Raw genomic sequence first — 72,089 nt, 5'->3', positions numbered from 1 at the left:
TTTGTGCCAGTACCATTCTGTCGTGATTACTGTAGCTTTGTAGTACAGTCTGAAATCCAGGAGCCTGATTCCTCCAGCTCCGTTTTTCTTTCTCAAGATTGCTTTTACTATTCGGGGCCTTTTTGTTTCCATACAAATTGTGAAATTTTTGTTCTAGTTCTGTGAAAAATGTCATTGGTAGTTGATAGTGATTGCATTGAATCTGTAGATTGCTTTGGATAGTATAGTCATTCTCACAATGTTGATTCTTCCAATCCAAGAACATGGTATATCTCTCCATCTGTGTTTATCATCTTTCATTTCTTTCATCTGTGTCTTATAGTTTTCTACATACAGGTATTTTGTCTCCTTAGGTAAGTTTATTCCACGGTATTTTATTCTTTTTGTTGCAATGGTAAAAGGGAATGTTCCCTTAATTTCTCTTTCAGATTTTATATCATTAGTGAACAAGGATGCAAGAGATTTCTGTGCATTAATTTTGTATCCTGCTACTTTACCAAATTCATTGATTAGCTCTAGTAGTTTTCTGGTAGCATCTGTAGGATTCTCTATGTATAGTACCATGTCATTTGCAAACAGTGACAGTTTTTCTTCTTCTTTTCCAATTTGGATTACTTTTATTTCTTTTTCTTCTCTGATTGCTGTATCTAAAACTCCCAAAACTATGTTGAATAATAGTGGTGAGAGTGGACAACTTTGTCTTGTTCCGGATCTTAGAGGAAATGGTTTCAGGGTTTCACCATTGAGAACCATGTTGGCTGTGAGTTTGTCATATATGGCCTTTATTATGTTGAAGTAAGTACCCTCTATACCTACGTTCTGGAAGGTTTTTATCATAAATGGGTGTTGAATTTTGTTGAAAGCTTTTTCTGCATCTATTGAGATTATCATATGATTTTTCTCCTTCAAATTGTTAATATGATTTATCACATTGATTGATTTGCGTATATTGAAGAATCCTTGCATTCCTGGGATGAAACCCACTTGATCGTGTTGTATGATCCTTTTTATGTGCTGTTGGATTCTCTTTGCTAGTATTTTGTTGAGGATTTTTGCATCTATGTTCATCAGTGATATTGGCCTATAGTTTTCTTTCTTTGTGATGTCTTTTTCTGGTTTTGGTATCAGGGTGATGGTGGCCTCCTAGAATGAGTTTGGGAGTGTTCCTCCCTCTGAATATATTGGAAGAGTTTGAGAAGGATAAGTGTTAGCTCTTCTCTAAATGTTTGATAGAATTCGCCTGTGAAGCCATCTGGTCCTGGGCTTTTGTTTGTTGGAAGACTTTTAATCACAGTCTATATTTCAGTGCCTGTGATTGGTCTGTTAATATTTTCTATTTCTTCCTGGTTCAGTCTCAGAAGGTTGTGCTTTTCTAAGAATGTGTCCATTTCTTCCAGGTGGTCCATTTTATTGGCATATAGTTGCTTGTTGTAATCTCCCATGATCCTTTGTATTTCTGAATGTCACTTGTTACTTCTCCTTTTTCATTTCTAATTGTATTTATTTGAGTCTTCTGCCTTTTTTTCTTGATGAGTCTGGCTATTGGTTTATCAATTTTGTTTATCTTCTCAAAGAACCAGCTTTTAGTTTTTTTGATCTTTGCTATTGTTTCCTTCGTTTCTTTTTCATTTATTTCTGATCTGATCTTTATGATTTCTTTCTGCTAACTTTGGGCTATTTTTTTTCTTCTTTCTCTAATTGCTTTAGGTGTAAGGTTAGGTTCTTTATTTGAGATGTTTCTTGTTTGTTGATGTATGATTGAATAGCTATATACTTCCTGCTTAGAAATGTTTTCGTTGCATCCCATCGGTTTTGAGCTGTTATGTTTCCATTGCCATTTGTTTCTACCTATTTTTTGACTTCCTGTTTGAATTCTTCTGTGATCTCTTGGTTATTTAGTAGTGTATTATTTAGCCTCCATGTGTTTGTACTTTTTACTGATTTTTTCCTGTAATTGATATCTACTCTCATAGTGTTGCAGTCAGAAAAGATACTTTATATGATTTCAATTTTTGTAAATTTACCTAGGCTTGATTTGTGACCCAAGATATGATCTACCCTGGAGAATGTTCCATGAGCACTTGAGAAGAAAGTGCATTCTGTTGTTTTTGAGTGGAATGTCCTATAAATATCAATTAAGTCGATGTTTCTTAGTACATCATTTAAAGCTTCTGTTTGCTTATTTATTTTAATTTTGATTGTACTGTCCATTGGTGAAAGTGGGGTGTTAAAGTCCCCTACTATGATTGTGTTGCTGTCGATTTCCCCTTTTATGGCTGTTAGCATTTGCCTTATGTATTGTGTTGCTCCTGTGTTGGGTGCATTAAATATTTACAATTGTTATATCTTCTTCTTGGATTGATCCCTTGATCATTATGTAGTGTCCTTCTTTGTCTCTTGTAATAGTCTTTATTTTAAAGTCTATTTTGTCTGATATGAGAATTGCTACTCCAGGTTTCTTTTGATTTCCATTTGCATGGAATATCTTTTTCCATCCCCTCACTTTCAGTCTATATGTGTCTCTAGGTCTGAAGTGGGTCCCTTGTAGACAGCATATATATGGATCTTGTTTTTGTAATCATCAGCTAGTCTATGTTTTTTGGTTGTAGCATTTAATCTGTTTACATTTAAGGTAGTTATCGATATGTATGTTCCGATTACCATTTTCTTAATTGTTTTGGGTTTGTTATTGTAGGTCGTTTCCTTCTTTTGTGTTTCTTGCCAAGAGAAGTTCCTTTAGCATTTGTTGTGAAGCTGGTTTGGTGCTGCTGAATTCTCTTAGCTTCTTCTTGTCTGTAAAGTTTTAAAATTCTCCATCAAATCTGAATGAAATCCTTCCTGGGTAGAGTAATCTTGGTTGTAGGTTTTTCCCTTTCATCACTTTAAGTATGTCCCACCACTCCCTTCTGGCTTGCAGAGTTTGTGCTGAAAGATCAGCTGTTAACCTTATGGGGATTCCCTTGTATATTATTTGTTGTTTTTCTCTTGTTGCTTTTAACTTTTTTTCTTTGTATTTAATTTTTAATAGTCTGCTTAATATGTGTCTTGGCATGTTTCTCCTTGGATTTATCCTGTATGGGACTCTGTGCACTTCCTGGACTTGATTGACTATTTCCTTTCCTATATTAGGGAAGTTTTCAACTATAATCTCTTCAAATATTTTCTCAGTCCCTTTCTTTTTCTCTCTTCTTCTGGGACGCCTATAATTCAAATGTTGGTGTGTTTAATTTTGTACCAGAGGTCTCTGAGACTGTCCTCAATTCTTTTCATTCTTTTTTCTTTATTCTGTTCTCAGTAGTTATTTCCAATATTTTATCTTCCAGGTCACTTATCCATTCTTCTGTCTCAGTTATTCTGCTATTGATTCCTTGTAGAGAATGTTTAATTTCATTTATTGTGTTTTTCATCAGCTTTTGTTTTCTGTTTACTTCTACATCCTTGTTAAACGTTTCTTGTATTTTCTCCATTCTATTTCCAAGATTTTGGATCATCTTTACTCTCATTATTCTGAATTCTTTTTCAGGTAGACTGCCTATTTCCTCTTCATTTATTTTGTCTAGTGAGATTTTGCCTTGCACCTTCATCTGCTGTGTGTTTTTCTGTCTTCTCATTTTGCTTAACTTACTGTGTTTGGGGTCTCCTTGTTGCAGGCTGCAGGTTTGTAGTTCCCATTGTTTTTGGTGTCTGTCCCCAGTGGGTAAGCTTGGTTCAGTGAATTGTGTAGTCTTCCTAGTGTAGGGGGCTGGTGTCTGTGTTCTGGTGGATGAGGCTGGATCTTGTCTTTCTGGTGGGCAGCACCGCATCCAGTCATGTGTTTTGGGGTGTCTGTGACCTTATTATGATGTTAGGCAGCCTCTCTGCTAATGGTTGGGGTTGTGTTCTTGTCTTGTTTTTTGTTTGGCATAAGGTGCCCAGCACTGTAGCTTGCTGGTCATTGAGTGGAGCTGGGTCTTAGCATTGAGATGGAGATTTGTTGGAGAGCTTTCGCCATTTGATATTACGTGGAGCCCGGAGGTCTCTGGTGGCCCAATGGCCTGAATTCAGCTTTCCCACCTCAGAGGCCCAAGCCTGATACATTCCAGAGCACCAAACCCTGTCAGCCACACGGCTCAGAAGAAAAGGGAGAAATAAAATAAAATAAAGTAAAGTTATTAAAATAAAAGATTAAAAAAATTATTAAAAATAAAAAGTAATAAAAAAAGAAAAAAAGAAAGAAAGAAGAGAGCAACTAAAACAAAAATAAATACACCAATGATAACAAACGCTAAAAACTATTTTAAAAACCCCAAAAAACAGAGAGACAGAACCCTAGGACAAATGGTAAAAGCATAGCTATACAGACAAAATTACACAAAGCAGCATACACATACATACTCACAAAAGGAAAAAGGAAAAAAAATATGTATATATAAGAATGTGAGAGATTTCTGTGCATTAATTGTGTATCCTGCAACTCTAACAAATTCATTGATTAGCTCTAGTTGTTTTCTGGTGGCATCTTTAGGATTCTCTATGTATAGTATCATGTGATCTGCAGTCGTAGTTTTACTTCTTTTCCAATTTGTATTCCTGTTACTTGTTTTTCTTCTCTGATTGCTGTGACCAGGACTTCTAAAATAATGTTGAATAATAGTGGCAAGAGTGGATATCCTTTTCTGGTTCATGATCTTTTATGAAATGCTTTCATTTTTTCACCATTGAGAATGATGTTGGCTGTGGGTTTTTCATATATGGCCTTTATTATGTTGAGGTAGGTTCCCTGTATGCCCACTTTCTGGAGAGTTTTTTTTTTTTTTTTAATAAATGGGTGTTGAATTTTGTGAAAAGATTTCTCTGCATCTATTGAAATACAGTTTTTATTTTTCAGTTTGTTAATGTTGTGTATCACATTGATTTGCGTGTATTTAAGAATCCTTGCATCCCTGCAATAAACCCCACTTGATCATGATGTATGATCCTTTTAATGTGCTGGTGGATTCTGTTTGCTGGTATTTTGTTGAGGATTTTTGCATCTATGTTCATCAGTGATATTGGCCTGTTGTTTTCTTTCTTTGTGACATCTTTGTGTGGTTTTGGTATCAGGGTGATTGATTGGCCTCGTAGAATGAGTTTGGGAGTGTTTCTCCCTCTGCTATAGTTTGGAAGAGTTTGAGAAGGATAAGTGTTAGCTCTTCTCTAAATGTTTGATAGAATTCGCCTGTGAAGCCATCTGGTCCTGGGCTTTTGTTTGTTGGAAGATTTTTAATCACAGTTTCAATTTCAGTGCTTGTGATTGGTCTATTCATATTTTGTATTTCTTCCTGGTTCAGTTTTGGAAAGTTATATGTTCCTAAGAATTTGTCCATTCCTTGCAGGCTGTCCATTTTATTGGCATGGGGTTGCTTGTAGTAGTCTCTTATGATGCTTTGTATTTCTGTGGTGTCCATTGTAACTTCTCCTTTTTCATTTCTAATTTTATTGATTTGAGTCCTCTCGCTCTTTTTCTTGATGAGTCTAGATAAAGGTTTATCAATTTTGTTTATCTTCTCAAAGAACCAGCTTTTAGTTTTATTGATCTTTACTATTGTTTTCTTTGTTTCTATTTCATTTATTTCTGATCAGAACTTTATGATTTCTTTCCTTCTAGTAACTTTGGGTTTGGTTTGTTCTTTTTCTGTAGTTCCTTTAGGTGTAAGTTTAGATTGTGTATTTGAGACTTTTCTTGTTTCTTGAGGTAGGATTGTATTGCTATAAACTTCCCTCTTAGAACTGCTTTTGCTGCATCCCGTAGGTTTTGGATCATCATGTTTTCATTGTCATTTGTCTCTAGGTATTTTTTGATTTCCTCTTTGATTTCTTCAGTGATCTCTTGCGTTATATAGTAACGTATTGTTTAGCCTCCATGTGTTTCTGTTCTTTACATTATTTTCCCTGTAATTGATTTTTAAATCATAGCATTGTGATTGGAAAAGATGCTTGATATGATTTCAATTTTCTTAAATTTACCAAGGCTGGATGTGAGACACAAGATATGTTCTATCCTGGAGAATGTTCTGTGTGCACTTGAGAAGAATGTGCGTTCTGTTGTTTTTGGTTGGAATGTCTTATAAATATCAATTAAATCTATCTGGTCTATTGTGTCATTTAAAGCTTCTGTTTTCCATATTAATATTCTGTCTGGATGATCTGTCTTTTGGTGTAAGTGAGGTGTTAAAGTCCCCCACTATTATTGTGTTACTGTCGATTTCCCCTTTTATAGCTGTTAGCAGTTGCCTTATGTATTGATGTGCTCCTATGTTGGGTGCATATATATTTATAATTGTTATATCTTCTTCTTGGATTGATCCCTTGATCATTATGTAGTGTCCTTCCTTCTCTCTTGTAACATTCTTTATTTTAAAGTCTATTTTATCTGATATGAGTATTGCTACTCCAGCTTTCTTTTGATTTCAATTTGCATGGAATATCTTTTTCCATCCCCTCACTTTCAGTCTCTATGTGTCCCTAAGTCTGAAGTGGGTATCTTGTAGACAGGATATATATGGGTCTTGTTTTTGTATCCATTCAGCAAGCCTGTGTCTTTTGGTTGGAGCATTTAATTCATTCACGTTTAAGGTAATTATCAATATGTATGTTCCTATGACCATTTTCTTAATTGTTTTGGGTTTGTTTTTGTAGGTCCTTTTCTTCTCTTGTGTTTCCCACTTAGAGAAATTCCTTTAGCATTTGTTGTATAGCTGGTTTGGTGGTGCTGAATTCTCTTAGCTTTTGCTTGCCTGTAAAGCTTTTGATTTCTCCATCGAATCTGAAAGAGATCCTTGCTGGGTAGAGTAATCTTGGTTGTAGGTTCTTCCCTTTCTTCATCTTAAGTATATCATGCCACTCCCTTCTGGCTTGTAGAGTTTCTGCTGAGCAATCAGCTGTTAACCTGATAGGAGTTCCCTTGTATATTTGTTGTTTTCCCCTTGCTGCTTTCAATAATTTTTCTTTGTCTTTAATTTTTGCCAATTTGATTATGATGTGTCTCGCCATGTTTCTCCTTGGATTTATCCTGTATGGGACTCTCTGCGCTTCCTGGACTTGGGTGGCTATTTCCTTTCCCACGTTAGGGAAGTTTTCGACTATCATCTCTGCAAATATTTTCTGTGGTCCTTTCTCTCTCTCTTCTCCTTCTGGGACCCCTATAATGTGAATGTTGTTGTGTTTAATGTTTTCCCAGAGGTCTTTTAGACTGTCTTCATTTCTTTTCATTCTTTTTACTTTGTTCTGTTCTGCAGCAGTGAATTCCAGTATTCTGTCTTCCAGGTCACTTATCCGTTCTTCTGCCTCCATTATTCTGTTATTGATTCCTTCTAGTGTATTTTTCATTTCATTGTATTGTTCATCTCTGTTTGTTTGTTCTGTCATTCTTCTATGTGTTTGTTCTTTAATTCTTCTAGGTCTCTGTTAAACATTTCTTGCATCTTCTCAAACTTTGCCTCCACTGTTTTTTCATAGTCCTTGATCATCTTCACTATCGTTATTCTGAATTCTTTTTCTGGAATGTTGCCTATCTCCACTTCATTTAGTTGTTTTTCTGGGGTTTTATCTTGTTCCCTCATCTGGTACATAGTCCTCTGCCTTTTCATTTTGTCTTTCTTTCTGTGAATGTGGTTTTTGTCCCACAGGCTGTAGGATTGTAGTTCTTCTTGCTTCTGCTGTCTGCCCTCTGGTGGATGAGTCTATCTAAGTGGCTTGTGCAAGTTGCCTGATGGGAGGGGCTGGTGTTGGGTAGAGGTGGCTGTTGCTCTTTTGGGCAGAGCTCAGTAAAACTTCAATCCACTTGTCTGCTGACGGGTGAGGCTGAGTTCCCTCCCCGTTGGTTGTTTGGCCTGTGGTAACCCAGCACTGGAGGCTACATGCTCTTTGTGGAGCTAATGGTGGACTCTGGCAGGGCTTATGCCAAGGAGTACTTCCCAGAACTTCTGCTGCCAGTGTCCTTGTCCCCGCAGTGAGCCACAGCCACCCCTTGCCTCTGCAGGAGACCCTCCAATGCTAACAGGTAGGTCTGGTTCACTTTTTATGGGGTCACTGCTCCCTCATACTTGGTCCTGATGTGCACACTACTTTGTGTGTGTCCTCTAAGAGTGGAGTCTCTGTTTCCCCTAGTCCTGTCGAAGTTCTGCAGTCAAATCCCACTAGCCTTCAAAGTCTGATTCTCTGAAAATTCCCCCTCCCATTGCCAGATGCCCAAGTTGGAAAACCTGATGTGGGGCTCAGAACCTTCACTCCAGTGAGTGGACTTCTGTGGTATAATTGTTCTCCAGTTTGTGAATCACCTACCCAGCAGTTATGGGATTTGATTTTATTGTGATTGCGCCCCTACTACTGTCTCAGTTTGTTTTCTCCCTTGTCTTTGGATGTGGGGTATCTTTTTTGGTGAGTTCCAGTGTCTTCCTGTTGATGATTGTTCAGCAGTTAGTTATGATTCCAGTACTGTCACAAGAGGAAGTGAATGCATGTCCTTCTACTCTGCCACCTTGAACCAATATGCCATGCCCTTCTTGGCTCCCTCTCTACCCCAACAAGGAAGAAGGAATAGTCCAATCTCATCAATTAAGTCTGGTACAATGTCTGTGTTGCGTTTACTGGTGGGAAGGTCCCTGATTTAAAAGGCATAGATATGTGCGCAGCTCTTTTTCTCTTCCTCAGTACAAAGGTGGATGGGCTTGCTTGGCAGGACTGGCCCTGACAGCTGGCCTACTTGGCTTTTCTACCTCATTGGTGAATGTAGCCAGCTGGAATAGATGTGTCCCAGGTTACCCTGAAGACCTATCCTTCATGTTTCCTCTCCTTCCTCAAGGGACTTCTACTATGTTTCCATCCAGATGGTGGTAAGATTTCCATCTCATAGATACTGTTGTTACTTGGTGGGGAGACAGCTAAGAGGACCACATACGTCTTCTGGCCAGAGCTATTTGCTTCCTTGAAGCCTCATGGGCACTTGGCTTTGGGGTATTCATCTGTTATATACTGCCTTGTTTTGTAGACATCTGTGAATATCGTACTCCAAACTTACCCTTGCAATGTGGTCAGAAGAATGTTTTATACTTTGTTTCATTTGTTGGCACCAATACAGTATGGTAGAGTAGAGAAGCAAATGGGTCTTTTTTTGAATAAATGAATGGAGTATTAAAGTTTGGATGATGTCTGGATGCCCTCCCTCCATACATTCTCTTTGTGATCTCAGCAAATAAAAACATGCTTGTATCAGTTCACCATCCTCTGAATCCTCCAGGCCTGCACCTTCTGGATCTTGGCTGACTACTCTTCTCTCTCACACTTCCTACAGGGCTGGTCTCTAGGATTGCAAAATCTGTCTCCTCTTCCCACTTTCACTAAGGCTAGCCTGGGACAGACCCTCATCCGGGTATGTCTGCATGTTGGCAAAAGTCCCCAGTCAAGATTTCTGCCTCCAGGCCCCTGCTCCAAGCAGACATGTCCTCCTAAAACAGCATGTTCACACCAATACCCATGGAACCCTCACTTTCTATAGCATTCCCATATTCCAGTTTCTCCAGAGTATGAATTTACTATTCTTATCCAAGTTCACCTCTCGATATTCACCAAACTAAATGGACAATTCTGATTGACCTGATCATGAACATTCTACCAAAATCAAAGTAGAGTTGCTCTGAAAAGTCTTCAAAACGTTCCATACAAAACATGACTCCATAACAAAGACTTATTACCCTTTCTCATAGTAATTGTGAAATCATTGCTACTAATCAAAGGACATAAAACTCTTCAGCAGAAATTGATTAAAGCAAAATTAGGATGGGTTATGTATTGAGGTGAGAAATCAGCCAATGAAAAGAAGGTATTATGTGTGATATTTGATTATAAAGTAGTGTTCATACCAGAAAATAATGATGGATGAGTCCAGCAAGCAAATGCACTTCACCAACAACCTGCCCTCTTTTCCTTTTTGTTTCTGCTGTGCATAGCAGAAGAGTGACTGGATATATAGTTTAAAAAGTAAAACAAAATACAGCAAGATGCAGATTATTTTGACCAACATTTCCAGTCCTGGAAACCTGGAGATGATGACTAACCAGAAGCAAGAGTTACAGACACAAAGATTTGGATGAGGCTTTTGAACCTCCTGAGCCTCCCTGCATCCCTTTGCTAATTTAGGATCACATATTAGCAACAAAGTCTGGTGGCCTCACTTTGATTAGCAGTCATGGTTTGTTACTACCAGTCTTTGTAGAGCTTGATCTGTGAGTTTATTCTTATCACCTTACTTATGTTACATCTAAGGAAAGTTGAAAGGCAGGGAGTTATTTAACATAAAATAGAAAAGACTAAGGAGACCAGGAAAGCTATAGTGAATATTAACTGTCATCATATGGAGGAAAGGAGAGAGTGGGTCTCTATATATTTAATTAATTTTTTTTTCCTAAGGGCTGTGGAAGAACTGGTATAGATTATAGCCACTTGAAGACAGCTTGGGTTTTTACTAAAAGAACAAGTTCAGTGCCATGGGTTGCTGAGGTTTGATGCTGGCTTGGAAGGGTTATAGAGAGGGTGCTAGAATCCTAGAGGGGTGGTTGGAATTCTGGAATAAACCTCCAAGCCTCCTGTGTTTGCCATTCTAGGCATCCTTAGTGTGCCTCTTTTGACTGAAAAAAAAATGCACAATCTAAAAGTTGAGAATTATGTTTTATTTAGTGGACTCACTGAAGACTTAAGCCCAGGAGATAGCCTCTCAGATAGCTCTGAGGGGCTGCTCTGAAGAGTTAAGTGGGCAGCCAGGATATATAGGAGTTTTTGCAATAAAAAACCCAGGTAGTTGGAACATCAAACGATTACTGTTAATTAAAGAAAACCAGACTTCTCAAGTTAATGAATTTATCGTTTTTCCATGTATGGGAAGATGCAAGAGTCTGGGCTCTTTGAAACATTCCTTTGGTATACACCTTAACGATCTAGGGTCAATATCCTGCTTTTCTTCATCCTGAATCCCCTCAGGGTGCACAGTCAGGGGTGGCTGCAGTGGCTGAAACCTTGATGACTGCAACATCCTTTGTTTACTGATATGGCAGGTGACATTCTTCATTACACCTCTTAACTTCTGTAGTTGTACCCAATGCTGAAGCAAGCATACAATATGAATTAAAAATTATTATTGACTGATAATATGTGTTCAATAAAATTTCACTTGAATGAACGGATAGTATTCTGTATAAAAGAAAAGAAAATTGCAAAATAAGCAATAATCCAGTAAAATCATGTAGTTATTCCAGAATTCAGAATTAATAACTTTGGAGTTATCCACTTTTATTGGAAGAGCCAGAATATACCTCTTCTGTGGGTGTTGTTTATTGCAAAGATTTTTGTGTTCTGAGGCGCTACTATGTGATTTTATATGGGAGGATATTTGCGATGGCATTATGGAATTGACTAACCACAATATACCACACACAGTAGGGCTTGCTTTTCAGCTAGGGGTGGTGTACTGAGCCCTGATGCCCCACAATTGTATGTGCTTTATAAAGAAATAAACAATCACATTGGGAGAAATCAGAGTGGGAAGGGGGTGACTCTCACTCAGCTACCTCGTGAAGGGGCCTCATGCTTATCTCACACTGAGTGGACAGGGAATGCATCTCCATCTCAGCCTGGAGTCTAGAGCCTGAACCATATTTACACTCTCTCTCTGGAATGTGCTAAAGATTAAGGAAATTGCTCTTCTCTTGGTCCCTGATGTGCTCAGGTTGGCCCTTGGCAAAATTCATAATGCCCACTCCCTCCCTGCCTCCCCTTTCAGCCCTTTTCTGCCCCAGATTAAATGCTAGGACCTCAGGGGAGGTCTCTGACTGCCAGTGACAAGGGATTGTTCCTCTGCTGCCCCCAGAGCACTGCAGCATTGTGCTTGCATCTTTCTTACCTCTCTCACACAAATCCCTTTCTGTGGGGTCGGTCCTCCTCTGAGAGCTTTCTGGCCTGATGACTGATGAGCAATATCTCCTCCCTGAGCCGCTGGTTAACTCAGGAGAGGATGTTACCTCTCCCCCTGTATTTTCCTTCAAATGAGAGTTCTCTGGGGAATGAAGGAGGCTGAAGACCTATCAGAATAAAGTTCTTAGGATAGAAAGCCCAGGAGGGGATTTTTTTTTTTTCTAATGAGAGTTTCAACTTTAATGTATAGTTTTAAAATGATTTCTTCTTCCTGCTCCCAAACCAAAAAACCTAGTTGGCTACTTGGCCCTAATCCTATCGGTATCTCTCTGATTTGTAAACCCCTTGGGTGGCACCAAGCTTGCTTAGTGACTCTGCCCCACATGTTGGAATCAGCGTTAACTCCTCCTCTCCCCATTAACCAACCATTTGAAAACGGCGTCCAGTTCTACTCCTTCTGAGGCTTTTCTTTCCTTCCTAGCTTGCGTGGTATCCCTCCATTCAGCCCACCAGTATTGCCTCACTCTTTTCCCTGGATCTGCTTTCTCCTCCTTCCAGGGTGCCAGAAAACTAATGCTGCTCTCTTCTTCTGCAAGTCTGACATGCTTGTGCCCTTCCCTGCCCAACAGTTTGCCCCAGTGCCCTCAAATATTACAGAATAAACTCCTTGCTCTGTGGGTCATGTCCACGTAGGGGATTCCCAAGTCTGACCCACTGTTTCCAACTTCATTTCCCATTTCTCTGCTTTAAACACACAAATGCATGCACATCATACTAACACACACTGCACATGCACAAACATACATGCACACTCATACACACGTCTATATAGCGTACAGTCATACACACCTGCACACATATACTCAGACACATATACACTACAGACATAAATTGACTCTCACATAACTGTTCTTTGAAAAACACACATTGTACTTACTTGTTTTCTCCTGAAAACCTTGTATCCCCATCTCTGCTGGATCAGCCACGGGAGACCAGTTTAGATGTTAGCTACTTCATGGAGTCACTGCTGATTCTTTTCCAGTATGATGCTACCCTATTTCTCAAACTCCAAGGGAGGGTTGGAGAGGAGTGGCTTACTATTTATTGAATATTTGCTTGAAAACAGTATATTTTGCATACATCTAAAAATTAATGATTACAATAATTTACAAAAGAGGCGCAACTGTTCTCCTTTGCAGATGAGCAAAGAGACACTAAGCAGTTGGGTCAATTTCTTTCTCTTTCACATCACTCTGCCTATAAATGGCAGGGAAGGAGTTAGTCTTTTTTTTTTTTTTTTTTTTAACTCAAAACGATACTTTTCCAAGAGGTCTTGCTAAAGCTCCTCTAAAAATTTTGTAACACTATTGTTTTTACACTTGACTGCTTATTTATGTATGTATTTATTTATTTTTAATTAATTTTTAATGGAGTATGGTTGCTTTACAATGTTGTGTTAGCCTCCACTGCACAACAAAATGGATCATCCATACACATACAGATATTCCCTACCTTTTGGACTTCCCTCCCATTTAGGTTACCACAACACACTAGGTGAGTTCCCTGTGCTGCACAGCATGTTCCCATCAGTTGTCCATTTTATACATAGCATTAATAATGTATATGTGTCAATACCAGCCTCCCAATTCCTCCCACCCCACCCTTTTCCCTCTTGGTATCCATACATTTGTTCTCTATGTCTGTGTCTCTATTTCTGCTCTGCAACTAAGATCATCTATACCATTTTTCTAGATTCCAAATATATGCATTATTATACATTAGCATTTCATTTTCTGACGTACTTCACTCTGTCTGACACTCTCTAGGTCCATCCACATCTCTACAAATGACCCAATTCCATTCCTTTTTATGGCTGAGTAATATTCCATTGTATATAGGTACCACTTCCTTATCCATTCATCTGTTGTTGGACATTTAGGTTGCTTCCATGACCTGGCTATTGTAAATAGTGCTGCTATGAACATTGGGGTGCATGTGTTTTTTGAATTATGGTTTTCTCTGCGTATATGCTCAGTAGTGGGATTGCTGGGTCATATGGTAGTTCTATTATTAGTTTCTTAAGGAATCTCCATACTGTTCTCCATAGTGGCTGTATCAATTTACATTCCCACCAACAGTGCAGGAAGGTTCCCTTTTATCCACACCCTCTCCAGAATTTATTGTTTGTAGATTTTTTGATCATGGCCATTCTGACCGGTGTGAGATGATATCTCATTGTAGTTTTGATTTGCATTTCTCTAATGATTAATGATGTTGAGCATTCTTTCATGTGTCTGTTGGCAATCTGTATATCTTCTTTGGAGAAATGTCTATTTAGGTCTTCTGCCCATTTTTGGATTGGGTTGTTTGTTTTTTTGTTATTGAGCTGTATGAGCTGCTTGTAAATTTTGGAGATTAATCCTTTGTCAGTTGCTTCATTTGCAAATATTTTCTCCCATTCTGAGGGTTGTCTTTTGGTCTTGTTTATGGTTTCCTTTGCTGTGCAAAAGCTTTTAGTTTCATTAGGTCCCATTTGTTTATTTATATTTTTATTTCCATTCCTCCAGGAGGTGGGTCAAAAAGGATCTTGCTGTGATTTATGTCATAGAGTTTTCTGCCTATGTTTTCCTCTAAGAGTTTGATAGTGTCTGGCCTTACATTTAGGTCTTTAATCCATTTTGAGTTTATTTTTGTGTATGGTGTTAGGGAGTGTTCTAATTTCATACTTTTACATGTACCTGTCCAGTTTTCCCAGCACCACTTATTGAAGAGGCTGTCTTTTCTCCACTGTATATTCTTGGCTCCTTTATCAAAGATAAGGTGGCCATATGTGCGTGGGTTTATCTCTGGGCTTTCTATCCTGTTCCATTGATCTATATTTCTGTTTTTGTGCCAGTACCATACTGTCTTGATTACTGTAGCTTTGTAGTATAGTCTGAAGTCAGGGAACCTGATTCCTCCAGCTCCGTTTTTCTTTCTCAAGATTGTTTGGCTATTCGGGATCTTTTGTGTTTCCATACAAATTGTGAAATTTTTTGTTCGAGTTATGTGGAAAATGCCAGTGGTAGTTTGATAGGGATTGCATTGAATCTGTAGATTGCTTTGGGTAGTAGAGTCATTTTCACAATGTTGATTCTTCCAATCCAAGAACATGGTATATCTCTCCATCTGTTTGTATCACCTTTAATTTCTTTCATCTGTGTCTTATAATTTTCTGCATACAGGTCTTGTGTCTCTTTAGGTAGGTTTATTCCTAGATATTTTATTCTTTTTGTTGCAATGGTAAATGGGAGTGTTTTCTTAATTTCACTTTCAGATTTTTCATCATTAGTGTATACGAATGCAAGAGATTTCTGTGCATTAATTTTGTATCCCACTACTTTACCAAATTCATTGATTAGCTCTAGCAGTTTTCTGGTAGCATCTTTAGGATTCTCTATGTATAGTATCATGCCATCTGTAAACAGTGACAGCTTTATTTCTTCTTTTCCGATTTGGATTCCTTTTATTTCTTTTTCTTCTCTGATTGCTGTGGCTAACACTTCCAAAACTATGTTGCATAATAGTGGTGACAGTGGGCAACCTTGTCTTGTTCCTGATCTTAGTGGAAATGGTTTCAATTTTTCACCATTGAGGACGATGTTGTCTGTGGGTTTGTCATATATGGCCTTTATTATGTTGAGGAAAGTTCCCTCTATGCCTACTTTCTGGAGGGTTTTTATCATAAATGGGTGTTGAATTTGTCAAAAGCTTTCTCTTTATCTATTGAGATGATCATATGATTTTTCTCCTTCAATTTGTTAATATGGTGTATCACATTGATTGGTTTGTGTATATTGAGGAATCCTTGCATTCCTGGGATAAACCGCACTTGATCATGGTGTATGATCTTTTTAATGTGCTGTTGGATTCTGTTTGCTAGTATTTTGTAAGGATTTTTGCATCTATGTTCATCAGTGATATTGGCCTGTAGTTTTCTTTCTTTGTGCCATCTTTGTCTTGTTTTGGTATCAGGGTGATGGAGCCTCATAGGATGAGTTTGGGAGTGTTCCTCCCTCTGCTATATTTTGGAAGAGTTTGAGGAGGATAGGTGTTAGCTCTTCTCTAAATGTTTGATAGAATTCGCCTGAGAAGCCATCTGGTCCTGGGCTTTTGTTTTTTGGAAGAGTTTAATCACAGTTTCAATTTCAGTGCTTGTGATTGGTCTGTTCATATTTTCTATTTATTCCTGGTTCAGTCTCGGAAGGTTGTGCCTTTCTAAGAATTTGTCCATTTCTTCCAGTTTGTCCATTTTTTTGGCATATAGTTGCTTGTAGTAATCTCTCATGATCATTTGTATTTCTGCAGTGTCAGTTGTTACTTCTCCTGCTTCATTTCTAATTCTATTGATTTGAGTCTTCTCCCTTTTTTTCTTGATAAGTCTGGCTAATCGTTTATCAATATTGTTTATCTTCTCAAAGAACCAGCTTTTAGTTTTATTAATCTAAAGTTGAAGTTTGCTTCAAATGAAGTTTGCTTTATTTCTTTTTCATGTATTTCTGATTTGATCTTTATGATTTCTTTCCTTCTGCTAACTTTGGGGTTTTTTTGTTCTTCTTTCTCTAATTGCTTTAGGTGTAAGGTTAGGTTGTTTATTTGAGATGTTTCTTGTTTCTTAAGGTAGGATTGTATTGCTATAAAGTTCCCTCTTAGAACTGCTTTTGTTTCATCCCATAGGTTTTGAGTCATTGTGTTTTCATTGTCATTTGTTTCTAGGTATTTTTTGATTTCCTCTTTGATTTCTTCAGTGATCTCTTGCTTATTAAGTAGTGTGTTGTTTAACCTCCATGTGTTTGTATTTTTTACAGATATTTTCCTGTAATTGATATCTAGTCTCATAGCATTGTGGTCGGAAAAGATAGTTGCTACGATTTCAATTTTATTAAATTTACCAAGGCTTCATTTGTGACCCAAGATATGATCTATCCTGGAGAATGTTCCATGAGCACTTGAGAAGAATGTTTATTCTGTTGTTTTTGGATGGAATGTCATATAAATATCAATCAAGTCCATCTTGTTTAATGTATCATTTAAAGCTTGTGTTTCCTTATTTATTTTCATTTTGGATATTCTGTCCATTGGTGAAAGTTGGATGTTAAAGTCCCCTACTATGATTGTGTTACTGTCAATTTCGCATTTCATGGCTGTTAGTATTTGCCTTATGTATTGAGGTGCTCCTATGTTGGGTGCATAAATATTTACAATTGTTATATCTTCTTCTTGGATTGATCCCTTGATCATTATGTAGTGTCCTTCTTTGTCTCTGGTAACAGCCTTTGTTTTAAAGTCTATTTTGTCTGATATGAGAATTGCTACTCCAGGTTTCTTTTGATTTCCATTTGCGTGGAATATCTTTTTCCATCCTCTCACTTTCAGTCTGTATGTGTCCCTAGGTCTGAAGTGGGTCTCTTGTAGACAGCATATATATGGGTCTTGTTTTTGTATCCATTCAGCCAATCTATGTGTTTTGGTTAGAGCATTTAATCCATTTACATTTAAGGTAATTATCAATATGTATGTTCTTATTACCATTTTGTTAATTGTTTTGGGTTTGCTATTGTAGGTCTTTTCCTTCTCTTGTGTTTCCTTCCTAGAGAAGTTCCTTTAACATTTATTGTAAAGCTGGTTTGGTGGTGCTGAATTCTTTTAGCTTTTGTTTGTCTGTAAAGGTTTTAATTTCTCCGTCATATCTGAATGAGATCCTTGCTGGGTAGAGTAATCTTGGTTGTAGGTTTTTCTCCTTTATCACTTTAAATATGTCCTGCCACTCCCTTCTGGCTTGCAGAGTTTCAGCTGAAAGATCAGCTGTTAACCTTATGGGGATTCCCTTGTGTGTTATTTGTTGTTTTTCCCTTGCTGCTTTTAATATTTTTTCTTTGTATTTAATTTTTGATAGTTTGAGTAATATGTGTTTTGGCGTGTTTCTCTTGGATTTATCCTGTATGGGACTCTCTGTTCTTCCAGGACTTGATTAACTATTTCCTTTCCCATATTAGGGAAGTTTTCAACTATAATCTCTTCAAATATTTTCTCAGTCCCTTTCTTTTTCTCTTCTTCTTCTGGGACCCCTATAATTCGAATGGTGGTGCGTTTAATGTTGTCCCAGAGGTCTCTGAGACTGTCCTCAATTATTTTCATTCCTTTTTCTTTATTCTGCTCTGCAGTAGTTATTTCCACTATTTTATCTTCCAGGTCACTTATCTGTTCTTCTGCCTCAGTTATTCTACTATTGATCACTTCTAGAGAATTTTAAATTTCATTTATTTTGTTGTTCATCACTGTTTGTTTGCTCTTTAGTTCTTCTAGGTCCTTGTTAAATGTTTCTTGTATCTTCTCCATTCTATTTCCAAGATTTTAGATCATCTTTACTATCATTATTCTGAAGTCTTTTTCAGGTAGACTGCCTTTTCCTCTTCATTTGTTAGGTGTGGTGGGTTTTTGCCTTGCTCCGTCATCTGCTGTGTGTTTCTCTGTCTCTTCATTTTGCTTATCTTACTGTGTTTGGGGTCTCCTTTTCGCAGGCTGCAGCTTTGTAGTTCCCGTTGTTTTTGGTGTCTCTCCCCAGTGGCTAAGGCTGATTCAGTGGGTTGTGTAGGCTTGCTGGTGGAGGGGACTAGTGCCTGTGTTCTGGTGGATGAGGCTGGATCTTGTCTTTCTGCTGGGCAGGTCCACATCTGGTGGTGTGTTTTGGGGTGTCTGTGGCCTTATTATGATTTTAGGCAGCCTCTCTGCTAATGGATGGTGTTGTGTTCCTGTCTTGCTAGTTGTTTGGTATAGGGTGTCCAGCGCTGTAGCATGCTGGTCATTGAGTGGAGCTGGGTCTTAGCGTTGAGATGGAGATCTCTGGGAGATTTTCACTGTTTGATATTATGTAGAGCTGGGAGGTCTCTTGTGGACCAGTGTCCTGACCTTGGCTCTCCCATCTCAGAGGCACAGCCCCAATGCCTGGCTGGAGCACCAAGAGCCTGTCATCCACTCAGCTCAGAATAAAAGGGAGAAAAAGAGAGAAAGAAAGAAGAAAATAAAATAAAATAAAGTAAAATAAAATAAAATTATTAAAATAAAAAATAATTATAGTGAGAAAAAAATTTTCTCTTCTGTAGAAAAAATTTTTTTAAATTAATAAAAAAGAAATAAACAAAAATGGACAGACAGAACCCTAAGACAAATGGTAAAAGCAAAGCTATACAGACAAAATCACACACAGAAGCATATACATTCACACTCACAAAAGGAGAAAAAGGGGAAAATATATATATATCGTTGCTCCCAAAATCCACCTCTTCAATTTGGGATGATTCGTTGTCTATTCAGGTATTCCACAGATGCAGGTACATCAAGTTACTGTGGAGATTTAATCCGCTGCTCCTGATGCTGCTGGGAGAAATTTCCCTTTCTCTTCTTTGTTTGCACAGCTCCTGCTGTTCAGCTTTGGATTTGGCCGTGCCTCTGCGTGTAGGTCGCCTGAGGGTGTCTGTTCTTTGCTCAGAAAGGACAGGGTTAAAGGAGCAGCTGATTCGAGGGCTCTGGCTCACACTCAGGCCAGGGGGAGGGAGGGGTACGGATGCGGGGCGAGCCTGCAGCGGCAGAGGCCGGCATGACGTTGCACCAGCCTGAGGCACACCGTGCGTTCTCCCAGGAAAGTTGTCCCTCGATCACGGGGCCCTGGCAGTGGCAGGCTGCACACGCTCCCGGGAGGGGAAGTGTGGATAGTGACCTGTACTTGCACACAGGCTTCTTGGTGGCTGCAGCAGCAGCCGTAGTATCTCATGCCCGTCTCTGGGGTCCGCTCTGTTAGCTGCGGCTCGTGCCCGTCTCTGGAACTCCTTTAAGTGGCGCTCTGAATCCCCTCTCCTCGCGCACCAGGAAACAAAGAGGCAAGAAAAAGTCTCTTGTCTCTTCGGCAGCTCCAGACTTTTCCCCGGATGCCCTCCCGGCTAACTGTGGCTCACTAGCCCTCTTCAGGCTGTATTCACGCAGCCAACCCCCGTCCTCTCCCTGGGATCCTACTGAAGCCCGATCCTCAGCTCCCAGCCCCTGCCCACCCCGGCGGGTGAGCAGACAAGCCTCTCGGGCTGGTGAGTCCTGCTTGGCACCGATCCGTGCGGGAAACTCTCCACTTTGCCCTCTGCACCCTGTTGCTGCGCTCTCCTCCATGGCTCCAAAGCTTCCCCTCCGCCACTCGCAGACTCCACCCACAGTCTCCGCCCATGAAGGGGCTTCCTAGTGTGCGGAAACCTTTCCTTTTTCACAGCTCCCTCCCACTGGTGCAGGTCCCATCCCTATTCTTTTGTCTCTGTTTTTTCTTTTTTCTTTTGCCCTACCCAGGTACGTGGGGAGTTTCTTGCCTTTTGGGAGGTCTGAGGTCTTCTGCCAGCGTTCAGTAGGTGTTCTGTAGGAGTTGTTCCACATGTAGATGTATTTCTGATGTATTTGTGTGGAGGAAGGTGTTCTCCGCGTCTCACTCTTCCGCCATGTTGAAACTCCTCCTTCTGCCCATTTTTGGATTGGGTTGTTTTTTTTTTGACATTGAGCTGTATGAGCTGCTTATATATATTGGAGAGTAATCCTTTGTCAGTTGCTTCGTTTGCAAATATTTTCTTCCATTCTGGGGGCTGTCTTTTCATCTTGTTTATGGTCTCCTTTGCTGTACAAAAGCTTTTAAGTTTCATTAGGTCCCATTTGTTTATTTTTGTTTTTATTTTCATTACTCTAGGAGGTGGGTCAAAAAAGATCTTACTGTGGTTTATGTCAAAGAGTGTTCTGCCTATGTTTTCCTCTAAGAGTTTTATAGTGTCTGGTCTTACATTTAGGTCTTTAACCCATTTTGAGTTTATTTTTGTGTATGGTGTAACACTGTATTTTTGTCTTTTATATGAAACATGCCACCTCTCCTCTTGTCTTATCTCCCTTAGATCTTCCAGTGTGTAAACTCCATGACTTGCCCACAGTATAGACTTCTGAATCAATGCTCTTGAGAAATACCTGAATTTCATTTTGGTTTTACATCTCCAAAATGGAGCTAATATATGGATCTTTCCAGCCCACTCTAAGGATTTTTCTGAAGAGTACCTAAAATTTTCTGAGGTCGTGAGCATAGAACTATTTTATAAACTGCAAAGCACCAACCACACACACTTGGTTCAACACAAACATTTATTAGACATCTAGCATTGACGGAGACATAAAGAGGATAAATGATCACTGCTGTCAAAGAGATTGCATTCCAGGAAAAGTAGATATGTAAACAGAAAATAATCTCAGTATAATGCAAAGCACATGACCACTAAAGTATGGCCACACTACAGACAGGTGAAGGGGTGGATGGAGGTCAGGGGTGTGTCTGGTGTTGGAAGATGGATCAGATTGAGAAAACTTTGGAGGATAAGATGGGAGACACATATTCCAGACAATGGGTTCAACAGAGACAAGTACAGGGATGATTCTTATTTATTGAAGGAATAAATGAATTAATTCCTGGAAAGACTCTGCCCCTAGGTAAGGCAGTCCCTAAAGTGACTCACATGGGTTCTTCTGATGATTCTTATGGTCCAGTTAGGAAGCATCTTCTGAAACTCTCTTCCTTGACTTTGCTCAGCCATATGCTACTTCACCAGAATTTATATAGAACTTCTGACACTCACTGGATAACTTTTTCTTTTAAAAATTTAAATGTTATAAATAGGTATCATATATTATGTTTTAAATAAACTTGCAAGGTGGATATTACTATTTCCATTTTAAAAATCAAAACAACTGGCTAAATAACTGCATCAAAGTCTAACAGCCATAGTGTTAGAGCAGGAATTTGAACCCCTGTCCTACACATGCAAGAAGCAATGTGCTCTCTGCCTGTGAGCTGAAACATGTGACTAGGGAGGGTCAAGAGGGAGACTGGAGCAGTGGCTCAGTTAGTTTTTGTTTTAGGATAATGACCTAAGTGGTCAGTGGAAAGATCAGACAGTTTTCAAGAGGACCAGAAAGTATCACTTGTTTCTTCTCAAGGTAATGGTTTCCAATGCCAGGGAGGGGACTTTATTCCCCATCAACCCTTTGAGTGCACCCTACAAGTCTCACCACTGCTCCCCCACCTCCAGTCACAGAATAGTTTCCAAGGCAGTAAAGCTTGACTTTGTGCTTGACTATAAGACAAAGTCATAGATTCATGTCTGATTCCTCTTAGTTCTCTATTGGGCCTTGCATAGAGCTGTCACCTTCTAGAGGACCAATTAAAATTTAATGAATGGACAGATAGATGGATGAGTAAATGAATAAATTTAGGTCTCAGCAGCACAGGTGATTTTCTATGAATGCACTTCTTCTTGGTTTACAGCCAAATGCTCCACACCCAAGAATGCATCCAGCATAACAATGACTTTCAACTTCCAAATCAAAACTCACCACCTCGAGGAAGACTTCTCTAATCAGCCTTGGATTTTCTCTTACCTGTCCAGTCTCATTGCTTTTCATTGTTTGTCTCAAAACTTTCCCTTCTCCTACACCCTTCTTCTATTCCCTTTAAACACTTTGCTCCAATATTACTGAACTACTGCAAGATTTCCATCTATCTTTTTAGATGCTCTTCCTTGGGCTGGAACACCCTGCTCTCTGTCATTCTCTCCTTTTCATCAGGTAGTTGTCAATCTAGAAGCCTTCCCTGATCCTCTTGTCCCAAGTCTGAGTTAGATGTTCTTTATCTGAACTCCCAAGACTCATGGATTTCCCTGCCCTTAATTGCCTATTTGCTTCTTCATTTTCCCCACTAAACTGTAGGCACCTTCAGAGCAGGGAACTTAATTTATGGTCCCAGGAACTAGGACAGTGTCTGGCACACACTCGGTGTTCAAAATATACCTATTTCAGTAATGAATGAATAGACAAATACAACCAAACTCTGTGAATGTGTGAGAGTGGGTGTCCCTGTGTTTGGGTAACACCTTCTCACAGAAATGTTGCTCTCAAGCCATGAAAAGTGACTGAGTCAGAAGATGGGAAAGACGCTTAGGAGGCTTCTATGTAATTTTAACGGGCCTTTTATGTATCCTACTTCATTAATAAAGGAAGAATGGAATACTCCAGCATTTTTTTCTCCCATCTGTATTCAAATACAACAGAATTTCTCCCCAGTAAAATTTCTGGGTAAATTAATGATTTTCATTTTCTCAGAAAACCCATTTTTCTTGAATGGATAGACAGCTGACCCAACACATAAATGTGATTTCCTGCTTAATAAAGGAAACGGGTTGATATGGTGCACTGTAGAATGACCTTTGGTCTTGTCATGAATCTACGAGCTTTGGATTCAGTAGGGTCACCCTCTGTAGGGGGCAGGTGTGGGGCCACAATGCAGGTGCTCCTGCTTTGGGAGTCAGTGAACTCCTGCTGGTTTTGACATTCTCAATCAGTCCATGGTGAATGGGGTCTCAGTTTAACCTCTTGGGTGACGGTCCTCCTTTTGTTGTCTGTCAGCTGTGGCTGGCTTTGTCTTGACACGTAAAACACTGGCTTTGAAGGCAGTTCTCTGTAGGTTTTCATAAGCATTTAAACATCCCATCCTTGACAGCCAATAAGTTTAATAAATGTGCTTCTGGAAGATTCAGAGAAAAGGGGAGAAGTGCGTTGAATAGAGGGCTGGCTACAGATATCTGTAAGGGAAGGGCAAGAGAGATGGCTGCCCCGTGAGTGCTGGATACTCTGGAGACCAGATCAGAAAGTTCTTTCCCCATGTAGGAGGTGAGAGTTTGTGAGAGGTACACAGGGAAATGCAGTAAAGCCCAGGGTCCCTGGAGGTGGTCTGTGGTCAGAAGAGGAGCCCTAACAGGGCCTATAGAGAAGACCAGGAACCTCTCGAGATGTTGCAGTGTCCTCATCTCATTCTACCTTGACCTTGGAGCTGCAATAAATGAGGTGTGGTTGAAGCAGAGTGATGGAGATCTATGGCTAAGAGGGTTCCACAAACCAAGACATCCTTGGGCCGTAATTCCACAGTTGTTAACACTTAGAAGGCAGCAAATTCTGGCTACAGGCCAGTTTTACATGAGTTCCAGCAGGAAAAGGAGTGAAAGAAGTTATAGGGTCTATTTATAGAAGAGTGGGAAGATGGAGGGAAACCACACATGATGACTGACTGTTGCTATCCAGGTTATAGCAACAATCAGGCAGTTACCACCCTTGACTTGAAGGAACAGAGGTGGAGGCAATGACTAGACCCTGGAAAGAGAGAGCTGTAGTGGAGGGGACATTCAACAATTGTGACCTTTGGTCGAGGAAAGCAGCCAGCCTGAGGTTGCCCTGGAGGGAGGGAGGGAACCAGGACAATAAGTACCCCTCAGATATATGTTCCATGTTTCCCATTGGCTAGACCCAATCAGAAGACAGAGGGCAATGGAAGCCATCTATATAGTTGATTAGGGTTCAGAGCAAGCAAGGCAGAGAAAGATGCAAGATGTATCTGGAGGGGAAATGGGAAATAGTCCATATGCATGTACTATCTCATTTAATCCTCACAGAAATCCCACCAGGAAGGTATTATTATGCCCATTTTACAGAGGAGAAAACTGCTGCAAAGAGATGTTAAAAAACTTGCCCAAATACATACAGTAAGCAGTAGAACGAGGCTTTGAACACAGGCAGACCTCTGGGGCCTAACCCCGTAGCCACTATTCTAAGCTAAGAAATCAGCGGTTGAAAGAATTCCTTTCAGGGGGATACAGTGTTTTCTTTTCCTTCATTTCTGAGTATCATGCTTTTGAACCTTGTTTAGACTGTTTGGGTTTGACTCCATCTGGGCCTGGATCTCCAGGAGCTGGAGGTAGGCAGGTATGAACATGGGAACAATCCCCTTGGTTTAGAGTCCTGGGGGGAATTAAGGTTCTTTACTACTCAAGTTGAGGCACACGGTAAGAATAGATACCACAGGTGAGAATCAAGTGGAGTGAAAAGAACTGGCAGTCATGGACTAGGTATCTCTAACTTTGGAGTTCAGTGATTTTCAGTAACTGGTTATAGTGGATTCTGTGGTGGCCTGTGTTTCTCCTGAAGATTCCCAGCCCCTGGTATACACATACACACACCTTCTCTTAGTTATTCAATCAACATCAATCTAAATATTGCTGTGAAGGGATTCTGCAGACGTAATTATGTTCCAAATCAGTTGACCTTAGGATATGGAAATTATCTGGATGTTTCTGGCCTTATCATATGAGCCTTTACATCTGGGTCATTGAAACCATTGACATAGGAAGTCAGAGATTCAAAATATAGGGGATTCAGTCCAAAGGAGATTCTCCACTGTGGGGGGGTTACTTGGCAAGGAATGTAGGCAGCCTCTAGGAACTGAGAGTAGGCCTGTCTGATAACAAGGAAACAGGAACCTCAGTCTTACAACTACGGGGACCTGAATTCTGCCAACAAATTAAATGAGCTCAGAAGCAAATTATTCCTTAAGCCTTCAGATAAAAACATAGCCCAGCTGTCTCCTTGATTTCAGCCTTGTGAAACTCTAAGTTGAGAACTCAGCCAAGTCCAACTAAACTTCTGAACTACACAACTGTGAGCTAATAAATGTGTGCTTTTAAAAAAAATTATTTTATTTAAGTATAGCTGATTTACAATGTTGTGTTCTGGTGTACAGTAAAGTGATTCAGTTTATATATATATATATATATATATATTCTTTTTCATATTCTTCTCCATTTTGGTTTACTACAGGATATTGACTATAGTTCCCTGTGCTATACAGTAGGACAGTGCTGTTTATCCATTCTGTATATAATAGTTTGTATCTGCTAATCCCAAACTCCCAATCCATCCCTCCCCCCCGCCCAAATGTGTGCTGTTTTAAGCCTGTAAATCAGTGCATTAATAACTTTTTATGCATCAATAGGAAACTAATACAAGTTTCAAGTTACTCATTCTCCTGGCTGTTTGGAGTACTCAGAACCACGTTTCTCTCCAGAAATCATCTTGGACTGGAGGAAGCTTCCTGGCCAAGTTTTGTCCCCTACTTGGTGGCAGCCTGCCTCTGATGACTGACTGATACAGAAGTACAGTCTTGAGCTTCTTGCCTACATTTGGAACAACTCTGAAGGGCCATCCCAGCTTTTGAGTTGCCTGTAGGAAGGTCTGGCGCCTCTGGTCTTGTGCAATTTTTCTCTTCCTGCCAGTTCTGCTGGCCTTACCCCCTCACAGATGGTCTTCCTGAGAGCAGGTCTCATTAGGCTTTTGCATGCAAATTCCCATTGCAGACTCTTTCCTCATGGGAACCAGATTTAAGGCAATGCACTAGATGAATGTGGAATGGTGGAGGAGAACAAAGATGAGTTTTGCCCCATAAGAGTCCAGCTGGGCAGAGCAGACTCCTACAAGGAATGGTAAAACAATAAAACAATAATGTCAGGCACCACACGATAAAGGGCCCGCATGTGTAACCCAAACTTAGAGGGACCATGTATTTGAGTTATCTCAGGACAGACTCTGTGTATACCTGTTGTCCTGGTGGTGATACTTAACAGCTACCTGTTTGACTCTTAAAAGTGTTCCAGTTTGGATGGTGAATAACACAGTCCGTGTTCCCAGAGTTCATGACTGTGGGAGTGCAGAGGATGGAGGGCCAGCATGGGCTGGGGTGGGCTGACGAGTAGAGAAGTCCACATCAGGTGGCTTCCGAGCTAGACCTTGCGGGATGAGCAGGATCCATGGAAGTACTCAGGTAACCTTTAGGTAGAAAAGGTAGAAAAGCATGAATGGAGAAGGACTGCTAGGAATACATACGTGTGTGTAGGAATACATAAGTGGGGAGCAGCAGCAGCCAGAGGAGAAAGCTTTCATTGTTAGAATGACATAAGGAGCTGGTTAGTGGTGTCATTTTATGGGTATATAAAACAAGGAAATCTACACACATTGGTCATAGAGGAGATGAGTGCCCACATACAGAATCATGTGACATTTCCTCATATGTCTTGGGGAAAATCCAAAGGAGGAAAGGAAAAGATGGCTCGCCTCCCACTTTCTGAGGCCAGAACTTATCTGCTTATCTGGGCAGCATTACTGTTTTTCTCTAAGCCAATTTGCTTATTTGTCCTGTAAAGATGCCTTTGTGTACTGATGATGAAAATCACGATGATGACCATTCCTTATTTTTGCAGCCCTTAAAACACTTCCGAAGTTGTTTCACACTCATTATTTCATACAATCCAAGATTCTCTTTTGTCTTCAGCACTGTCCTGTGTAAAATGTGGGGCAGTATTATTTTTCTCATTCGACGGAAAAGATGAAGTCATTGGCTGAAAAAGTTCTCAAGGGTAACAGATGTGGAGCTCAACTGGAACCCGAGTATGGTGGCTCCCACAACAACGGTCTTTCCACTACATTGTGAGAAGATAATGGTGGATCTTTGCCCAGCAGTGGCCTGGTAAACACATCACTGCATTGATCCCTTCCCTTCCTAGAGTTTGGGTGCTCATTAGACCCACCATTGAATGCCGTCCCTGCCACCACAGATGCACACAACAGAGTTTACTGAACTGTACACTGAAAGATTTTTGTGGAGGTGGATGGAGGTTATGTCTCTTCTGAGTAAATGAGGTTATTTCATTCCAGCTTGGATAGGAATATTAAAGGAGGAATAGTTTTACTTAGTGCCTGTTATATACTTTAAGTCCAATCTTGGCCAATTATGTCCAACCCTGCAAAGGAAGGAGCAACAAGCTTGAATGAGGACATTGACCTGAGCATGGCAATTCCCTGCCTGAGGCCACAGATGGTACAGATGAAGCTAGAAAGTGGCCCTGGTTCTGCCTGTGTCCACATTCAGCACCTTTTATGCTAAGCCACCTTGGCTTTCTGGACTCCAGTAGTCTCAGTGGGAATCAAGGTAAGGACCCCTAGGTCTGTGGCTCTTTCTGTAGCCTTAGAGCCGTTTGAGGATGTGATATTTTTAGCTAGAGAACTTCTCCCTGGAAAAATGCACATTTTCCCAATATTTTGTATTAAATTTCATGGGGTTAATGGACTGCTAAAACTACTCTGTAGTTTCCAGGTCAGGAACTCCTGCCCTAGGGGAGGGTAAAACTGAAGAAAACAGGAACAGACAAGTTTCAGTAGCTCACCGTGGCCACCTGGAGCTTTTCATTTTTAAGCTCATCTCTGCTGGAGCTTAAAGGGTTTGGGTGTTTGTCTTAATAAAACAGGCTATTACCTAAAAGGCTATTAAAGCAGCAGGAGAGAAGGCTGAGCCATCTGCTGGGCAGAGTGGCAATTCACTCTTCTCTCTAGCAAACCCAAGCTCTGGAGAAGTCTCAATTAGGGACACTAAAGGTTTGTTATTTTAGAGTATGAAATTTTTGACAATAACGAAGCTGGGCAATTTCTGTTACTCATGCGCCCTTTCACCTTCTCCCTCTTTAGATTAACTGTCTGAAAGCAGTCAACTTAAAGTTCACATTTTCCTGAATGAGGTTTCTGTCCCAAGGCTGTGTCAAGATGATGAAATATATCAAATCCAAAAACAGCAAAAAAGGCTTTTTAGGACATCTTAAAAACTAACTTGGATCAATCTTTAAGATGGCCAGAAAAAAGTATATCTGACTATGAAGAGTCTACTGATGTCTAATCCCAATTTCAAGAACAGGGTTTTAAATATTTAGATATTTCTGTGGGGACTCCTCATTACCTCTTTCTCGAATAGTACAGCCACACCTGATATCATCCAGACTTCCTACCCCACTGTATCTACCATTGCTTCCAGAGAAGCATATTTAGTCCCATTCAGATCCACTGTCTGAGTCTACTCCTGAAAATGCCATCCCCCAGCCATCTAGAGCTCCTCTGCCCCTCCTGCCAATCATCCCCCATCCATCAAGCATTGTGAGGTGGGAAAGGGCCTGGGCAATCTGTAGATCTTGTGTGCCTCCTACTCTTCACCTCGCTGAGCCTCATTTGCAATAGGGGATGGTAGTTCCTATGTTGTATTACTGTTTTATGGAAATTAAATAATATATGTAAAGCGAATGGCACTGATAGCTACTCTTAGCTTCCTTCCTCAAGGCCATAGAAAGTACTGCCTCTTTCAGAAGATCCTCCTGGAAGCTGAGTCCAGAATAACATTTCTTCCTCTCTCTTATCTGCTCAGTTGCCATAACAAAATAACACAGGCTTGGTGACTCAAACAGAAATGAATTTTCGCCCAGTTGTGGAGGCTGTGTTTTCCAGATCGAGGTCCAGTGGGGTGGGTTTCTGGTGAGAGGTCTCTTCTTGGCTTGCAGACAGCTGCCTTCTTAGCAAGTCCACATAGGGCCCCTCCTGAGCATAGGCACGTGGAGAGAGAGGAAGGGCAAGCTCTCGGGTGTCTCTTCTTATACGGATGCTAATCCATCAGTGCCACCCTTATCACCCCTTTAACCTTAATTACTTTCTTACTCTCAAAACAACCATCCTAGGAGTTCACTAGGGCTTCAACATATGAATTTGGGGGGACCCACATCCATTCAGTCCATAACACCCTCCAATGTAGAATTTCCTTTGTCTTTATAACAAACACCTTCACATTTTATTTAAATATTTCCCATGGCCTCCTTGCATGAAATGTGTATTTCCAGCTAAGACGGTGAGCCTCGGAGGACAGGGATCTGTTTCTCCCTCTTATGTATGACTAGCATGAGACAGGGCATTTTTTAGAGTTAATAAATACTAGTTAATGAACTGGCTGGTTGTTTTCCTAACATAGAGTCAACCAACTTGACCTCTGTTTCATGGAACCATGGAGATGTCATGAGAGGATGTGTAATTCAGGATTGGCTAGGTTATGCATTTGTCATAAATAATCCCCAAATCTCAGTGACTTAAAGTAGCAAAATGTTTTTCCTCTTCATGCTATGTAGCCACCATGGAACATTGTGGGGAGGAGAATATATTCATTGTAGTCATCCAGGAACCCAGGGAGTTTCCACCTCAGGCACCGCTAGTAGCTGTGACAGAGAGAAAAGAGAGCATTGTAGAGTCTGGCATCATAATCAAAGGCTCACCAGCCACAGTTCATCGGTCAGAACTAACTGTATGACCCCATCCAACCAGGGACAGGGGCAGGCAGTACAATCCTACCATGTGTCCAGAAGGCGGAGAACTGCAGATATTTGGTGAATACTACTAGTGACCACCACAGAGGAGAGACAGATGTTCAGTTTTCCAGAAAGCAGAAAAGTTGACCATCATTTTGTATTTATCTTCTAATAAAAAAATGATGGTCTTATGGTTTTCTAAGCAAGTTGGAGACTGGCTTCAACCTACTCCCCCCATTTCCAGGCAGAATCGGCCAACTTTCACACTGTCTGTGAAGCCTGTATTGGTAGCTCAGAGTTACAGCCTGTGATTAGAGGGACCCTTACTTTCCATCTAATCCAGGGACTTGTACAATGACCCTAAGGCAATCCATGCCCATGTCTCCAGGGAGGCCTGTAAGAAGGGCTTTGGTCAGGGTGGGAGAGGCCCTGAATCCCACCTTTGCTTCCTCTCTGTCTGACTTACATGTAGGGCTTCTCTGTAATATGTATTCTATTCTATTCTATTCTATTTTATTTAATAATAAATGATGCTACAGAAAGAATTTGAAAACCATGAATGTGGTCCAGCCACAGGACATAGATGATTCTACAACGTTGTTTCCAAAACCCAAAGCCAGGCCTTAAGGACTGAATTGACACCTGCCTCTGTAGTGCCTGGCACGGCACCTCCCCTTCATTTCAGGACTCTACATCCTTGTCTTGATGACTATCGTTAAGCTAGATTTAGGGGTGCTTTCCTCGGCTGGAGAGCTGTATGCACTGCACACTTGGGCAGCCTCCTCACTGATCTGTGAAGCAGCCCGTTAGCATTGAAAACGGAGGTACCTCCTCTCTGCTTGGAGTCCAGTCCTTGGCTTGTTTGGACCAATATATTATTCAAAGTAAGCTAAGGAGGAATTAGAATATTTTTGTCTGCTGTGTCTCCAAAATCACAGAGTCCCCAAGAGCTTAGGACCCTTTTAAAGTTGTTTCCCTTTTGTTTCTTTAAAAAACTCTCTTTCCGAGCAAGCCAAGAGCTGATGAGCTCTCACCACACTCAGCACTTACATGCAGATATGGGAGAGTGACAAAGACCTTGATTGCAGCTCCATTTGCTTCATGCAGGACTAAACCATCCAGTTAAAGCCACAGAAAACACAAGAAATGGACTCCAACAAGTGATGATGGAGCCAGCTGGGCTACCTGGCCAGCCCTCCGTGTAGCCAGACTCCCCCTTCCAGGGGGCAGCACTGATTCTAGGCTGGTAAAGGAGTCCTCAGTGGCTCCAGATGTTGTCTGCACACAGACCATCTTCCCTTCCTGCTGCCTGGGGTCTGAAACACTAGAGTTGGTGTTTCATCCCTCAGGTTTTGAGTTCTGTCCTTGTTAAAATGCCCCTCTCACCAGTAGGACTCCATGGTCAAGGTGCCATCATGCAGGGTCTCCTCAGTAAGAATGAGTGTGTGAGAGCAAGTGTCCCCAGGTGAGCAGGAGGTGACTGGAGGCCAGGCTACTGGGTTGGGAATGGGTGGGTTAGGCAAGATTAACTTCAATAGTACAAACTGGTGAAAACCTTCCACTTGGGGATCACTAGGCCCCATTCTTTCAGTGCAAGAATAACAAGTAAGTCCCAGCTCTTTTCTCTAAATCTATTTCTGGTAAACTTAGGAATCTTACCGAATAAAGCCTGGGGGCTAAAGAACAAGGGGGTCTATGCACCTGGAGTCCTCAGCACCAAAGACGTTCATTCATTAATTTAATTAAACACTTGACCAAACAGCAGCTACACTACATACATCTTCCCTAATGAAAGTGCAAAACCCACTGCAAACTCTCCTGATTTATTAAATCAAATTATTCAACTCAATCAGTAAAGACGAAAGCCCCTGTGCTGGGAGGAGGGGTACCTCTGCTTCAAGACTAGACAGTCCAGCCAGGAAAATGTAAAAGCTGTTTCACTGGGATTTAATGTCAGGAAAACAAGGAGCTAAAGGATGGTGCCCCAGGGCCTAGGGCCAGGTCAACTTTCTTGGCTCAGCTCTCCAGCCCCTTGCCCACCCCGTGGCACAGAGCAGAGGCTGCGGATGTGTTTTTTAGGTATGAAAGCACGGGTATTAATAAATGAACAAGTGAGTGGTAAGAATGGCAGTGGGGTGGCCTGATGTCAAAGGCTCCCTGACACCCCCAACACTGCAGAAGCCCTTTTTGTTCTTGACCCTCAGGCTTCAGCAGGAAGAGTCTTAAATTTACTAGAAATAGATTTTGACAAAAGAGTTGATATATTTGCTATTCTGCTGTCAGAATAACAGGATCTAATGACTGCAAAACTGTGTTGGGTACATAGAAGTTTCTCAATAAATGTTTGCCAGAGCAGTGAGGTTTACCTAGTGTCATTCATTAAGACATCATAAGTGGGCTTCCCTGGTGGTGCAGTGGTTAAGAATCCGCCTGCCAATGTAAGGGACACAGGTTTGAGCCCTGGTCCAGGAAGATCCCACAAGCCATGGAGCAGCTAAGCTCGTGCGCCACAACTACTGAGCCTGCACTCTAGAGCCCACATGCCACAACTACTGAGCCTGCATGCCACAACTACTGAAGCCCGCACGTGTAGAGCCTGTGCTCCGCAACAAGAGAAGCCACCACAGTGAGAAGCCCACACACCGCAACGAAGAGTAACCCCCGCTCGACACAACTAAAGAAAGCCCGTGTGCAGCAACGAAAACCCAACACAGCCAAAAATAAATAAATAAATAAATAAATTTATTAAAAAAAAAAAGACATCGTAAGTATTTCTTTGTCCATAACTTGTTATTGATGAACATTACCTTGTGAAGTTGGAGCCCAGGTGGGGTGTATTGATAAAGAACAGAAAGAGAGGAAGAACCAGAGCTCCTTTTCCGAGAAACTTGGATAAGGGGACTGAGGCCAAGTGGCCTGAGGAGAGAGCTGTGGGCCTCAGAAAGCAGGGCATGTGGAGGATCTCATAGCATCCTTCCTCCAGTGCCTCTCACAACCTCTGCAGCCTTGAATTCAGTGATGGGCAAACAGACAGCCTTGTTCCTCCCTGGTTCCCTCTCTCTCTGGACCATGGGAAACATCTGCATTTTTGTACTGAGCTTCAACAGGAAGCTGGCTTCCCCATCGTGGTGTGAGTGCCTGCAATACCGAGTTCCATGGGTGTTTATATAAATTTCTGAGCCATGTTATAACTTGGGGCTGTGTCACTAGGCTGCTGGGGCAGCTTCCCTGGCCCCCTCGAACCTGTGTGTGATGTAGATTAGCAATGCAACTTATCAACCACTTCCCCACTGGGTCCAGATCAAGCACTTCAAGTATAGCTTCAACTTACAAATATTCAAATTAGCTCAAAATAATAATATAATAGTAACTCCTATAGTTGTCTCTTCCCCTTCCTCTTCCTCCTCCTCCTCCCCCTCCCCCCTCCCTCTGCTTCTCCCCTTCTCCTTCCCCTCCCCCTTCCTCCTCCCCCTCCCCTCCCCCTTTCTCCTCCCCCTCCCCTCCCCCTCCCTTCCCCTTTCTCCTCTTCCTCCTCTCCCCCTCTCTCCCCCCTTTTTCCTCCTCCTCCTCCTCCTCTTGATGATTTTACTGCTGAGGCACTGAGTAGTCTTGGAATTCTGCTTACTGAGTCCTCCCATCTCTGCCCACTTCCTCCAATATACTTCAGCCTTTCATCCCTAAGGTTATATTCCTGTTATCCATGCTTTTGAAAGAAGTCTTTACTGGGGCAGGGGAGTGGCTCTGGCAATGCTTTCTACTGCACAATTGCAATAGAAGTTGTGCCCATAGAAAAGATGTCCACATCTTCCCAGTGACCATGATCAGCGTTTTCTTTTTTCTTTTCTGGCTTATCTTTCACCTCAGATACGCTTATTGTCATTTTAACATGATAAGAATTCAGGGACATCAGTTTTTCCCACCCCCAAATCAGTGGCAGCACCAAGATTGAGCTTGGAGCCCTAGACCCTTCCATTATGTCCCTAAGCTGTATCTAAAGTTACTGCAAATCAATAGACATTTTAAGTGAACACAGTATTCTTACAAAGCAATTGCAACTTCAAACAGGATCCTCTAGTGCCCCCTTCTAGTTGGACTGCAACCTCCAGCACTTATTATAGTTTCTGTTACCCTTTATTATGTTTTCTTACAGGTTTTGATGAGACCTGAGATTCTTTGGGATTTACTTCATAATAAATGTCCTTCAAGAGGCATGTACATTTTCTCTGGGTGAGACACTCTGTCTCATATTCACTGACACATAAACAGGGATTGATTTCCTTTATAAATAATTAGTGGGCATGCAGCACAGAGCAGGCTCTGGGGGGACCAGACTCAGGACATGCATAGATTATGGGGATGGGAAAGGGAGGAGGCAAAGAAGATGGAGGAAGAAGAGAAGGACATCTATAGTGGAGTCTGCAGGAAGGTTGAGGGAAGGTTTAACAGGGGATGACAATTGTCCACAGCAGGAGAGTCAGGATGTTCTGAGGAGATGGCCACGCTTATCAAGTCCCTGGACTTTGATGTCAGGGACTGGGCTTCATTAGGGCCTTTTTCTAGATGCTTCTGGGGATGCCCAGATGAGCAAGACCAGGAGAAACATAGAGCCATCAAGTTTCAGAGTTGACAGAATCTTAGAATTCATTTAGTTTAATCTCCATCTAAAGCTTGAATTGCAACAAGGACAACCAATATCCAGCCTCTGCTTTGGCGGCACCCCCCAGGATACAAAAAAGTTTCCAGGGAGAATTAACCAATTCTGGTTTTGAACATTTCAGAATGGTGGAATTTTTATGCCTGTATTGAAATGTAACTCCATGTAATTTCCATCCAGAGGCCCTTGTTCTGCCTTTGGAATTGTACCCAATATGCTATGACCCTTCCCACATGGCGGGTTTTCAATTTTTTTGGTCTAATACCTCCAGAATCTTCTTGCCAACCTGAGCACCTCCCCAAACATCCTCCAGTCTTTCCCTGTCCTGTAAAGTGTTAGTGAATTCTGACCAGCAGTTTAGTGGAGGCAGGAGTGTCTCTTCTTATTTATTTATTTATGCTCTAGTAGTTTAAACTGAGTGAAGTCATGTATTTACCATCTTATATTTGTGTAGAACAATCTCTCTGTTGTTAGATCTTATCTTTTGCTTATTGTTCAAATATCAAGAACTTCTTTTAGAAATGTGTTCTACCATTCAGTCATTCATTTAACAAATAATAATATTTGAGCACAACCATGTGCCAGACACTCTTTTAGGGACTGGGTATATGTCAGTGAATAAAACAAAGTGCTTTCCTTCTTGAAGCTTACCTTCAAGTTGGATGAGAGAGATCATCAACAAATAAACAAGTAATATACGGAGTGAAACAAAACAGACTAGGGTGTTAGGCAGAGCTGAGCAGAGGTTGCTTTTCAAACAAAGCACATATGTGTGTTGCTATTTCATATACTGTATATTTCAGCTTCCATATCTGCTCCATGCTTTATGTCATCCACAGTCATGGGGAGACAATTTTGCATGATGATGATAACAACTGTCACCACTGCTAATGCTACCACAGCTTGTGACACCAGTACCACACACTCATGTCATCAACCACGCAGGACAGAAGCTCTGGAAAGATCATGGGCTCCATGTGACCAGTCCTACTGGGTCTAAAAGAACTTCTTAGCTGTGTAACATGGCCAAGTTTTTTAAACCTTGAGCCTCAGTTATATGTAAAATGGGGATTAAAATGATAGCCTTTAAGGTTGTAGCGAGGATAAGATGAAATATTGTATGTAAAGCAAATTCTAGTTCATAGCAGAATTTGCTCATAATCAGCAAATGTTAGTTCTCATTCTTCTCCCCTTTCTATGTCTCCAGCCCATATGCTGATAAAAATGTCTGTTTGAGAAAGGTTGAGAATTGAACCACTAAAAATCTCTCTAATATTCACCTTACTCAATAATTTAGGGTCTTTGAGCATGGTAGGCAGGTTTGGAGTCCATCTAATTATAGTACCAATTTCTCCATGCTTATATGTCTTTTTCCATAAGAACATCAGATTAAGACAGTTACTAAAATTATTGTTGTATACGGAATGGGTTAGCTTGGTAAGGATGTTTGGGTTTCTGATTGAATTGAATGGTAGAATATAGGATAAGATTGAACAAAATAGTCATAATCAGCATATGATACAGGAATAGACTGAAGTGCGATGGATTGGAATGGAGTATAGTGGGAGAGGACGAAATGGGATGAAATGTTCTCGAATGAAACAGGATCCAGGAGCTGAATAGTTTTGGAAGCAAAGTGGGTTGAGATCATGTGGACAAGTAGAATGATCAAAGAATGTCATTTTTTAGTTTCTTTACTCTCATACATCCTTTTTCCACAGAGACTCTGAACATAACTGTCGTAAGCATCTTGAATCTCCGTGTGTTTTGCACAACCTGATGTCAGTGTTGACAGAGACTTACTGCTGCCTTCAAGGGATTTATGCTGCCTCTTTAATGTCCCCCTTCTGTGGTGGCTTTATGGCCCTGCTGTCCAACTTAATATCAGCAGCTTGCCATTTGACACAGAGGCTCTCTTTGTCCCAAATGCACAAGGAATGGGAAGGGGTGTGAGGCCCCCTGTGTAGGACAGCTGTGTCTGTTTCTGGGATGGGTCTGGGCTGGGGTCCAGTGATTATTCTGCTCTTAGTCTTTTAACAATTTCCTGCACCAATAGTGTAGTCTCTCCAAGGGAATGTTATGTGCTGTGTCTATACGAGTTAAAGGAACTGGGATGTCCATGAACACTGGAGAGCACACGTTCTCTTGAAGGTGTTCTGACTCTCTAAAAGTGGGTATATTGGGAGCTTACGCTCCTGCACCCCTCTTTAGCTCCAGCAGGAGCTACATCATAGCCGAGTATCTCTTTCCTTGTGAGTGTTACATGGCACCTACTGGAGCAGTTCTGGCTGAAAATGATTTATCTGTCTTTATTTTCCTGCTCTGCCTTGTCTGAGCATCATCTGGGATTGTGGTTAGCAGGCAGTTGGGAGCTAACATTCCCAGGCTGGGGCTTGCCTGGGAATCGTTTCTCTCTATAGGCTCCTAAGGGGCTGATGTTACTGTTGAAAAGTTGGCCATAGAGAATGTGTGTATGTGATGTAAGTGTATTGGTTTTGAAGTCAGACAGCCTTGAGGGTTCTGGAAACCCAGGACTAAGGTGAGGCAAAGTACTCACCTCAGGGGCATCTAGGTGCAGGGGCGGCATCTAGGTGCAGGGTCAGCATCTGAGCGTGAGGGCCTCCTGACATTTTGCACCTTGGTTGACTCACTTGACTTACTCTATTTCTGCTTCTGCTTGAAGGGTTAAATTGTGATTCAGCTACTTCCTAGCTGGGTCTTTGAGGGAGTCATTTAACCTCACTTAGCCTGATTTTCCTCATCTGTAAAATAGGCAGCCTATGCTTACCCCTGAGAATTTCAGTGAGGATAAGGTGAAATAGCACAAGTAAGACATCAACTACAGGGAATACTTATAGAACAGTATCTCTCTACTTTCAGTATCCATCCCTCCCTGAAAAACAACAACAACACAACAAAATAGCCAATAAGACAGCAACAAAGATATGAGTGCAGTGGTTTAAGGGCTACAGTTGATTTTCTCTTGAAGGCTGTTTTTGATCTGAGTCGCAAGAGTTCCCTCAGACTTGGGCAGACCTGTCACGCACAGTAGGAACCAATGGGCTACAAGGGCTGGACTGGGACATAGGATCAAGGTCCCTGGGTTTCAATGCTTGCTGTACTTCCAGAGAAAACCTTCCACCTCTCTGCCTAGAATGGGCAAACGAGTATCATTGTGGAAGGCAGAGTGTGTCTGTGATGCTGTCAGCTTCAACTCCAAGTCTTCATTTCCTAGAACATGATTGCTAATGTTCCCCAAAGGTATATAAAGCCATCACATATAAAGAACTCTGTCTGATAAAGATCATTCACAGTGAGGTTAATGTGTTGGTATCTCCTCACGGCTCTTACCCCACCTGCCATGCCCTCCCCATGCCACTCCTTCCAAATCCCACCTTCTCCTTCAAGTCCATTTTAGGCTCCTCCTTATCTTTGAAGTTCTCCTGGCCACTCCAGGTCACCATTATTTCTTTGTTCACTCTGCTTTGGGAGGTATAGTCATTTCAAGACAACCTGGGGCTGGGAACTAAGATGTTGGCACCAGTCATGGGTCAGGCACTATGCTATGCTCTGATCTCTGTCTCTTCTGATGTCATCAAGGATCCTCTGAACCATGAACTACCTCCAGACAGAGATCACCCAGTGGAAGCAGAGGACATCAGACCCAAGGCAAATCTTTGGAAGCAAGTAATCCCCAAGGTCACACAGTGCCTTAATGACAAAATCTAGGCTAGATCTCAGCTCTTCCTAACCAAGTCCTCTTTCATAATTACTCCATAATCATCATTTAATTATGTGCTGCTGCCTTGTAAATATCCACTGCAGGGCTGGGTAACTGCAGGTTTCTTCCAACCAACCAGATAGTGATGTACTTAAAGGAAGAGCCTATGTTTGATCAATGTTGTATCCCCATGATGCCCAGCACAACATCTGGTACACAGGAGTAGCTCTTAGAAAGATCACAGACAAAACCCCAAGGCCCTAAATACTTACTGACTTGGTTTTACCTATACTAGAGATATTCACATTGCAAAAACAACTCCTGCATGGGCAAGAGTTGTGTTATCTAATGGGGTTGATTTCCAATGTTAGCCACTCTATAAGTCCAGCTACGTGTGATATTTTGGGGTCAGAGATGCCTTTTCATGCCTTTCATATCTCATAACATAGATAGCTACCCAACCCCCAGTGTTGGAGTCTGCTGAAATCCAGTTGCCTAAAAAAAATCTAATTAATATGGTTTTAATTATGTCAGTAATAATACTTACCTCCAAGCATGAGAAGGTAGGATATTAAGTTAGTGATACTAAATTTCCCAAGAGTGGTAAGACCCTTTAAGATGAGTTAATTTGTTACTGATATGATTAGAGAACAGAAATAGGCATATTTGAAAGATTCCAAAGGGGTAAGCAAACATCAATATATCAGTCAATTGTGCAGTCAATCAATCAGTAATCTAGACGCAATGTTAGGCTCTGGCTGTACATAAATAGATGATATCCCTGTTTTTGTACCATATATAATGAGGTAAAACTGGCAAAGCATAGGTCCCTGCCCCCTCTAAACTAGTTCAGTTATCTTTCCTTCTCTCCATTTCTTATCATTTCATCCTGCATTGCTTGTTTCAACCTAGCATGTGTTATGTTACATTGTTCTGACTTACTTAAGAATGTGTCTTTCTCCTCAACTAGGTTTGTAGCCCCTTGCAGGCAAGAGCTTATCTTGTATCTTTTTGTATCTTCAACTCCTAGGATAGTATTGGCATTGAGTAGGTACCCAATCCATTTTTCTTATAGCTGGAGATTAATCACCTAAAAGTCATCACTGTTAGCCTTATTTCTTTGGAAGGCTTTCACAAAGGAGGTGGGACTTGGCAAAGGATGGTTCTTGCAGGAGAGCAATAAAAGCTAAAGTTAAGTAAGTAGAACTGGCTTCTATGGGGCATTTACCAACAGGCGTAGGAATTCAGAGTTTATTGTTCAAGAAATGGGGAAACATTGCTAGGATATGAGTGCATCAGTGGTGGGAGTTCTAAGTTTTCTAATATTTCTCTCAATGTGGTATTAACTGTGGTATTCAAATAGGTTCTCCCATAATAAACGCTGGAGAGGCTGTGGAGAAAAGGAAAACTTCGTACACTGTTGGTGGGAATGTAAATTTGTGCAGCCAAAATGGAAAACAGTATAGAAGTTCTTTCAAAAACTAAAATTAGAGTTACCATATGACCCAGCAGTTCCACTCCAGGGAATATACCTGGAAAAGACAAAAACTTTAATTTGAAAAGATACATGCAATCGTTCATTGCAGCACTATTTACAATAGCCAAGACATGGAAGCAACTTAAGTGTCCACCAACGAACAGATGAATGGATAAAGAAGATGTGATACATACATGTAATGGAATATTACTTAGCCATAACAAAGAATAAAATAATGCCATTTGTAGCAACATGGATGGACCTAGAGATTATCATACTAAGTGAAGTAGGTCACAAAGAGAAAGACAAATGCCATATGATATCACTTATATGTGGAATCTAAAAAAAAGATAGAAATGAACTTATTTATAAAACAGAAATAAACTCACATAGAAAACAAACTTCTGGTTACCAAAGGGGAGGGCGGGGAGGGATAAATTAGGAGTTTGGGACTAGCAGATACACACTACTGTACATAAGATAGGTAAACAACAAGGACCTACTGTATAGCACAGGGAACTATATTCAACATCTTGTAATAACCTATAATAGAAAAGAACCTGCAAAAGAATATATATATACATACACACACACACACACACACACACACACACACACATATATATAAAACTGAATCACTTTGCTGTACACCTGAAACAAACACAACATTGTAAATCAACTATATTTCAATTAAAAAAAAAAGTTCTTGGGTTCACACATTTATCCCACTGCCAACTCAGCTCTGCTCAGTTTTCCATGAGATTTCAGACTAAAGCAGGAAGTTTATTCAAAGCCTCCCGAGTTGTCTACTCAGCGTGCTTTAGAATGAATTCATCCATCCAACCTAGACTTGTGGCCTAGGTCATGGTGTGTGTTGCTAGCAGATTATCTTTTGTTCTTAGTCTGGATACAATGCATCAGTCATAAAGCCCTTATCTCAATGCTGTCTCCAAGTTTCAAACCATCTCTAATTTTGTCTCCTTCGATATTCTTCCTCTTCCAGTCTTAGACCTAAACATTTCTCTTACTTCCATGTTGTGATGGGAGGCCTGAAATTAACTTGCAATATTAAATGCTACCTTGACATCTTTGAGCCTCACAGGGCCCCAAAGCCTAACCGTAAGTTCCCCTGCTCTCACCAGATATACCCCTCACTCATGGAAAAGGCTCTCCCCCTGGCTAGTTCCATTATCAGCAGGACCAGCTGTACTCCACCAGGCCTTCAACCTGATGGCCAGCCCATAAAATCATTCAAACAAGCCAATTACGTGGAAACTAGGCGTCACCTCCTCCTCTTGTTGCTACAAAGCTTCCCTCCCACAGCTCCTGCTGGTTCACTCTATTCCTGAATGCAAACTCTGTGTGACCTTTCAGGGCATGCAGCGTCCTCCCCTGGGCTGTGCATGTGTGTAACTTAGTGCGTGTTGTTAATCTCATTTCATCATGCACAGGGTAAGGTGTCATGTGCCTGGCCATCTCATTCTACATAGTGTGAGGGATCCCTCTCCTCACCAGTAAGGTGAATAGAGGTGATAGAACACATGCGTCTTTCCATCCAGTTACTTGACATATCCATTGTCAACCCTCCTTATTTTCCTTAACTCAGCAACTGAGGACAAGGGTGTGGTCTTCTCTCCTGGTCTTGGCAGCTCTAAGTGGCAGAGCTCTAGTGTGGATGATCACTGCTGAGCATTTATATTCTGAGAACTGACCAGTGCCTGAATTCCTGACACTGGGGTTTGGTGCCTGGATAGAGACAGAGAATGTAGACTACTTTTTACATTTATGTCATTTATTCCATCACCATCTTCTACTGAGCATTTCTGAAAACTGCATCCTGAACATACAAAGAAGTATAAGGCAGTATGGCCTCAAGGCACTCACAGTCTGGTGGGGAGATAGACAATAACATCAATAATTTTGACCTAGACAGATATGTGCTCTAATAATGAAGTACTATAGTATTATGGGAGTTCAGAGGGAGAGCAAAGAGAAGAACTGCTGAATTTAGCCAAAGATAACAGGTCTGAGAAGGCTTCCAAGAGGTGAGGATATTTTTGAAGGTCGGGTGAGTCTGCCAACTGGATGGGTTGTGGGAGAAGAACATTCCAGTCTGAGGGGGATATTATGTGCTGAAGTTCAGACCACTTCTTCGCACCTTCACTGCTACAACCCTTGTTTGATCCATTGTCATCACTTGCCAAGTCACTGCAATAATCTTCTGGCTCCCTGCTTCTGTCCTTGCCTGCATGTAGTCTGTTTCATCCCAGTGCCCAGAGTGGTTCTTTTAAAGTGTAAGTCACATCAGATCACTCTCTATGGGATCCCATTTCACTCAGAGGAAAGGCAAAATCCTCACAGTATCCAAGATCTTTCACTACCTGAGCCCTTAAACTTTGTAACCACCTCTGTTATTACTCTCCCCTTTGCTGCCTCTGCTCTAGTCACAGCTAGTCTTCTTTGAGGCTCTCTGGGGCCCACTCCTACGTTAGAGTCTTTGCATCATCTGTTCTTTTTACTTGGGACAGGCTTCTCCCAGGTGTCAGCATGGCCCCCTCCCTCAACTCCTTCATGTTCCCTTCTGGTGAGGTGCACCCTGAGCGTGCTATGGGATTATGCACTGTGGAAGCTCTTGTGATTCCCCTTTGCCCTGCTTTCCTTTTCTGGTTTTTTTCTATAGTACTTATCCTTTTATTATATACCATATAACTATCATTTATCATTCGTAGTCTGCCTCTCTGCACTAGATTATAAGCTCAAAGATAGTGAGATCTTGGCTGTTTTGTTCACCGATATAACCCAAGGTACTGGGAACAGAGCATAGCACCCAATAGACACTCAATAAGCAATTATTTGTCAAATGAATGCCTGGATGAAAGGTAAATGGTAGAGTGCTGGATGCTACAAGTAGACTGGTTGGTCTGAATGCTTTCAACAAACATGGCTGAAGACAAGCACACAGGTAGACGAGGGCCAGGTCATGGAGGGCTTTGCAGGTCCTGGAGAAAAATTTCCGACTTTACCCTGAGGGAATTAGAGAGCCCTTGAGGGATTTTGAACAAAGGAATGGAACGGCAAGATCGAATATCTAACCTATTAACCAAGATAGAAAATCCTGGGGGGAAGCACTTGAGTGAAATGTTGATATTTTAACTTTGAGGTATCTGGGATAAAATCTGAGGAAGTCAGAAATTTTGCGGTGAAAGGTGACTGACGCATCATAGAGACGATGGTCCTGGGAAGTGGTGGAAGATGGGCTTGGAGTCAGGCCGACCCGGCTGGCATCCCAGCTCTGGACTGCTCAGCAGGGCACCTGTGGAGAGGGGACGTGGAGATTCCAGACTTCGGATTTCTCACTACTTTGAAGAGCTGGTGAGGATTCAAAGAGATGATACGGGTAAGGTGTCTGATTTATATCTTCCATAGAGTAGACAGTGATGGTTCTTGCTTTCTCACAGTGTGTGTGTGGCATCTGGGACACGCTTGCACACAGGTGAGAGCCATGCAGGAAGACAGCAGAGAAGGAGAGGGCAAGACTGTAGATTGGGGATGCCACCATTCCAGGTGTGGTCTGAGTGATAGAGGCAGAATGAGACCCAGGCAAGCCAAGGATGGGGGAATGCTGAGAAACAGGTTGACAGCAGGAGAGAGGTCGAGGAGGAAAAGCACTAACAGACACCCGCAGGCTCGCTCAGAACATCCCTGACTGCCCCCACCAGGGACAGACATCTTCATGGGAAGGACGTGGGAAGGGAGGAAAGAAGGGTAGGGGGCATATATTGTGATATCAGGAAGAAGTATGGTAGTTAAGGGAAGAAAGGGTGGGCATTTGAGCCAAGTGGGATCATGACTCATATCTTTGGGTTAGTTTTTGTTTTTGTCTTTGTTTGACTTTCTCTTGTTGGATGTGGACTACTAGAGAGAATTTCCATTTGGGAGAAAGAAGACAGTAGAAAGAGGATTCTAAAATGCCAGAAGGAAGGCATGGTGGCTAAGTGCTCTTAGGTTTTAGAGTCTGGGCTGAAATAGTGGTTTTGCTTCTTAATAGTGATGTAATCATGAGCAAGTTACTTTAAACTTCTAAGACTCAAGTGAGAAGTGAGGATAAATAGAGCACGCCCTGCACAAGTTTGTTGGGAGGCACAAAGGAGAGGCTGGGTGAGTGCTTAGCAGTGTGCTGGGCTGGGAGGAGCAGGACCTTGAGGAAGGAGAGGTTTGGAGATAGTAGGAAGAGGCATGCCTGGACCCTGCATGGCCGGAGTGGGCCTGGATCAGGATGAAGCAGGAGTTTTTTCTTCTGCGAGAGAAGGGATGGAGGTGTGTGGCTTGAGGTGGCTGAGGAGGCTGAAGGAGCTGGGATGGCTGCTGACTCACCTGTGAAATGAGGCCCACTCCTCTGCAGCCAGGGTTGTTGGTACCCAGGGATGGAGGCACGTGCTAGGAACACTGAGCTCTGAGTAGAATGGGGGGAACTGGGAAGGGCCAGTTTCATGGGCCAGCAGCCAGTGCAGGGCCAAAGGGCCCCCCTGTTGGGCTCTAATGCTCTGTGGTCTCCATCTTGAAATTTTAACAGTTTTTATCATTGAACTGTGTCTTGTAAGTTAGTACAGTGGTAAAATGGGGACTTGGCCCTGGCTCATGTGTGGTCCCACCTCCCAGGCTGGGCCCTGGCTCCTGCTCCCCCACTCCCACCCACTTAAGCACGCAGGTGTGGGCGAGGTGAAAATCGGGCAACGGCCAAGCACTGAGATGTGAGGTAAGGGTCTGAGCAACCAGGGAATCTGCCGTCTCCAGCAAGTATCCTTGGGCTCAAGGGAGTGCAATACTAAATAGCAAATAAAAAGACATGGAAGAAAGAAAGAGACTCCCCCCCTGCTTTTTGAACAAGGAGACCTACATTCTCATTTCACATTGGGTCCCACAAATTATGAGCTGGCCCCGGGGAGGAGAGTCACCTGGGGAAGCATGAGGGCTGCAGAGCAGGTTGCAAGGAGCAGCTGGAATTGGAGTTCACCAGTTCCCGGTGGACAAGCAGGACAGGATGCTTCAGAGGGTCCATCACCCCAGACACAGGAGTGTAGGAACTAGAGGGCAAGAATTCGTGAGAGGTGGGTGTGATTTGGTGAGAATGATGGAACCTTGAGCGGACAAAGGGACTATTGGTGCTAGTGAAAGAAACATTCAAATGATCAGGGGTTAGACTGGGGGAAGAAGGAATTCAAACCAGAAGGAAAAATATAAAGATTCACGATGAAAAAGATTTGGAAGAAACCAGGCATGGAAGAAAGGAGGCTCGTGAAAGATTTGGCCAGAAAAGGGAATTTGAGATTTCAGTATTTCCAAAGCAGAATATTTCCAGAGCAAGTTCCTTTATATCTCATTAGTAAAGTTTGTAATTTGCCTGTTTTTTGGCTCTGCATTTGCAAATAAACATTGCTCTCAGATTCAAGATTTAGACTTCTGAATCATAGTACAACTCATTTTTTTTTTTTTGTATAAGTAACATATGTTTGGTGTCTTTAAACACAATTACTTTTGTATAATAAAAGTGTTGATTTGATGATGCGACATTTTCTGCAAGTGTGTTTAACAGAGTTTATGTTTTCATAAGTTGCAATGAAACTCAATTATGTATGTGTAATAAGGCTTCTGATTGTTACACTTAGACTTTTCTGTATAATGAAGCCAGCAATTAGAATTTGCTTGCTCTATGGCTTAGGAAAACACACTTGTTTTGGAGACAAAAGACTCTTAATGAGCCCCCTTTTCTGTTAATTTTTTTGGTTGTTGTTAAAAACCAGTCTATAACTCAAACATATAATTAGATTTCTTAAAGGTTTGGATTTTGGTTGTTGTTATTATTTCCCCCTCTAAACACAAAACAAAACAAAAAGCAATAACTTTAAGGCACAGATCGTTTCAAAGCTGTGAATCTTGCTACGATCAGCAGTTTTACCTTAGAGGCACCTCCAGTGCATACCGATCTCCTGCTCTGCTAAGGAAGCAGAGGCCTGGCAATGGCAGATATCTGAGAAGAGAAATGTTCTTTCTAAACATTGCTTAGATGCTGCTCTGGACGTTACGCTTGGAGCTGGACACTGGTGTTCTGCTTGTGTCTCGGCCTCAGGGTTAGCCTGAAGCCTGGCTCGGGTACGGAGTGCCACCTCCAAATCTGTGGCTACCACTAGTCACAGAGGCCTGATAAACAAGGGTGGACGGGTCATTCCTCGAGGTGACCATGGGAGTGAAGGCAGAGTTTTCTCAGTGGGCTAAAGAAACTTCCTTGCCATTTTTCTTTCCATCTCATGACCCACACCCAGTGTAGCAGCTGGTCCCCTGGACTGTCAGCTATTCATTTCACGGCTGGCCATTAGTGTCACTTTCACAGGCACTTGTGCTGATGTGGCTGGAGCCCCACAACAGGCAGATATCTTGCCATTGGAATCACTCCCCTCTGCTGTGAGCAGCAATAAAAGGAGCTCACACCTGTGAAGGTCAAACCCCCCAGTGATGTTGCCAGAGCCTTTGATTCCCTGAAACCCCCACTTGTTGCCAGAGCCAAGAGGAGAGTGGCTTCTCCCCACCTCCTGCCTTCCAGGCTCCAGTGAGTACCCCTCAGGAGCAGCCTAGAGCTACCAAGGATTCTGGACCATACAGTTTCCAGGCTTCCACCTCCTGGAATAGAGAGAAAGGCAGAGCAGGGTACAAATGGGTCTGAGTATCAGCCGACGGTATTTGGCACTTTGGGGGCATATGACAAGAATGGTCTAGAAAATGCAACTTTGTAATCAAGGGACGTTTCCCAGCAAACCCCAACCACAGCTGTGGGTCTCATGTGCAATCAACTCTCTGAACTGTGGAGGAGGGAAAACATAGTGGGGCGTTCTGTCGGGACTTATCAATAGCAGGACAGGTCAAGTCTGAGTGCTGGAATTAACAGTCCCCAAACCCAAGAAATGTTCCATTCAACCTCTTCTCAGAGACAGCCTTTTAAATTTTAAACAAAGGATCCAATTAAATTTGATCCAGTTTAAATCCATTCAGTGCAGAAACCTTTATTAAATATCTCCAACGGATTGTGCCCTGGGCTAGATAGAGCAGGAGTTACAGAGTTGTGGCTAGCAGACCGCAGCTGTGCTGCCTCTGTACATCTAACTAGGGACAGACTTTGGGTCCTCCAAACTCTTGGTTTTGGTTTCTTTGTTATTTAATTGCATAGACTGCATAGCTCCTTGGGAGAGGCATTATCACCCCCATGTTTGATATAAAAGGAATTTATATTGAGAAGTCCTTGTGTTCTAGGTACTGTGCTAAGCACTAGAAAATCAACATCTCATTAAATACTACTAGGATCCTGGACTTCAGCTATAACCATAAACTTTATTTTTTTCCCAAGATGAAGAAACTCACACTGTGAGAATTAAAGCAACCTGGCCAAGGGAGCCACCAGGTTGTTGGCAGGACTGCCAGTCCTTAAGCCCATGGTCACCACACGGAGATGTGCTGTTTCTCAGGTAAGATTCAGATCAGTAATCTAGTCCAAGGTGTTGTGGTATTCTCCAGCTCCAAAGAACTTCCACTTGGTTGCACAGACTTGGGGTTCTGTGGACCCCAGTTTTATCCCAGCTTTGCTATTTCTAAGTCACAGGGCCATCTTTGACCTCTATTATCTCTTATGTAGAATGAGAGGTTGAGTAAGAGACTTTCCACGTGGAAGCTAGGCTTCAATAGTTTTCATTTTCCCTGTCCCATTTTTAGTCTACCTTTCCCACCCATCAAACTTGTCTCTTCATTGCCTCTTTCCCAAGTCATTCTTGTTTCATATTCTCACCGAGTGATTGTACAATTGTCCCACTTGGAACATGTTCCCTTTCCTTCCTACTTACCCAGACTGGACTCATCCTCTAAGCCCTTCCTCCTACAGGTAACCTCCAACCTAAGCTCCAGAATGCACACGCTCTCACCCTCCTCTGAGTAACTTTAACATATATTTTTGTCTAAACTCTTCACCTGACACTTATAAGTGACTGGGCCTTTTTATTACATTTTCATCTGCACAACTCTTGTCTCCCTTGTGTTGGAAACTTAGAAGATATGGGCAATGCATACTTTTTTGTATCCCCTTAGTGCCTGATATGGAGCTCAGCACATGATTTGTGTTACAGATTATCAATTAGTGAAGGAGTTGGTGAACGTCTACATATGTGTTTGTAGTTCAGTACAGGCCAGTGTGCACTGTAAGGGTTAAAAGGAGGAGGGAGGAGAAGGTAGCCTAGGAGTAGAGCTTTAAAATTTGGAGATTTAGAAAAGCAGAGGTGATTGAGGATGGAGAGTTAAATGTCACAGCACAAATAAAGAGGATGCAGGAAAACAACATGGTACTTGGGAGAAGCTGCAGGGAGAACTGGTTCCTTGAAACGTGCAAGCAGATTAAGCTGTGAGAAGGTCGGTTTAGGATGTGGAGCCCAGGGCAGATAGACTGGTGTCATAGAATCAGAGGGTGGTTCATTAAATCCAGAGAGTTACTCAGCAATTTCTATGTGCTGAGGAGATAAAGTTGAAGAAGATATAATCTCTTTTTTTTTTTTTAACATCTTTATTGAAGTATAATTGCTTTACAATGGTGTGTTAGTTTCTGCTTTATAACAAAGTGAATCAGTTTTACATATACATATGTTCCCATATCTCTTCCCTCTTGCATCTCCCTCCCTCCCACCCTCCCTATCCCACCCCTCTAAGTGGTCACAAAGCACAGAGCTGATCTCCCTGTGTTATGAGGTTGCTTCCCACTAGCTATCTATTTTATGTTTGGTAGTGTGTATATGTCCATGCCACTCTCTCACTTTGTCACATCTTACCCTTCCCCCTCCCCATATCCTCAAGTCCATTCTCTAGTAGGTCTGTGTCTTTATTCCCGTCTTGCCACTAGGTTCTTCATGACCTTTATTTTTCCCTTTAGATTCCATATATATGTGTTAGCATACAGTATTTGTTTTTCTCTTTCTGACTTACTTCACTCTGTATGACATATTCTAACTCCATCCACCTCACTACAAATAACTCCATTTCATTTCTTTTTATGGCTGAGTAATATTCCATTGTATATATGTGCCACATCTTCTTTATCCATTCATCCAATGATGGACATTTAGGTTGCCTCCTTGTCCTGGTTATTGTAAATAGAGCTGCAATGAACATTTTGGTACATGACTCTTTTTGAATTATGGTTTTCTCAGGGTATATGGCCAGTAGTGGGATTGCTGGGTCGTATGGTAGTTCTATTTTTAGTTTTTTAAGGAACCTCCATACTGTTCTCCATAGTGGCTGTATCAATTTACATTCCCACCAACAGTGCAAGAGGGTTCCCTTTTCTCCACACCCTCTCCAGCATTTATTGTTTCTAGATTTTTTGATGATGGCCATTCTGACCGGTGTGAGATGATATCTCATTGTAGTTTTGATTTCCATTTCTCTAATGATTAATGATGTTGAGCATTATTGCATGTGTTTGTTGGCAATCTGTATATCTTCTTTGGAGAAATGTCTATTTAGGTCTTCTGCCCACTTTTGGATTAGGTTGTTTGTTTTTTTTGTTATTGAGCTGCATGGGCTGCTTGTAAATCTTGGAGATTCATCCTTCATCAGTTGCTTCATTTGCAAATATTTTCTCCCATTCTGAGGGTTGTCTTTTGGTCTTGTTTATGGTTTCCTTTGCTGTGCAAAAGCTTTTAAGTTTCATTAGGTCCCATTTGTTTATTTGTGTTTTTATTTCCATTTCTCTAGGAGCTGGGTCAAAAAGGATCTTGCTGTGATTTATGTCATAGAGTTTTCTGCCTATGTTTTCCTCTAAGAGTTTGATAGTGTCTGGCCTTACATTTAGGTCTTTAATCCATTTTGAGTTTATTTTTGTGTATGGTGTTAGGGAGTGTTCTAATTTCATACTTTTACATGTACCTGTCCAGTTTTCCCAGCACCACTTATTGAAGAGGCTATCTTTTCTCCACTGTATATGCTTGCCTCCTTTATCAAAGATAAGGTGACCATATTTGTGTGGGTTTATCTCTGGGCTTTCTATCCTGTTCCATTGATCTATGTTTCTGTTTTTGTGCCAGTACCATACTGTCTTGATTACTGTAGCTTTGTAGTATAGTCTGAAGTTAGGGAGCCTGATTCCTCCAGCTTCATTTTTTGTTCTCAAGATTGCTTTGACTATTCGGGGTCTTTTGTGTTTCCATACAAGTTGTGAAATTTTTTGTTCGAGTTACGTGAAAAATGCCAGTGGTAGTTTGATAGGGATTGCATTGAATCTGTAGATTGCTTTGGGTAGTAGAGTCATTTTCACAATGTTGATTTTTCCAATCCAAGAACATGGTATATCTCTCCATCTATTTGTATCATCTTTAATTTCTTTCCTCAGTGTCTTTTAATTTTCTGCATACAGGTCTTTTGTCTCCTTAGGTAGGTTTATTCCTAGATATTTTATTCTTTTTGTTGCAATGGTAAATGGGAGTGTTTTCTTAATTTCACTTTCAGATTTTTCATCATTAGTGTATAGGAATACAAGAGATTTCTGTGCATAAATTTTGTATCCTGCTACTTTACCAAATTCATTGATTAGCTCTAGTAGTTTTCTGGTAGCATCTTTAGGATTCTCTATGTATAGTATCATGTCATCTGCAAACAGTGACAGCTTTACTTCTTCTTTTCTGATTTGGATTCCTTTTATTTCTTTTTCTTCTCTGATTGCTGTGGCTAAAACTTCCAAAACTATGTTGAATAATAGTGGTGAGAGTGGGCAACCTTGTCTTGTTCCTGATCTTAGTGGAAATGTTTTCAGTTTTTCATCATTGAGGATGATGTTGGCTGTGGGTTTGTCATATATGGCCTTTATTATGTTGAGGAAAGTTCCCTCTATGCCTACTTTCTGCAGGGCTTTTATCATAAATGGGTGTTGAATTTTGTCAAAAGCTTTCTCTGCATCTCTTGAGATGATCAAGATCAAGATGAAGGTTTTACTCCTTCAATTTGTTAATATGGTGTATCACGTTGATTGATTTGCGTATATTGAAGAATCCTTGCATTCCTGGAATAAACCCTACTTGGTCATGGTGTATGATCCTTTTAATGTGCTCTTCGATTCTGTTTGCTAGTATTTTGTTGAGGATTTTTGCATCTATGTTCATCAGTGATATTGGCCTGTAGTTTTCTTTCTTTGTGACATCTTTGTCTGGTTTTGGTATCAGGGTGATGGTGGCCTCGTAGAATGAGTTGGGGAGTGTTCCTCCCTCTGCAATATTTTGGAAGAGTTTGAGAAGGATAGGTGTTAGCTCTTCTCTAAATGTTTGATAGAATTCGCCTGTGAAGCCATCTGGTCCTGGGCTTTTGTTTGTTGGAAGACTTTTAATCACAGTTTCAATTTCAATGCTTGTGATTGGTCTGTTCATATTTTCTATTTCTTCCTGGTTCGGTCTCGGCACGTTGTGCATTTCTAAGAATTTTTCCATTTCTTCCAGGTTGTCCATTTTATTGACATAAAGTTGCTTGTAGTAATCTCTCATGATCTTTTGTATTTCTGCAGTGTCAATTGTTACTTCTCCTTTTTCATTTCTAATTCTATTGATTTGAGTCTTCTCCCTTTTTCTCTTGCTGAGTCTGGCTAATGTTTTATCAATTTCGTTTATGTTCTCAAAGAACCAGCTTTTAGTTTTATTGATCTTTGTTATTGTTTTCTTCATTTCTTTTTCATTTATTTCTGATCTGATCTTTATGATTTCTTTCCTTCTGCTAACTTTTGGGTGATTTTGTTCTTCTTTCTCTAATTGCTTTAGGTGCAAGTTTAGTTTGTTTATTCCAGATGTTTCTTGTTTCTTGAGGTAGGCTTGTATTGCTATAAACTTCCATCTTAAAACTGCTTTTGCTGCATCCCATAGGTTTTGGGTCATCGTGTCTCCATTGTCATTTGTTTCTAGGTATTTTTTGATTTCCCCTTTGATTTCTTCAGTGATCCCTTCGTTATTAAGTACTGTATTGTGTAGCCTCCATGTGTTTGTATTTTTTACAGATCTTTTCCTGTAATTGATATCTAGTCTCATAGCGTTGTGGTCGGAAAAGATACTTGATACGATTTCAATTTTCTTAAATTTACCAAGGCTTGATTTGTGACCCAAGATTTGATATATCCTGGAGAATGTTCCATGATCACTTGAGATAAATGTGTATTCTGTTGTTTTTGGGTGGAATGTCCTATAAATATCAATTAAGTCCATCTTGTTTAACGTATCATATAAAGCTTGTGTTTCCTTATTTATTTTCATTTTGGATGATCTGTCCATTGGTGAAAGTTGGATGTTAAAGTCCCCTACTATGATTGTGTTACTGTCAATTTCGCATTTTATGGCTGTTAGTATTTGCCTTATGTATTGAGGTGCTCCTATGTTGGGTGCATAAATATTTACAACTGTTATATCTTCTTCTTGAATGGATCCCTTGATCATTATATAGTGTCCTTCTTTGTCTCTTGTAATAGTTTTTATTTTAAAGTCTCTTTTGTCTGATATGAGAATTGCTACTCCAGCTTTCTTTTGATTTCCATTTGCATGGAATATCTTTTTCCAACCCCTCACTTTCAGTCTGTATGTGTCCCTAGGTCTGAAGTGGGTCTCTTGTAGACAGCATATATATGGGTCTTGTTTTTGTATCCATTCAGCCAGTCTGTGTCTTTTGGTGGGAGCATTTAATCCATTTACATTTAAGGTAATTATCAATATGTATGTTCCTATTCCCATTTTCTTAAATGTTTTGGGTTTGTTATTGTAGGTCTTTTCCTTCTCTTGTGTTTCTTGCCTAGAGAAGTTCCTTTAGCATTTGTTGTAAAGCTGGTTTGGTGGTGCTGAACTCTCTCAGCCTTTGCTTGTCTGTAAAGGTTTTAATTTATCCATCAAAACTGAATGAGATCCTTGCTGGGTAGAGTAATCTTGGTTGTAGGTTTTTCTCCTTCATCACTTTAAATATGTTCTGCCACTCCCTTTTGGCTTGCAGAGTTTCTGCTGAAAGATCAGCTGTTAATCTTATGGGGATTCCCTTGTGTGTTATTTGTCATTTTTCCTTTGCTGATTTTAATATGTTTTCTTTATATTTAATTTTTGATAGTTTGATTAATATGTGTCTTAGCGTGTTTCTCCTTGGATTTATCCTGTATGGGACTCTCCATGCTTTCAGGACTTGATTAACTATTTCCTTTCCCATATTAGGGAAGTTTTCAACTATAATCTCTTCAAATATTTTCTCAGTCCCTTTCTTTTTCTCTTCTCCTTCTGGGACCCCTATAATTCGAATGTTGGTGCGTTTAATGTTGTCCCAGAGGTCTCTGAGACTGTTCTCAATTATTTTCATTCTTTTTTCTTTATTCTGCTCTGCAGTAGTTATTTCCACTATTTTATTTTCCAGGTCACTTATCCGTTCTTCTGCCTCAGTTATTCTGCTATCGATCCCTTCTAGAGTATTTTTAATTTCATTTATTGTGTTTTTCATCGTTGCTTGGTTCCTCTTTAGTTCTTCTAGGTTCTTGTTAAATATTTCTTGCATTTTGTCTATTCTATTTCCAAGATTTTGGATCATCTTTACTCTCATTATTCTGAATTCTTTTTCAGGTAGACTGCCTATTTCCTCTTCATTTGTTAGGTCTGGTGTGTTTTTACCTTGCTCCTTCATCTGCTGTGTGTTTTTCTTTCTTCTCATTTTGCTTATCTTACTGTGTTTGGGGTCTCCTTTTTGCAGGCTGCAGGTTCGTAGTTCCTGTTTTTGGTATCTGTCTCCAGTGGCTAAGGTTGGTTCAGTGTGTTGTGTAGGCTTGCTAGTGGAGGGGACTCGTGCCTGTGTTCTGGTGGATGAGGCTGGATCTTGTCTTTCTGCTGGGCAGGTCCACGTCTGGTGGTGTGTTTTGGGGTGTCTGTGGCCTTATTATGATTTTAGGCAGCTTCTCTGCTAATGGATGGGGCTGTGTTCCTGTCTTGCTAGTTGTTTGGCATAGAGTGTCCAGCACTATAGCTTGCTGGTCATTGAGTGAAGCTGGGTCTTGGTGTTGAGATGGAGATCTCTGGGAGATTTTCATCATTTGGTATTACATGGAGCTGGGAGGTCTCTTGTGGACCAGTGTCCTGAAGTTGGCTCTCCTACCTCAGAGGCACAGCCCTGATGCCTGGCTGGAGCACCAAGAGCCTTTCATCCACACGGCTCAGAATAAAAGGGAGAAAAAATAGAAAGAAAAAAGGAAAGAGGATAAAATAAAATAAAGTAAGATAAAATAAAATAAAGTTATTAAAATAAAAAAATAATTATTAAGAAAAAAGGAGAAAAAAAATTGTAAAGTAAAAACAAACGGAAGGGCAGAACCTAGGACAAATGGTGAAAGCAAAGCTATACAGACAAAATCTCACACAGAAGCATACACATACACACTCACAAAAAGAGGAAAAGGGGAAAAAATAATATATCTTGCTCCCAAAGTCCACCTCCTCAATTTGGCATGATTCGTTGTCTAGTCAGGTATTCCACAGATGCAGGTACATCAAGTTGATTGTGGCGATTTAATCCTCTGCTTCTGAGGCTGCATGGAGAAATTTCCCTTTCTGTTCTTTTTTCGCACAGCTTCCGGGTTTCAGCTTTGGATTTGGACCCTCTGCGTGTAGGTCGCCTGAGGGCGTCTGTTCTTTGCTCAGACAGGACGGGGTTAAAGGAGCAGCCGCTTCGGGGGCTCTGGCTCACTCAGGCCTGCGGGAGGGAAGGGTACGGATGCGGGGCGAGCCTGCTGCGGCAGAGGCCTGCATGACGTTGCAGCAGCCTGAGGCGCACCGTGCGTTCTCCCGGGGAAGTTGTCCCTGGATCACGGGACCCTGACAGTGGCAGGCTGCACAGGCTCCCGGGAGGGGCGGTGTGGATAGTGACCAGTGCTTGCACACAGGCTTTTTGGTGGCGGCAGCAGCAGCCTTAGCGTTTCATGCCCGTCTCTGGGGTCCGTGCTGATAGCCGCGGCTCACGCCCATCTCTGGAGCTTGTTTAGGCGGCGTTCTGAATACCCTCTCCTCGCGCAGTAGGAAACAAAGAGCCAAGAAAAAAGTCTCTTGCCTGTTCGGCAGCTCCAGACCTTTTCCCGGACTCCCTCCTGGCTAGCTGTGGTGCGCTAACCCCTTCAGGCTATGTTCACACCTCCAACCCCAGTCCTCTCCCTGCAATCCGACCGAAGCCCGAGCCTCAGCTCCCAGCCCCCGCCCGCCCCAGCGGGTGAGCAGACAAGCCTCTCGGGCTGGTGAGAGCTGGTCGGCACCGATCCTCTGTGCGGGAATCTCTCCGCTTTGCCCTCCGCACCCCTGTTGCTGCGCTCTCCTCCGTGGCTCCGAAGCTTCCCCCCTCTGCCACCCTCAGTCTCCGCCCTCGAAGGGGCTTCCTAGTGTGTGGAAACCTTTCCTCCTTCACAGCTCCCTCCCACTGGTGCAGGTCTCGTCCCAATTCTTTTGTCTCTGTTGTTTCTTTTTTCTTTTGCCCTACCCAGGTACATGGGGAGTTTCTTGCCTTTTGGGAGGTCTGACGTCTTCTGCCAGCATTCAGTGGTGTTCTATAGGAGCAGTTCCACGTGTAAATGTATTTCTGATGTATCTGTGGGGAGGAAGGTGATCTCCACATCTTACTCTTCTGCCATCTTCTCCTCTCTCCTAATCTCTTCTTGATTATGGTCAGCTCTCTGCCTCCACGGGTTCAACCTCCGTGGGACAGAGGGCTGACTGTATATAAGGGATTTGAGCATCCAAAGATTTTGGTATCCAGTGGGGGTCCTGGAACAAGTCTCCCTTGGATACTGAGGGTGGACTGGTTACCAGAGTTTATAATCAAGTCAGTCAAATGGAGACAAGATCACCACGAGTTTTTATACCAAGTGGAACATAATCTATGTCAACAGGAGAAATTATCCTGGGGTTCAGGTCTGGTCTTAATAAACTCTGGACTGTGGGGGTTCTAGGCATTGGCCCTGGAGATAGAGAACGAGGCCTTAATCTCAGCTCTGGTACTGACTGCTTTATTGAGGGAAAATTCTTTGATTTCTCTGAACCTCTGTTTGATCATCCATAAAATTGGATAAATAATAGTGCCTAATCCTACGGTTATTGTGAGAATTAACTGAAATCATGTCTATGAAATCAGCACACTGTAGGGTCCATGCATGCACTACATAACTGTTAGCTACTATGAAATATTTATTTAAAAGGAAGAGAAAATGATCCTCGATTAAAAGAGTCTTTATGCATTAATATACGATGTTTTCTTTTCTTTCTGACTTCCTTCGCTCTGTATGACAGACTCTAGGTCCATCCACATCCCTACAAATGACCCAATTTCATTCCTTTTTATGTCTGAGTAATATTCCATTGTACATATGTACCACATCTTCTTTATCTATTCATCTGTCGATGAGTATTTAGGTTGCTTCCATGACCTGGCTATTGTAAATAGTGCTGCAATGAACATTGGGGTGCATTAACGCATATTTGTGGAATCTAGAAAAATGGTACAGATGAACCAGTTTGCAAAGCAGAAATAGAGACACAGATGTAGAGAACAAGTGTATGGCCACCAAGAGGGGAAGGGGGGTGTGGGATGAATTGGGAGATTGGGATTAACACATATATACTAATATGTATAAAATAGGTAACTAATGAGAACCTGCTGTACAGCACAGGGAACTCCACTTCTCTGTACAGTAGAAACTAACACAACATTGTAAAACAACTATACCCCAATTAAAAAAAAAAATCCACTGTAAGGCAAAGTAGCATGAAGAATTTTCAAAAAAAAAAGTCTGTTATGGACCTTGTGAAGGTGCCATGTTGAGTGGACTTTGAGCAAAGGGTAGACTTAGAAGGTAGAGACTAGGAACTGGGTGTGGCAGGGAGAGCAGACAGCACAGGACACTGTGTGGAGGTGAGTATGTAGGAACAGTAGATAGTCCAGTTTTCTGGAAGCAAAGTGTGAGTGACAAGGAAAAGATGTGATGATTCAGAGAGCCAGATAAGAGCTATACAGGGCTTTACGTGCATATAAGCTTCTTCTTAATGGTGCAAGCAATGGAATGACGCTAGGAATATGAGCCTGACATTGCTGTGGACAGAACCAGGTGAGACCAGGCACGGCTGGGGGGTACCCAGGGCCATACAAAGGCTAGAGGTGATCTGTCCCTCAGGCCTGCACTGGTTAACCTACTGAGGCAAATTCACATTTTTCAAAGTCAGTCTCGGAGCAAGAAAGTCACGTGAATCCAAATATCCGGGCAGAAATCCCCAGTGGCACCAAAGGTAATGAAACATCGGTATCTGCCGCTCCTATCTGTTATTGCTGATATTCAGATAATGATGCCAATACCCAGCCTGGGAGGTAGGAGGAGATGCTGCAGGGACAGCCTGTCTGGCTCATCTCCTGGCAAGTGGAGAGGAGGGGAGGAGAGATGGGGGAGGAAGAAGGGACCCCAGAAAACAAACCCTATTCCTCATTCTGGTATAAAGTGAAGCAGAATAAGTTGTTCCTGCCCCCAGATTCCACATGAGACGGGGACACTCCCCACCCCTCCAGGTGGCTGTGGCACTTGGACTAATAGCAGTCACACCTCACAGCTGAATAATGTTCTATAATTTTCAAAGAGCTTTTACACATAGTATCATATTTAGTGCTTATGATGAGAAAACCTAGACTCAGAGGATGCTAGGATTCATGCAGGGAACTTGTCCAAGCCTCGTTTTGTCATCTCTTGCTCATCTAGCTCATCCTGTAGGAATTAGGCCAAAGTGGGGGGTGGAGATTGGGGATGCTCCCTGGGAAGTCTCTGGTGGATCTGAGGTCAGAGCTAAAGGGTGAGGAGTGGTGCGCCTGCCTCTCCTGCCTCATCCACACCTAGGGCAGACATTGACAACGGATCTTGACAGGCTTTCCTCTGAGCCCAAAGCCTCAGGGTCCTTCTCAAAACTCTTTCTGGGCAGCCACTACTAACTGATCAGAGCTGGTGCTCAGGACGGAATCTATTAGCTTTTCCTTCATTAAGGCATTGTCCAGAGCCTTTCCTTGTTAAAATGTCAATACTTGTGGAATGTTAACATATTAAGCCATTATCGGCCCCTGGCACCTGCATGTGAATTCATTTGTCAGATTGCTGTGTGCAAACCCTCAGGGGGACTAACCTAAGATAGAAGAGTTTTTTTATTAAGGGATGCAGGTCTGATGAGTGCATGCGGTGACTAGGGGTGGTTCCTCCAGCAGATCCTCAGATTGTTTAACAATCTCTTGAGAAGACGTGTTGTCTCTGCTCAGGAGTTCCTAGTATGGGACCTTGGACAAATCACTTAAACATTTTAGGAGGTTCCACCTCCTCACCCGAAAGATGAGGATAATGACATCTGCTCTGCCCACTCAGAATAACTGCTAGGGCGAAGGGCTTTCGAATGTGTTTTGCATTTTATAAAATATTGTACAAATGCAGGGTATGATCATTTAGCTATATTAGGAAGAGACAAGCTCTCATTCCTCTAGTCGAATGCACATGAAGGGTAAGGAAAAGAGAGGGAGAAGGAATGAGTATTTATTAGGTGCCCAATTGCCATTTATCTTAAATAGATTAGCTCACTTAATTTCCACACCCACCCTGTGAGGTTGATACCATTGAGCCCGGTCTTGCAGATCACACCTCCAGTATTTTTCAGAACCAAGATGTGAAGCCAGGTATACCTGGTATTGTCCCTACATCACAATCCAGGGCCTCACTTGCATATTCACACACTCTCCTTCCTGAAGAATGAACTAGGTCCCCGGGTCAGAATAAGACAGGCGGGAAACAGGCAGGTGCCCTGAGACCAGATCCTCTGTAGATGGTCAATGCTGGCTGGTTATTTGGAGACCCACAAGAAATGATTTGAAAGACACAACAGGAAAGTCAGAAATCTGTTTCTCAGGCCCTAAGCAGAGTGAGGGGCAGCCAGCTAGGGCAGAAGCATAAAAAGACTTTTGCACTGAGGTCAAGCTGGGCCAGCATGAAGCTAGGGCATAGTCCCCATGGGGGCAAAGACCAAGTTACAGTTGGACAAAGCTGGATTTCTGGTGGAAGCAACATGTATAGCTGTCGGGAGTGTGAATGTGAATCTAGAGATGGGGTCAAATTATCCAGATACTTTGCACACATTTTAGCCATCTTATCGTCTATTCAAGTGATTTGCTATCATTGTATCAACATTGGATACATAGTATGAGTACATGTGACCCAAATAATGTATTTTCATTGAAATGGTAAGCAGTGCAGTGGTACAAAAACATGCCGATTATCTGAAGTATTTTTAATTTGGCTTTCATGTATTAGAGGAGCTGCATGGAGTTTGTGACACCAGGATAAAGCAAACACACACATTAGATGTACACTTTGGGTGTGGTGTGTGGGGTTTGATGGTTTGGGGATAAGTGACCTTCACAAGAGATAATTTCAATGTTAACAACTTATTTTTCTTCATGCTCTTGTACCTAATATTTCAAATCAAATATCTTTAACATATTGGACCAAATAACATAGATTTTTTTCCCATGTGCTAGTTAAGCAAAATTTGTACCAAAGGCCAAAGGTAGGATTAGGGGGAAGATAGGATGCTATAGCCTGTGGCATGGAGCTAGCCCATGTCCACTGCCCTGTGGTTTTGCTTCGTATGGGAGAGAGAAAGCCCAGAACCTGCAGTTACTTGTAGGGTCCAAAGGGCACTTCTGCAGCCAGGAAGGAAGAATCTGCACAAACAGCATCTCTTCTGGCTTCTCTACTGATGTGCAAATCTGTAGAGCTGTGCCCCGGGGAAGCTACAGAAAAAAAATACTTGAAGGATGTGGGATGAAAGGAGGAAAAACAGCCATACAAACAAGAAAAAGCAAGAGGAGCAAGACGAGTTAGTAGGCCGTAGCTCAGCCTCCAGGTCGAAGAGTTGTTATACATGGATGCAGAATGAAAATAACAGCTGCAGCTTCTCCAATTCTTCAAACAAGTTCCAAAATGACCTTCACAGCTCACCCAAAGCTATGACCCTGACAGAGGAAGACCACAGCTGTGCTGGGCTGGTCAGGGGATCAGAAGACATTCTGGTTCTTTTATGGATGAGATCACTAATCATCAAGAAGAAGGATTCAGTTTGTTCTGTGAGGTCCCAAGGGATAGAAACAGGACCCAGTGATGGACATTGTGGAGAGATGCATTTTGGCTCAACATGTGATAGATCATTCTAACAAAGCAGTGGTCCAAAGATGGAATATTTTGCCTTAGGCTCTGTGTCCCTGTACCCAGAGCAGTGACACTATGGACTAAGTTTCTTTAGGTGTTCAAATGACTGGTTTCTAAACCTGACTGCATGTTAGGCTTACCTGGGGAATTTCTTGAAAAGTACAGTTTTCTGGCCTCCACCTCCAGAGATTATGTAGGAAACAGGTGAGAAATCAGGACATATTTTTAATGAGATTCGCAAGTGACTCTTGTTCATGGGGCAATATCCAGAATAACTTCTTATGAATATTAAACCATTGTTTGGGTCGTTGGACTCAACGTTCCCAAAACCATTCCCTGATTGAACCCTAAACCAATTAGAAACCTTACATCTGCACCAAATCCTCTCCGGCTTCCCCGCCCTGAGCAAGTCAAGTTCTTCCGTGGCTCCCTGGTTGCATTCAGTTCTCCTCTCTCAGTTACTTTCATGGTCTCCTGCTGAACCTGACCCTGCAGCTCTAACTCCTCCCCAGGTCTCCATTCACCACGCCTCCTTCAAGAGGAAGAGCTTGATCATGTGTAACAGAAATTCCCATGCTACGTTAATTATATGAAACTGTTCAGGATTTTACATTAAAAAATACTAATAGTTTATCCAGGAAGCACCCATGTAGAAAGAAAGTATAACCTTATTATTTTTATTAATATTGATAATAATGATTATTTCTCAGTAATAATATATTTTTGTTTTAATTCAAGAACACAACTACCCAAGGTCTATATCAGTTTTTGATCAATCGATCAATCACCTCCTCTATCACCCAAATGTTATTTTATCTTGCATATAGATAAAATGTTGATGTGGGGAAAATAAACTGAATTCTTTTGCTATCTTATGCATTTGGACACAAAATTAATAGCAGGAAGAGGAAATGGTCACTTTACAATTTGGTCATGACAGAAATTTCTATCTTCTCTGGGACAACAGGATTGACTCGTAGAAATGTGATTCTGGCATTTGGATAGGGTAACATGAAGGGTTGGATGATACCTCCTACCCATTCAGGGCTTCTGTGTGCTCTGAGCAGGCAAGGCCTTTCCAACTGTCATGGCCTGTTTGGGGTCACTTGGCCACACCTCTTGGGGGTCAGATGTGTAGATATAATTTGGGGTTGGTATAAATCCAATTACAGAGAGCAAAACAGGGCCCCGTGAGGGTATGTCAAAGTGATCAGTCTGGTAGTGTGAGGCTGTACTTGAACCCATCCTGACCCAGCTCTCGTGGAGGACTGAGGCTTACTGGGAAGGGGACAGCACTGGGCTGCTGTAGGGAATCAGATCAGAAAGAGATGATCATGAGAAAAATATAGAGTTTCAGAGTTAGACTATGAAAGCTTAGGCCCTCTTCACTGGTAGCAGCAGTAGTGGTGACAGGCAATGCTTTAGGCAAGTACCAAGCCAGCCATGCACTGTGGGAGCCCTACTGCCCCACAGTGAGACACAGACAGCCATGATGAGGCACAGAGCAATGGACAAAAGAATGGGTGACCAGCTTATGCACAAGGTGAGAAAACCCTTTCCAGAATCCCATCTGGGACTCGGGGAGAGCAGAACCGAAGTCTCCTCTTGGAAGAAGGACATGTTGATTTTGTGACCTTAAGGGTAAGTTGCAATACAATGACCCACCTGAGTACCTGGAGTGACAGGCTCCAGGGGACATTCAAGGTGCACAGATATACTTGAATCATTGTGCCTGGCGTTGGGAAAGTCATGACAGCAGTGAAAGGGTTACGGTTTGACTTGAGAAGTGAAATGGATTTAGAAGGAAGAACAGAGTGATTATACCAGTCAAATCATAAGCCACCCTTCCTCCGTTCCTTACTGAGACTCTATAGATTCAAAGCCAGATCAGTTGCCAATATCAGTGCAGGCATCTTTAAGTCAAACAGTGAATATCAAAAGCTAACGCTCCAGGTATTGTAAATTAATTACATTAAGCCACATGTTTTCAAGTTTTGGTGTGGATCTATTCCCACACCTCTCTCTTTTCTAGATCTCATACCTCCTGAAAGTTAGCATTCCCATTACTGCACTTATCACTCTTTCTTTTTTTAAAATTAAAAAAAAATTAATTTATTTTTTACATGTTTAAAAAAAATTTATTTTATAGTAGAGTATACTTGATTAAAAATGTTGTGTTAGTTTTAGGTGTACAGCAAAGTGATTCAGTTATACATAGACAAATATCTATTCTTTTTCAAATTCTTTCCCATTTAGACTATTACAGAATATTGAGCAGAATTCACTGTGCTATACAGTAAGTCCTTGTTTGTTATCTATTTTAAATATAGTAGTGTGTATATGTCAATCCCAAACTCCTAATTGATCACCCCCCCCTTTCCCCTTTGGTAACCATAAGTTTGTTTTCTAATTCTGTGAGTCTGTTTCTGTTTTGTAAATAAGTTTATTGGTATCTTTTTTTTTTTTTTTTTAGATTCCGCATATAAGTGATATCATATGATATTTGTCTTTCTCTGTCTGACTTACTTCACTTAGTATGATAATCTCCAGGTATATCCATGTTGTCGCAAATGGCATTGTTTCATTCCTTTAATGTTTGAGTAATATTCCCTTGTATGTATGTACCACATCTTCTTTATCCATTCATCTGTCAATGGACATTTAGGGTGTTTCCATGTCTTGGCTGTTGTAAACAGTGCTGCAATGAACATTGGGGTTCATGTATCCTTTTGAACCACGGATTTCTCCAGATATATGCCCAGGAGTGGGATTGCAGGATCATATGGTTGCTCTATTTTTAGTTTTTTAAGGAACCTCCATACTGTTCTCCATAGTGGCTGTTCCAATTTACATTCCCACCAGTAGTGTAGAAGGGTTCCCTTTTTCTCCACACCCTCTCCAGTCTATTGTTTGTAGACTTTTTGATGATGGCCGTTCTGACTAGTGTGAGGTGATATCTCATTGTAGTTTTGATTTGCATTTCTCTAATACTTAGCGATGTTGAGCATCTTTTCATGTGCCTCTTGCCCATCTGTATTTCTTCTTTGAAGAAATGTCTGTTTAGGTCTTCTGCCCATTTTTTGATTGGGTTTTTTGTTTTTTTGATATTGAGCTGCATGAGTTGTTTGTAAATTTTGGAGATTAATCCCTTGTTGGTTGCATCATTAGCAAATAATTTCTCCCATTCTGAGGGTTGTCTTTTTGTTTTGTTTATGGTTTCCTTAGCTGTGCAAAAGCTTTTGAGTTTAATTAGGTCCCATTTGTTTATTTTTGTTTTTATTTCCATTAGCCTGGGAGATGGATTGAAAATGACGGGATTTATGTCAAAGAGTTTTTGCCTCTGTTTTCCTCTAAGAGTTTTATAGTATCCAGTCTTACATTTAGATCTTTAATCCATTTTGAGTTTATTTTTGTGTATGGTGTTAGAGAATGTTCTAGTTTCATTCTTTCTCATGTAGCTGTCCAGTTTTCCCAGCACCACTTATTGAACAGACTGTCTTTTCTCCATTGTATAGTCTTGCCTCCTTTGTCATAGATTAATTGGCTGTAGGTGTGTGGGTTTATTTCTGGGCTTTCTATCCTGTTCCATTGATCTATATTTCTGTTTTTGTGCCAGTACAATACTGTTTTGATTACTGTAGATTTGCAGTATAGCCTGAAGTCAGGGAACCTGATTTGCATCACTTCCTGATTTGCATTATAAACTATATTTATTGAGGAAATACCACAGATCCACAGTTGATGGTGGTGCCTTGAGGGCAGGTGGGGTGTTTGATTGACTTTTACACTACCCTCTCCACTCTTACCTCTTCACACTGCCTTTCATATGTTGGACAATTTGTGCTTTGTGAGAGTATGGTACCAGGCCCTGGGACTGTACTGAGGACAGTGTTGCTACTGTACTATTTGGTTTTTATGAATAAGTGGTACCTTTCTGATGCAGCTACTACCACGAGTATTAATAGTAACAGGTACTCTCTTCTGACGTAATGTACAAATAACCTACAGGTTAGTTGGAGAAACAAGACTTAAACATGTTAGAAAAGAAAATGTTTAAGCAACATGCCAGAGAAGGTGAATTTTAGAGACTTCATGGTGGAGGCAAAGAATGAGCTGGTTTTTGGAAGGATCAACTGGGTTTGTATAAACAGAAGTCAAAAGGGTATGTGATTGGGAGGAATTCCACCCTCTGGCTCTGTAGGCGTTAAATACATCATTTCTCAATCAGTCACACTCAGTTGGAATTTTGACTCCCTTAACATTCTAAGGCATTGGTATCTTTCAGCTGAGTTGTGTGACGTGGGGCAAGTGAGCTAATTCTCTATTTCTCAGTTTTCTCATCTGTAAAGGGAGATAATAATATTTAACTGAACTTGTAGTGAGGATTCAATTAGGTAAATGTCAAAAACCTCATCAAAGAGCCAGGTACTTTGTAACCACTAAATATGGATCAGTCAGACTTATTTGGAGCAGTATTGTCTTATCAGTATTGCTTTTCCACTTGCATGGATTGGGCACCTATCTCCTAAAGGTCAAGGCCATGCCTCTTTTGCTTGTGGACCTCATGGCAGCCAACACACAGTAGGTCTAACAATTCCTTGTCAAATTGCCTCTCTTGGTTCTTCTTACACATTCTACCTGACCACCTTGCCTCCTGCTCTCTTGTTCAGATACAGGCCCCTTCATACCCTCCATGATCTGTGGGAATAAAATGTAGCAGCGAATCCAGTCATGGCATTAATTACACATGGTTCATGCAGCGTCTGAAGTGAGTGAGTGAGGAAGGAGAATTTGATTACTCCAGGGCAGCAGGGCCTTTCAATTTACCATCTCTACTAAGTACCTCTGGATGCTCTCTGTAGAGGGGACATGTTGTTTTATATACAAGCAGCATCATCCATTCCTATGAGATTGTGTAGCCAGAGAGTCAAATGTCTGCCACACTGAGTAGAGAAAGGGCATGGTTTTCCTTTCCCAATTAGGTCACAGTTTTATTTTTCCTTTCCCAGAGCTGTGAGCCAGGGCACACAGGAGACAGCAATACTTCATGAGGTCATAAAGAAGAGGGATGCACTGGAGCAGGAAACTATCGGCTACAGGTGCAGAGATTGGAGACTGAAGCTAATTTTCACAGATTCAGAATGTCAAAGCAAGGTTGGACATGCATGCATCTGTGTGTGTCTGAGTACATGCTGTGGGTGTGCATGCACACATGATGCTTGCATGTGCATGTGTATGCTTAAGTTTGTGTGCATATGTGGGTGCCCTGTATGTGTGTGTTCTGATCCTCAGTCACTTGGTCCTCTGCTTCTTTCTCTTTTGCTTCTGCTGGGTAATTTATCTATCTATCTATCTATCTATCTATCTATCTATCTATCTATCTATCATCTATCTATTATCTATCACCTATCATCCCTTTTTATTAAATAGCCATACTGTACTGAAAACACTCTCTGGCAGGCACCCAGTTAAGCGTATCTGTGTAACAATCCTCTAAGGTTGCTTTTATAACCCCAGGTTACCTTGAAGAACAAAGACTTAGAAAGTAATTTGCCCAAGGTTAGCAACCTTGTGAGTGGCCCAGCAGGGGATCACATTCAAGCAGACACAGCTCTATATACACAGTTTGCTTGAAAGATTCTGCCTTCGGGCCAGTGTGTCTTCTCTGCAACACTCCCATGTTTTCCAACATCCTTTTAGAAACATTACATCCAGAACCCCAGCCAGGATCCTCCTGTGATGGTCTGTCAAGTCAGTGTCCAGTCAGGTCACCTTCCTTCCCCTAATGTAGCCCAAGGCAGCATTTTTAGTACCTACTTCAAGGCAGTGGGCTTCTATTTCCCTGACCTTGTACAGAGACCATTGCTTTTTAGTCTTCAATTCCAGAGCCCTTGGGAATTTCCATGGCTAATTTATGAAACATGAAGACTGGGCACAGGTCAGAAAAGGTGGCCAGTTGTTAGCACTGACTAGATGTTCTGAGAGAGGGAAAGGATAAAGAGGTTCATGTGACATCAGGCCTTCTGGGTACTTCAGGTTCATCTTGGTGCCAACAGCTGGCCTAGCAGTCCTGGGAGGATCCTTTGAGCATAGAGATCTGTCCAGACTATGTACCCACCAGCTCTTCCAAAACCACATATGGAGAGGAGACTATTGCAGGGCTCTGGGGAGTGTGGAGTGTTCCAGAGTGTAATGGGAAATTCATATGCAAGTTTCCACCCACTCAGTCTAGTTTGAAATTCAGAGAAATTCTCCCTGCTCACAAGGTCTCTTTCTTTCAATGTGAAAATTCCCACTCTAAGATAAAATATTATCTGAGAGGGCTTATATAGCAAATAATGGCTATCTATTAACAGCATCTTAGGATGAATTCGTTTATTGGACTAACATTGAAAGGAAGCAGTGACCTAAGAGTCTGAAACTGAAGACTGGCATGTCTCTAGTGCTGAGTTATGCAATATAGTAGCTGTTAGCCACCTGGGGCTATTGAGCAGTTAAACTGTGGCTAGTTTGAGCTGATAGGTAAGTGTAAAATACACACTGAATTTTGAAAATGTAGTATGATAAAATGAACATAACATATTTCATTAATAACTGCTTTATATTGATTGAATATTGAAATAATAAATTTTGCATATATAGGGTTAAATAAAACACATTAAAATTACTTTCAGCTGTTTCTTATTACTTTTTAAAATGTGGCTACAAGAAAATTTTAAATTTCATATGTGGCTTGCATTTGTAGTTTCTGTTATACATCTATTGGTTGCTGCTGCTCTAGAAGTATAGTCTAGTGAGGGCATTTAGACTGCAGGGGAGCTTGAGAGTCTTGGCATTGCTGTGTGCAAGGTTGATGGTAGGTGCTAGAAGTATACCTTGCTTACATTCCGCCTTCTCTTTGGCAGAACCTGCCTGCATTATCTTATGAGAGGTCTCTCAGGTGAAGCAAATATGTATCCTACACATGCATGACTTGGCACTTCCTTCTCCTAATGATTGAATCAGCCGTTTGTTTTCTAAATTTAAAACATCATCTGGGGTTATGGTGATATATATATAATCTTATATTATCTCACTTGTTTCTAAACATTAAGCACTCTTCAAGTCTCATGAAACATTTCTTGGGTGCATGGATCCTCATTAATCTCCCTTCACTGGCCTTCCTGGGTACTTTGATCACATAGGGACTATTGTTCTTTTCTTATGTCACCTATGGAAGTCCTAATTTCTAGGTCATATTTTATCCTCCACTGGGCCAAGCAGAGTAGCTACTTTAATAAATACTTGAATGCTGGCATCACTGCTTTACTCTGCCTTGTCATGTCTTCCCATGAAATTTGTACCCCTTGTGGAGAAGGGTGGTGATGGCAAGCAACTTGAGGGCAGGTCCAATGCCTTCTGAGTTTAGGGGCTCATTTTTAAACTTGACATTATTCACCCAGGATGTGCTCAAGTATTACAAGAAAAGGGACTTGATGGCTTCTGACCTAGCATGACCTATGAGCGTTTGGCTGGGAGAGATGCCATAAATGTGTCCCATATGGGCCTGACATGGTGCTTGTGATTCCTGCAGTAGAGATGTGTTTCTCTTAATGACTCGGTTTCTTTGAATATGTAAAATTCCTATAAGAAGGAGTGCTTAGTAATCCCACCCCCTAGAAAATAGTGAGGTTGTTGGAAGAAGTTAAGGGGGAGAGAGGAGAGCTCTGAGAGAGAGAACATTAAGAAAATGTGGGGAATGGTAGCTAAAAATACACTTGGCCTTCTTCCCAAATTTCCTGAGGGTTAGCCCTTTCCTGGGTCTAGAAAGAGTTCACATCCTTGCTTTCTTTCATCCCTGCCAAGCCAGGGCTGGAGGAATAAACCTCATGTCAGTAAATCAACAGAGCTGAGAGCTCAGTCAGTCAGTCAATCTTAAGAGCATTCCTGGATTTGTGGATGCCTTGAGAAGGATGCTTAGAGAAACCAATGATAGGGTAGTTATTAAAAGAGATTAAAGGATATTAGCTAGTGCCTCAGCAAGTTATAATTTAAAAAAAGGGAACAGAAAGGAAACAGGAGACTAATTTTTCCAGTCGCTGAAATTTCAAGGAGGGGTGAGATGGTCTCTGAACCATTACCACTTTATATTAATTCTCCTGTATGGTTAAATCTACCCTAAAGACACGACTTTCTAAGTTGGAAATGTCCTAGTCAATTTCACCGTATAATACAGAGAGGAGGCAGCTCGGGAGACCAGACAGTCCCATTAACCTAAGATGGTACTGTTCTCTGAAGGATCTTGACACCTGTTTTGAAAAATAAATGAAATATTTCTAGGACACACCCTTGACATGAGAAAGAGGAATTATCATGATGCTCATCTGGGGAAGATGAGTCCAGGAGAAGTAAAAGAATAGATAGCCTTAGGACCCGGCAGTCAAGTATATTACTAAGCAGGCACATTGTGATGAGGTTTAACAAGGTCTTTCTAGTCCTTCACTCTCAAAAATCTCAACTACTTCAGTCAAAGGTCTAAGATTCCCCGTTAAAGCTTCTGTTTGATAACTCAAGACATCTCTGTTAACATGCAAACTATCTGAGTAGCACTATACTTAACTGATGTCATTCATTATCTTTAAGTAAAAATTAGAGGTCTGAGACTGTTTTTGGAGAAAGAGCCTAGATCACCAGATTACTGGGTAACTGGTGCAGTAGAGAGATATACCAAATTTCCACCCTCAAATTTTTGAAGAAATTTAGCTTTGATTGTTATTACGTGCCATTTTATTATTTTAAAGGATTTGGCAACAATGGGTTTAAAGCTCTTGGTGAGAAAATATTTATTTATTTATTTATTTATTTATTTATTTATTTATTTATTTATTTATTTATTTATTTATGGCTGTGTTGGGTCTTCGTTTCTGTGCGAGGGCTTTCTCTAGTTGTGGCAAGCGGGGGCCACTCTTCACTGCGGTGCACGGGCCTCTTACTATCGCGGCCTCTCTTGTTGCGGAGCACAGGCTCCAGACGCGCAGGCTCAGTAATTGTGGCTCACGGACCCATTTGTTCCGCGGCATGTGGGATCTTCCCAGACTAGGGCTCGAACCTGTGTCCCCTGCATTGGCAGGCAGATTCTCAACCACTGCGCCACCAGGGAAGCCCCCGAAAATATTTTTTAAAAAATAGCCACAAATCAAGATTCACATGGTTATGTGGAGACCTCTGGATTACTGATTGATTTTCTCATCTTGAATCCCTATATTCAGGGTTACATAAATTTAGTATATTCTCACAATGGTTTACTAGTCCATATCAGATTAGAAGAAACAGGCAAAAATGGCAGAATCAGAAAGGGCAGCTGACAGTCTGACAGGGGGAGGAAAAAGGGAAAATTAAAAAAAAAAAATCATAGCTAAGATTTTTAAAAGTCTCAGCAGTCTGAGATCAACTGCCATAGCACTAACAGTGCTTTATATGTCAAGACTCCCTCAGATAGTGCTATGTGCCAGTGACACAACCACTGATTTTCATGAGGGGTGACTGTGAGACATAAGAAAACGCTGGAATTAGATGCAGTCTCCTTGGCTGAGCTGGGGGTGGGTAGAGGGAGGGGGAATTCAATGTATTGAGCTATGAACTGAGGTAGGTGATTTACATAAATCATCCCTTCAATTTCTTAATATTTCTATGCAGTAGGTGTTCTAGAGAAGAGAAAACTGAAGTTGGGAGAAGGCAAGAAGATTCAATTCATTAGTGTAGGAACTACATGAGTGTCCACTTCTATTTCCTCCGAGCACATGCCCTCCTTGCCTCCAGGGATAGGTCATTGTTGCCCTCCCCTTCATGGTGGCCACTTCCTTTACCTCTTTCCCTTCATTCATATCTTTAGCTCAGAGTGCCTACCTCTTTCTGCTCACGTTGCCAGATCCTTTCTCTACTCTGAGGTCTAGCTCAAGACTCATCTCCTCCAGCGGACTCCTTACCCCACATCATATAACTTTCTTCTTTGTCTAATTTCCATAGCACTTGTGGCCACTCTGTTTGTTGTCAGTGATTGGCACCCATCAATCCTTGACATTTATCATGCCTCATTCTGTACAGCCTTGTGGTTGGCTTTGCCTCCCCATCTAAAGTCTTGCTTCCTTAGGTCAAGGACCTCATCTTTCTTCTTTCTGTTTCCCAATTCCACATGAAACACTTATTTACGCCTTGTAAATTCTTGATGTTTAGAATGCACAAAGGTAAATCTAAGCAGTCTTTTCCACACTTACGTTTTATGGTTAGATGATGTACATCTGTGTCCTAGTCTGTGAAATACAAACCCACAAAATCCTGCTTCAGGAATGTGTGAAATAGTTTCAAGAATTCTTTCTCCATTTTTTGCTGGCTTGGCCCATGGGACGCCTGGTGACCTTGTTGCCTAAACTGTACTCAATCAAGGAGAGAGAGACATCTTCTTCAAGTCTTGGAGTCCCCAAGGATAGTAAATATGTTGATCATTCCATCAATTACTTGTTGCAGTCCTAAAAATTAGTCAGGGCTCAAGAAATTTGTTCCATGTATCTTAGCTTCAGTGTTTCAATATCTTTGGCTAGAGTAGTTTCATCCACAGTTTCTTCTGACCCTTTCCTCCCTCTCTCTCTCCCTCCCAGTTCACAGTGAGTGTTTTGCCTGTATCTTTCTCCATCCCTGGGAGTCACTGTCTTTTGCTAGCATGGACCCTTTACTCCCTTCCATTCTCTGCCAGTAAGGTCACTTCATCAAACTAAAGCTCATTAAAGGCAAAGGCAGAGAGGCGATTCAGCATCCTGACCCCAGATATTGTAGCTGAAAAAGCCCTTTGCTTTTTATATTTCAACCTGAATAGGTGTATGACTCAGTAGTGGAAGGATTTGTAGCAGACACTCAATAGAAGCTGCTCTCGAATTTTGACAAATCCCATCCTGAGCCAAGAAGAGAAACAGATATTGATCCTAAGTGTACCTAATTCATCTCTGCACTTGTAATCCCAAAAGAAAATGCCTTCTATGACCAGAGGGCAGTCAATATTTTTTCCATCTTGTAAAATAAATAGCAGTTATTTTGGTGTGTCTTCATGCGTCTGGGACACCAGAAGTAAACAAAGAGTTGATTTTTCCTCTTTCTAGAGTCCAGTTATAATAACTACTGTGTTTCTTGTTTGGGCTAATTAAAACCACATCAAATAATTTGGATTGATGAGTGACCAGAGGTGATTGTATCATACTTCGACCACATTAACAAGGAAGCCTCATTCCGCAGGCTGGGGAGTGGCATATCTGCAGAGACTTAGCTGGACACATACAATAAATGGCAGGAGAATTCATTTCAGGGGACTCTCTCTGACTCCAGCAGTATTACAGTTTTAGACATGCAGGGGAGGTGTTCATATCAGCCAGGGGTCTACTTACAAACATGGTTTTATTTATTGTCCTTCCTCTCCTTTACCTGCGAGGCTAGAGTTAGTTATGGGGGAACTTCCAGAAGGTCAGCAGGTCAGGCCAGATAGAGGACTGTTCTGTTTCCACAATCATTCTGTATATTCTCAACTCAGATGGATGGTCACAAATTGTTGGAAATACTGAAAAACTGATTTGTGTCTATATTGATCGAAGCCCCACATCATTTCCCAACCACCCCAGGTCAATTCCAATGAACAAGCACAGGATTTCTTTGAAATGATGCACATCAAACACTGTGCCTACATGTGAGCAACCCATCTGCTTAATTTCATTTTTTTTCTGCACATTAATAATTGTTTTGATTATTGTATCTGACTAGTTCACTCAGATAAACCAAACTTCTAACTTCTTGAAAATGAAGAACAATATCGGGAATCAAATTTGGATTATTCAAGACTTTGAAGGGATATTAGTTTCAAATGACAAATCATTTGATTTTGGCAATCTAAGAGAACCATCTGGATTTTCACCAAA

Source organism: Eubalaena glacialis, chromosome 15 (assembly GCF_028564815.1).
Source record: "Eubalaena glacialis isolate mEubGla1 chromosome 15, mEubGla1.1.hap2.+ XY, whole genome shotgun sequence".
Taxonomy (NCBI): Eukaryota; Metazoa; Chordata; class Mammalia; order Artiodactyla; family Balaenidae; genus Eubalaena; species Eubalaena glacialis.
Note: the sequence above shows the minus strand (reverse complement) of the source record.